The sequence below is a fragment of the Mastigoproctus giganteus genome, chromosome 14 (genome assembly GCF_048544385.1).
Source record: "Mastigoproctus giganteus isolate SK-2022 chromosome 14, ASM4854438v1, whole genome shotgun sequence".
Classification (NCBI taxonomy): domain Eukaryota; kingdom Metazoa; phylum Arthropoda; class Arachnida; order Uropygi; family Thelyphonidae; genus Mastigoproctus; species Mastigoproctus giganteus.
In genome coordinates, this window is record NC_143588.1 from 107,991,675 (window position 1) to 108,063,763 (window position 72,089).

The 72,089-nt window shown below is 36.3% G+C and overlaps 2 protein-coding genes across 2 annotated transcripts; both read right to left on the reverse strand.

Moving 5' to 3' along the window:
- Positions 1-22,083: 22,083 nt before the first annotated feature.
- On the reverse strand, positions 22,084-42,586 carry LOC150075516 (uncharacterized). Its single transcript, XM_090388525.1, has 3 exons — positions 41,361-42,586; positions 35,155-35,217; positions 22,084-22,610 (listed from the first exon to the last, which is right to left on the reverse strand). Exons 1-3 carry the CDS (start codon positions 42,584-42,586, stop codon positions 22,160-22,162), a joined length of 1,740 nt encoding a protein of 579 aa, XP_090244651.1. The 3' UTR covers positions 22,084-22,159.
- A 22,405-nt stretch (positions 42,587-64,991) lies between these two features.
- On the reverse strand, positions 64,992-66,194 carry LOC150075517 (uncharacterized). The gene has a single exon (XM_090388526.1). It carries the CDS (start codon positions 66,192-66,194, stop codon positions 65,004-65,006), a length of 1,191 nt encoding a protein of 396 aa, XP_090244652.1. The 3' UTR covers positions 64,992-65,003.
- Between the last annotated feature and the right edge of the window lie 5,895 nt (positions 66,195-72,089).

Consider the following 72,089-nt stretch of genomic DNA (forward strand, 5'->3'; position numbering starts at 1 on the left):
GAAAAACCTTTCTCGTGTAAAGTATGTGGCAAAGCATTTTCACAGTCAGGTCACGTAAAAACACATCAGTTAGTTCACACTCAGGAGAAGCCATTCTCTTGTGAAATATGTGGCAAGGCATTTTCAGAATCAGGTAGTCTGAAAAAGCACTCTTTAGTTCATACTCACGAAAAACCTTTTGCTTGTGAAATATGTGGGAAAGCATTTTCACGATCAGGTAATTTGAAAAACCATTCATTAGTTCACACTCAGGAGAAGCCCTACCCTTGTACAATATGTGGTAAGAAATTTTCACGATCTAATAATCTAAAATCACATTTATTAATTCACGCTCACAAGAAACCTTTTTCTTGTGAAATATGTGGCAAGGCATTTTCACAATCAGGTAATCTAAAAACACATCGGTTAGTTCATACCCAAGAGAAATCCTTTTCTTGTGAAATATGTGGCAAGAAATTTTCACGCTCTCATAATCTAAAATCACATTTAATAATTCACACTCACGAAAAACCATTTTGTTGTGAAGTATGTGGAAAAGTATTTTCAGAATCAAGCAGGCTAAAGAAACATTTATTAGTTCATTCCCAAGAGAGAGCACTTTCTGAAGAGTTACATCCAACATGAGGACAACAAGGACATTAACCTTGAGGCATTTTGGTTAACCACAAAAGTTCCTTAGTCAATTCCAGTCTAGTGCAGTCATTAAAGATTTGATTGTTTGATGTTTTATTATTTTGGGTGTGTGTTGTATCTACCAAAATAATAAACAACTGAAGTGATTTATAAGGGTTCCACTTTTAATAAAAAGTTGCAGTGCTAACAGATGGTTCACCCCTTAACTGATGTGAATATTTTGTAATAACTGCTAACCTGGAGTCACATTGATCCCAGTTTTGTTTTTACAACTGTAAGGCATTTACTGGTAAGCTCTCTTTCATTAACTAAAACTGGTGCAAAGGAGCACTTTTTTCAGAATTATGTCTGTGCATGTCGTTAAATATAAAGTGTGTAATATCAACAAAAGTATTAATTTCATTCCTGTTACACACCAACATACAAATTATTCTCACTCAAATTACACTACATAATTAAAAATTGAAATGCGAAGTTTTTTTACTTGTAGCAGTTGAATCACTTAAACCATGCAGAATGAAAATTGGGAATAAAATACCAGCCTTTTTCAATAAGCAATAATTTTCTTAATATTATTAGGTGCAATAACATCCTCTTGGAGAAAAAACCGGATTTGCTACTTTCTTCTCTAATAGTTCACGTGGAACAGTCATGGAATTTATGCCATGCACCAAGCTCGTATTTCTTAGAATAATTGTAAATTATGATACTTTTACTATTCTGGTTCTTGGACAAATAGGCTGCAGTAATGGCCCATTATATGTGCATCCAAGATATAACTGTCTAGTTGGCTTTTGTATTTGATACACCAAAAAAATAAATGCATGAATTCAAATAACTATGCTGAATTGGTTTTGCAGTAGCTACACCTTGGGTGACTATCATTTGCCCATAATACAGCCCTTGCATGTCTTGGCATGGACTCCATAAGGTGTTGCAGAGCGTCCCATGGTAGTTCTATCCATGCATATCACAATGTGTCCAGTAATGCCCGTATATTGTAAGGTGGATGGTTCCAGCATAAAATTTCCATTTCCCAGTAGGTTATAAATATGATCAATTGGGTTGATATTGGGTGAGCTAGGTGGCTACGGGAGGATGAAGAATTCATTGTCATGTTAAAGAAACCATTTAACAAACTGCTGGGCCTTGAAGAATGGTATCATCTTTAGCATTAGTAGAGGCATATGATGCAAGAGTACCTAAACCATTTACGATTTTCAGATGACATTGTGGTCATAAGCCACGATCCCAAAGAATTAAAGGAAAATCTTAATTGTTATGCAGAGTTAGTAAGGATTTTTGACTAAAGATGAATATGGCTAAAAGAAAAGTAATAATGAAATATATGCCACAGAAAGAGACAATGATTGAAGGAGCAGTAATTGAAAACGTGGAGTCATATACTTATCTGGGACAAGTTATTAGCTGTAATAATGATAAATGGCTGGAAGTCAGGAGGAATAAATTTTAATGGATAGTATTTAGGAAACATAGTCACATACTGAGGAGCAATATCCCAGTTTGTCTCAAAGTAAAATAATGAATTAATGTATACTTGGCACCATGACTTATGGAAGTGAAACTTGGGCATTCACCAAAAGAATGGAAGAGAAGCTGAGAACTACACAGCGAAGAATGGAACAAATTATATTGGGAATAAGACTTAGATAAGAAGAGAAACACATGGATTAGGCAGCAATATCAATTAAAGGACATTCTTATCAAAACTAAAGAACTAAAATGGTCTTGGGCAGGACACATAGCTCGAAGACATGATGACAGATGGACTAAGAGAGTAACAGAATGGTACCCAAAAGGAGCTAGAAGAAAACCTGGAAGACAACGACAGAGATGGACAGATAAATTCATGAGTTTGTGGGTAGTAAATGGATGGCCATTGCACAAAACAGAAAGAACTGGAAAGTTCCTGGAGAGGTCTTCATCCTGCAGTGGATTGAAAATGGCTGATGATGCAGCAAGAAAACAAGCTTATATAGCATCAGCCAAACCAAAAAAAAAAAAAAAAAAAACCCTTCCCATTTCACCCATCCATTCAGTCCAAATGTTTGTCTAGTTCTGCCTTGTATTTATTTAAGCTGTCAACTTCTACAATGACAGATGACAGTTTGTTCCAGCAATCAACCACCCACTGGGTAAAGGCAAATTTCCATACATCTAAACTGTCTTTCCTCAATTTGAACCTATGTCCCCTCAGGCAATTAATCTGGGAAAGAGGAAGAACCTGTTCAGCATTGAGCTAACTCAAACCAATCAAAGCCCCAATCACATCACCTCACAGGTGTCTCCAGACACCAATTTTCAAAATTTAAGCCTTTCTTTTAAGAGCAACCCTTTCTTCCATTCACTAATCTTGTTGCCCTTCTCTGTACTCGTTCCAGCAGCTCTACATCCTTCCTAAAATGAGGCCCCAGATCTGTATACAGCAGTCAAGGTGTGGCCTGACCATTGCCTTATACAAGGGGATAATCACCTTATCCCTGCTAGAAAAATTCCTGTATTTCATTGACAAGACACCATGACTCTTGCTGACCCTCTGCACTGCTCAGAAAGCTTCATATCTGACTACACAATTACCCCCCCGGGTACTTTTCATTCTCTACCACCCTGAGTGTAGTACCACACTGTTGATATGCTACTCTGGGGTTACTGCTACCCATATGCAGTACTTTACATTTGTCAATGTTAAACTGCATTGGCCACTGCTCAGCCCATCTGCTCAACTTTTCTAGATCCTATTGCAATAGAGTACTGTCATTATTGTCATTTTAACAACCGTGCCAACCTTCGTATCATCTGGAAACTTAGACATTAAGCCTGGTATACCTTCATCAATAAATACAGAAAACAACAATGGACCCAACACTGAACCCTGGGGGGCCTCACTAATAATAGTCCATGAAGAGCAGTGTCCATTGATTACCACTCTCTGTCTCCTCCCACTCAACCATCTCTTTATCCATAGCAGCAACTCACCCTTAATGCTGCACTGCCCCAATTTTTATAGCAGTCTTCCATGTATCAAAAGCCTTCATAAGATCCAAATATATGATATCGAAATTATTCTTTGCATCCGGTTCCTTTTTGTGCCCACATCGTAGTATCCAATCAGATTGGTCAGACAAGACTTCCCATTAACAAATTCTGACTGAAATCTTGTCTGGATTTTAAGTAAATAAGTTAAAATGCATTAAAATATAAATTTAAAAGCGATAAAAACGCTATTGAAACTTCAATAGCGTTTTTATTGCTTTTTAATATTTGCAAAGAGCCTTCAATTTGTAATTGTACCAAAGGCTCCTCCAGTTATTGCCACAGCCATGGGAGTTGTACTGGGTGTGCAACATAACCTTCAATCCTCTGCCAGAGGGAGATGATGGTTGGCCAATTTGGATTTAATTTAAATCCAATCGCTAGAAAGCAAATTTATTACAGCATATATAGGTCTATAAGCTAGTATTTTGGAATTCATTAAAGCAGCGGATATGTTAATACAATAATTCAGACTGATGCAAGTTCAAATAACGTGCGAAAATATTCGAACCAATTGCTTGTAGTAATCGGATCCCTAGAATACTGTCAGGGAACACGATGCGTTCTCTTTGCCAAAAATACCCGAAATATTTTCTATAATTATTTACATTAATAATACAGATCAAATAGCAGTAGATATCTAATAGGAAAAAAAATTAATTCTTAATGCATTTTTAATATTTTCTGTGGAAATCTTGCCTAAACTATTACATTGTCCGTGGCACCCCTTTTAAATTATGGTGCCTCCCCAGGGCGTCGTGATGCAGTTTGAGAACCGCTGTATTAAAGGAATAAGAAAAGAAAGCTAATTGCCTTTTAAAAGGGTGGAGCTCAAGAATATAAATTGTATTTACAATTTACAATAATTCTTGGACTGCTATATCCTCATATGGTTTACTCAAAATCCACAAACCAGGTGTGGCATGAATACCTGTTGTTTTATTTATTGGCTTTGCAACTTAGGCTTAACATTTTCCCAAACCCCGTGTTCTTGTTGTAGTAAGGATTTAGGAGCAGCAGTGACTAAGACCATATTGCTCTGTGTACACTGTAAATTGCATGTTCTGTAGTCGATTTTCTGTTTAATGGATGAAAAGCCTGGAGTTTCCTTGGTTTTTGATTTTAAATTTGATGATTGGCTGACCAATTTAAATGCCCTATTATTCGCCAATGTTTGTGCCCGTTTAAAGTAGTAGTAGTATAGTAGGAAAATTGTAGGGACACAGCAGTATATCAAAATGATTAGTGACCCTCAGATGTTCAGCAAATGGCACAACCTGATATCCACAATATTTGTATGGCCAGCTTGATTAATCCTGGTTGGTATTTCAAGTAGGGGACGCAATTCATAATAAAACAGGGCATCCAAAGCATCAATAACCCACTCCAATTTGGAAGACACCTTGCACACAGTCTGGGTGAAATGCTTTTCCTGTGAACTCAGTGCCTGGCAGCATACACGTGTTCAATCTTTTATATGCACTAAATATGAAAAGTTACTAATTTTTTGTATCTGTATATATAATCCTGAGAATTAAGTCACGCTATATTACTGTTTACATCCATTCTATAGAACTGACCATCGACTGTTCCAAAAAGTACTTTACAGAGATTCTTTTCGATTATCAACAGGCCCGCACATATATCAGCAATTGATAATTAAGTTAAAAAACTAAATTACCAATTGCTGATATATGCAAGCCTTCTACTCTGCTACTACTGCAATATTTGAAGAACGTATGTTTTGCTTAATTAAGGATATCGCCACCTGGTCCTCGAAGTCCATCCTTAATTCGGGTCGGCTTCGAGGACCAGGCATTAGTATATATCAATGGATTTGAAGCCAATATCCAATTCATGTAGGAATGGAAGTTAAATTCTTTATTCCCCTTCCCTTCTTCCAAGAAGTTTCTGGCGGGGGCATTGGCCTCTGCATTGAAACTTCTGAGTATAGGAAATGTGTGCATGCATATGCATACAAAGCCTCCACTAGATATATTTTAATTGGTTGGAGATATTAAACAGTTTTTTGTTGTCATTCGTTGCCAACCAGATCTCTGTAGTTGTTGTAGGGTTTTAGGAGCATCAACGACTAAGTCCATATTGCCTCGTGTGTATTGTTTGTCAACTGCATGTGTTCTCTGGTCGATTTTCTGTTTGCTGGACGAAATATCTGAGTTTCAGGGAGAAAAAAATCATGCCGCCCTGCCTTAGACAGACTAATTCAGCCATGTGAAAAGGGCCCATAAAAATTCTTCACGTGATCGACTGGACTTGAACGCTGGTGTAGGGAAGACGGCGTTTCTACCCACTCTGTTACCCAATAGGGCCGAGTCTCGTTCCAAAGGAAATACTTCAGCAGGATAAGGAAACAAAGTAACATAGAGATATTACTTCGGCGGATTTGAACCAACTTTTGGGAACCACCTTACATTAGATACTACTATAGGCATTACTTCATACAAAATATAAAGTAATCAATATTCATCATATGACACTGTGAAAAATTGCGCATACATTTATGAAATGCAACAGCATTTTCATGTTCTTTGCTTTGTCCGTGTTTTTTAAAAAAGGTCTCCAGACTATCGAGTGGTTGAAACCACCCTCAGTAACCAAACTACACATTGTCATCCAGTTAAATTGAAAAATGCGATGATATGATATACAAATTTTGCTAGCAAGTGGTGTGGACGTGTTGTATCTTATGTAGCGGTTTCTTCTTCTTATTATTATTATTATTATTATTATTATTATTAGCTATATGGTGCAAGGAAGCCAGCATGAGGCTTATGCTGCACCAGCCAAAAAAAAAAAAAAAAATCCCCGAGTTGTCCTGAGAGAGAGAGAGAGAGAGAACAAAAACAAGAAGGGAATCACCAAGAAAGAAAAGAATGATGATATCCAGCTCAGGACAGTGGGTGTGCCAAGTTCATACTCTCCAGATGTGAGCCCCCAGGATTAAATTATCATTTAATTCTGCCTGGTCCAAGGCTTAATGTCCAAGTTTGCAGATGATACAAAGGTTGGCAGTGTTGTTAATGACATTAAAGACAGTATGCTTCTGCAACAGGATCTAGAAAAGTTAGGCAGATGGGCTGAGAAGTGGCAACTGAAGTTTAACATTGACAAATGCAAAGTACTGCATATGGGTAGCAGTAACCCAAGAGAAATGTACCAAGTTAGATATGAAGTTCTTTGAACAGTGCAGACAGGCTGTTAGAGCACGTCATGGAGTTTTGTCAATGATATACAGGAATTTTGCTAGCAGATACAAGGTGATTATCCCTTTGTATAAGGCAATGGTTAGGCCACACCTTGAGTACTGTATACAGGTCTGGAAGCCTCATTTTTGGAAGGATGTAGAGTTTTTAGAACGAGTACAGAGAAGGGCAACAAGATTGGTGAAAGGAACAAAGGGGTGCGCCAATGATGAAAGGATTAAGCTCTGCAAGTTGCAGAATCTGGAGACTAGGCACCTGCGAGGTGATCTGATTGAGGCGTATAAGGCCTTGGATGTTTTGAGTAAGCTCAATATTCATGGGTTTTTCCTCTTGCTCATATTGCACGCCTGAGGGGGCATAAATTGAAGTTGAGGAAAGACAGTTGAAGAATATATTTGCAGAAATTTGCCTTTGGCCAGCTGAAGAATAGATTTGCAGACAGTTGAAGAATAGATTTGCAGAAATTTGCCTTTGGCCAGCGGGTGGTAGATTGCTGGAACAAACTTTCATTTGTCGTTGTGGACGTTGATAGTTTAAATAAATTCAACGAAAAACGGGACAAACTTTTAAAGCGAATGTATGTGTGTAATGGGATTGTTTTTTTCCTGCCGCTGTATAAACCTGCTTTCTTGCATCATGTTCCTCTATTAATGCAAATGCTGATGCTAATGCTAGAGTTGTTTCTGTCCACTGCTACCAAAAAGACGATCATCTGGAAACCTGTCCATGCCACGACCAGACGAACCGCAACTATGCACGTGAAAAAAAAACAAAAAAAAAACACTAAATAAAAAATACACAGGGTGTCTCAAAAATACACGACAGAACTTTAGGTTAATAAGTGGAGACAGATGTCTTTCCTTGTAATGTCAACTTCTGGTCTTGCTAAGCAGTAAAAGAGAAGGAAATTTATTTATTATTATTTTTATTTATTATTTACTTATTTATTTATATATTTTTATTTATTCATTTAATTTTATTATTTTTATTTATTTTTTTTTATTTTATTTATTTATTTTATTTTAATTTTTTTCCTGGCTCTCGGGTGTGAAAGACCTGGGAGCTGGATTTTGCGGGCATCCGCCGGTTTTGCACGGCCACTGGTGGATGCGGGATTCTCTGGTGCTATGTTAGCACTGACATAGGAGTAGACCCAGGTTTGGCTCTTTATGCTAGGGCGAACATCGAGTGGTATTTGCCCATGTTGGTGGCTGCCACCTGATGTCAGAGAGGCCTGGTATATACACATTTACACTTCAGGCCTATGTGATTAAGATTTTTTTTTTTTTTTTTTCTCTCTACATGACAATTGGTGGAGATGGACGAATAGTCCTGGTGCCACTGTGAGACAGAGGTATACATATACATATGTGGCATAACTTCAGGAATGAGTTCCTCATATGTAGATAATAAAAATATTTTATATCAACATAGTTCCGGAAATGCTTGGTTCCCGAGTTATTAACCGGAATGTCTTATCTCCTGCAGGTGATTTCCTTCATCACAAGATACTGACAGAATCTGGTGGTTTTCCATTCCGACCATGTACTCAAATCAAGAGCAAGCGGGTATGCACTTTATGTTCGGTTTGGCGGACGGCAATGCTTTGGAGGCTCGTCGTTTGTACCACGAAAGGTTCCCAGAACGAAGATGTCCAGACAGGAAAACGATTGAAGGTATCCATCGCCGCCTTTGTGAACATGGGACCTTTACACCTCGTCCTGCCGACAGAGGACGACCAAGATCTACGACTTCTGAGGTACAGGAGGAGATTTTGGATGTTGTGCACGCCACTCATGGAATCAGCACATGCAGAATAGCAATGCAACTGGCTGTTCAACGTTCGACAATTTGGAGAGGATTGCGAGAAACATCAACTGTATCCTTACCATCTGCAATGGGTACAGGCCTTATCACCAGCAGATTACCCTGTGCGAGTAATGTTCTGTCAGTGGTTCTTGCAGCAGTGTGGTACAACTCCTCACTTAGGAAGCCTTAGTGATATTCATAGATGAAGCACAGTTCACACGAGACGGAATCCAAAACTTTCATAATCAGTATGTATTGGGCTGAGGAAAACCCATATGCAATTCTTCCATCACATCACAAACAGCGGTTCAGCCTCAACATCTTGGCGGGTGTTTTTGGTGATAAGTTATTTGGGCCCCATGTATTTCCAACCAAACTCACAGGGCAGGCGTACAGAAACTTTCAGGAAAACAACATAACTGATTTCTTGGACGACACGCCACTGATCATTCGTCAACAAGCAAACTTCGTGCACCATGGTGCTCCCGCACATTTCACACAACTAGCTTGCAATTACCTGAATCGAAGGTTTCATGGTCATTGGACAGGTAGAGGTGTACCAGCTGCCCGGCCTACATGCTCATTGATTTAAACCCACAAGATGTCTTCTTGTGGGGCCATTTGTGGCAGGTTGTGAGACAACACGAAACATGCCAGGAATTTGGTATCATCTTCCCCAGTCCATGAGACGTCGATGTGAGGCCTGTATTCAGGCAGAAGGTGGACATTTTGAACAATTACTATAAGGTGATGTGAACAGTTAAGTGTCATAGACAGACCTTCAAAATTCTGAAACTAAGCATTTCCGGAACTATGTTGATATAAAATATTTTTATTGTCTACATATGAGGAACTCATTCCTGAAGTTATGCCGTGTATTTTTGAGACACTCTGTATATTAACTTACAGGGCGTTTATAAATTATTCACCTGATTATGAAGTACGGTTAAAATTTTGTTGAATAGGCATTGTAAAATGGATTGCTGCACCTAATGATGTAACTCAAAGAATTTTTTTTATCACACAACTGCACTCACTTCAGTAAAACGTCACATGGGCACCTTTGGGGTAACATAGAATGCCGAGACGGTACCCATTTCATTTCAAGTGTTTTGAAGCATCTCTTGAGAAATGGATGTTATTGCCTGTTCAAGATGTATGCAAAAGTTAATGTCGGAGCGTTAAAAGACCTTTAACGCTCTGACAATAATTTTTTGCATACATCTTGTCCTTGATACATCTTGTCCCCATACAATGAAATCCACAGGTATAGCATCCGGAAAACGAGCAGGCCATAGAATGGGACCTTCGTGGCCTATGCATAGGTTAGGAAATTGAGGAAATCGCACACATGCAAGCTCTAATATAGTGTCGCCCATATTTCTGATAGAACATCCGTGGCTGCATATCTTCTAGTTGAGGTGCAACATACAGTTCTAGCAAATGTAGTTTATTTGCGGAGTATACAGTGTATTTGTGGAATTAAAATGGACGAACCTGGCTTGGACAGTGCACACGTTTACTTTGGGACTGATGCTTGTGTTTACAAACTGAGTTTTCAGATCCCCATAGGTGTCTGTTACCTTTACCAGACAGGTGAAATGTCATTTTTCAGAAAAATTTCACCTTCGTCTACACTGTTGTGGGAATGATCAGCGAAATCCTCTTGTTGTAGTTCCCAGTGCAATGTTGTTCATGATATTTGCAGCTGCACGTTTGCACCGCAAATAGATTTTGTAGAACTTCGAGTAAACTCTTCTTGAATTTCAGAAACTGTTATCTGCAGATACTCTAGGCATATGTGCTTCTTGCTCATACAGCACACTGCTGGTTTCTTGAAACTGTTTCAAGCATCACCTCATTGATTGTTTCCTAAGTGGATATTTGTGGAAATCCCATTGAAAACGTCTCTTTACAGTCACTACAGCCTTGATATTCCACAGCCACAGCACATATTACTTTCTCCTGCACTGTCACCATTTTACTACTATATTGTAGCAATGCTTGCTGGGATCAGGCTGCCAACCGACGAGAAAACAATCATTCAGTTGATTTGCTAACCATTTTAAGATTACTACAATAAAATTGTAATCGAGCTTTATATTCGGGTGAGTAATTTATAGACAGCATGTATATATAGTGTATAGTGTGTTTAGGGTCTAACGGTACCATGTATATATAATAGGATTATATATACAGGTATATGTAATCGGACTGCGGTGCCCCAGAATACTGGGTATAGAATATATTCCCAGTCTTCTAGTGTGCCGCAAGAACAGAATGATGATTGAACAAGGTTTCAAGCTTGGCATTAAGAAAGCAATGACCGTAAGTAGTGAATAGACCAGGGTGGAACCATTTCTGAGCGGACTCTAATGTAGCAAAGCTGGCGTTAAGGGTACACTTTAAAGTAACAAGTCCCTTAGAGGTAGTCGATCCACTGTTTTGCCAAAGCTGCATCAAAAGATTCTAACAGCATGTTTTCTCCTCGGGATTAAATAACATTGATGGTAATACCCAAAGTCACGGGGACAGTATTCTTAATGTATCGATTTGCATGCTTTGCTATCTACGCTTGAGAACGACCAACTCAGCTATTGAATGAAAAAAGCCCATAAGTTCCTCGCGCCATCGACAGGATTCGAACCCTGTCCTTTTCTACCCAGTGTGGGTAGGATGGTGATGATATCACTGTGTTACCGCGCAGGCACAAGTGTCTATACAAAATGAACAAATCAAGAGACACGTAGGCGTTAGGGACCAGCATCGCAGGAGTAGCACAGTCCTGCAGGCCTTGCACATCGTCAAAAGCATTTGAAGCTGAATGCAATAAACTTTGGACTGTAACCCTCTTAACAAATCAGAACCAGGCGGCCGCGTCATGGGAAGAAATTGGCAAAAATAGCTTTATAATTCAACCGCAGGTAGCCAAAGTTAAGACCCAAGACTGTTTGGAGTGTCGCAGAAGTGAGAAAGTATATTTTTTTACTTTCTGTGAAAGATGTTCCAAGAGTTTAGTGAATGTACGTATCTATCTCAGTGATCAGGCCAGAAAATTTAGAGAAGGAACCATTGTCAGTAATTTGTATTAAAGTTTTTTAACAGGTGGTTGTGAAATATTAAACAAACTTTTAACCAGAATCATTTAGTTTTTGTAGATGGGACCATTCAGTGAGAGATCTGACATGACTAAATTTGGTAGTAGTTTCAGGAAAGGCAAGGCAAAGGAAACCCTGGATCAGAAGAGTGGATCATCCGCATAAGCCAATTTGGAAGTAGAAAGAAAGTTTTAAGGAGCCACTCATCAAGAACAGAGCGCTGAGGACAAAACCTAGTGAGAGATGAGGTTAGACCCAGAAATAATAGAAAGCGTATGATTTTTAAAATAACTTCCTAGATTATAAAGAGAAAGAGATCTATAAGAAAAGCTGTCTTCCAAAGAACAGCAAAAGTACTTCCATTGAGACATTTGTTGAATAGCGTCTAAAGAACCATTGGACGTAGCTTGTGAATTGCTTAATAAAGATGCCTTCCTGAAGGTTGAGGCCAAATCTACCAGAGTTTAATTTTTAGGACAGCAATAACCACCTCCATTTGGTATTAAAGGTGGTTATCGCCTATGATTGAGTAGTAGTGTAGGAGTGGTTTAGCAGTCTTATTTGTTGATGGACAAGTAAGTCATCCTTTGAGAGTTCAGAAGGAAGCAGTGTCCAAAATGGTGTTAATGGCATCTTTCCAGGTGAGTCTCAGTACTGTTTAGAGGTAAGGAACAATAAACAGCAAGAGAATGGAATTTGTTTCAAGTATGGCCATAAACAAGCCCCAAAGGTCCCGACTGCCAGTGGAAGTAATCAAGTTCTGCTATGATTTAATTTCACAAGAGCGATATGATGTATTGTATTTTGAATATCTAATATTTGACGTCAGGTGGGCATCTTCTGCAATGTCGTTGGTAATGATGCTTATCACGATGCACTTGCTGATGAAACAAAATAAGTTACCCGTTTTACCAAGGAGTGGGATGGGAGAACAAAACTTTCTTTTTTGCTGCTTTATTACCGACATTAATTTAGAATCATTAATATATGAGGCTAATTCAGATGCTGTGAATTGATGGATGAAACTTATGGTTTCAAATGGGAATCAGTGTAGGTAGATTGAAACTGGTTTTACATGGTTTTATATGTTTGTACAAAGAAGACAATCGCACGACAGTCACTTGAGCAAATGTTGGTATTAACCATTAAGTCATTAATATAAAAAGGCGCCTGGGGTGGATGGAATCTACAATTAAAAGTTTGAAAAACTTAATGATTTAAATTTAAGTCTTCAAGAACAGGAAACTGATATTAATACTCAGTGATAAAATAGAAGCTTTCAAAAAGAAACTTAATCTTTGGAAAACTGAATTGGAGCGTAATAATACTGAGACATTCCCTTGTTTTTCTGAATTTGTTAACAGCAATAATATTGACAGTCTACAATTTAGGGATATCATTGCCACCCATCTGACAATGCTAATTAAGAATTTTTCCAAATGATTTAATGTATCTCCAGAAAATAAAGTTGTATTGGATTCGTGATTCCTTTGTTTTTGAAATTTCTTCATGCCCCGAAATTAATTGAGCAAAAGGAAGATCTTATCGACCTGAAGTCTGACGAATCATTACTTGCGCATTTCGGGACCTCCAACTTGTGAAAATTTTTGGCTTTCTCTTCAAGAAGAGTATCCAGAATTATCGAAAATGGCGATACAAACTTGCTACCTTTTGGGTCTACAAATTTAGGTGAAGTTGGCTTCTCAAAATTAACAGCTATAAAAGCAAAACAATGTTCCAGACTTGATCCAGAAGATGACATGCGATTAGCAATTTCAAATATTGCACCAAATATTATCGATTTTATCCAGGCTCATCCTTCTTATTGTTTTGTAATTGTTCACTTTTTTATTGTTTTGTAATTTTAATTGAAGAATTTGATTTATTGTGTTTTGCTATACTGTATTCAATTAAAATATTAAACAATTATTTTAATATGTAAATTAAAAAGGAGACAATTTTTTTATTCCTTCCCCAGTACTCAAATATAATTTTCTACTACATAATTTATAAAATGCCATTTTTGTTCTCTAAAAATCTGGTCATCTTACCTCGGGGTTTACATTAAGGGGTCGCGTCAATTTTATATTTAATAAAGGGGGTCACGAGTGAAATAAGTTTGCGCGCCACTGGTTTAGACCATAGAAATATGCAAACATCAAGAGCAGAGGCGGATTTAACGGCGGGCGCACGCCCTGGCCCCGACTTCTGAAGGGCCCACGCAAAACCCCAACAAATTAGTTGAACATATTAGTTCAACTATAATAATATGTTCAATTATTAGTTCAAAACTTTGTGATTATTAATTAGATTATACATATATTATATTCAAATTTCATTGGAAATAAAACATTAATAGTGCATAATATTTTTTATTTATTAAAAAAAATTATTAACATGTATTTTTATTTTCCCTGTCTCTCTTTTTTTTTAAGGGGCCCAATATTTTCTTCTGTGCCCGGGGCCTCAACCGACCTTAATACGCTCCTAATCAAGAGCTAAAGAACTACATAAAACTGCAGTTGCTCTGGGCACTTGCAGAGTAGTTGAGCTTGAACTATTTCAGCAGATTCTTCTCCTCAATTTCAAATTGTGGCCTTGTCTGCTGAAAACAGATCTTGCCTGATTTATAGGGGACCAGAAACTGAAAAGCAGCTTTGCATGCTCTACCACAACAAACATTATGATCTTATTAAGTCCATAAAAGCTGTTTAGCAGTAGGTATTACTGACCGTTACGCATACGGGTTTCTCTACCCGTGAAAAACTTCCCTCACACTCGTGTCCATATTTTTGTAACAGTTATAGAGCACATGGTTCTCATAAGAACCAAGTTCTTGTATTGTGTAGCCTGTTCAATAGATATTTTAGCAGTAATGAGTGTTTGGAAGCCCATATTACAAATAGAAACTGCCCAGTTTACCATCACTGCCCAATTTTCCCAGTAACATTTCCAACAGCCAATGCACATGAGTGTAAACCTGCTGACTTCTGTTTGCATCATAAATGCGAACATCCACTTCATTGATGTTTTGTACAGAAATCAGCAGATTTACACTTATGCGCATTGGCTCATGGGGTACAATTTTTTTTCAGCGTGGTCTGTCTTTGCTAACAGGAGAGACTGCTTCTACAGGGATGGGATATACCTAAATAGAAAGGGTACAAGAATATTTGCTAATGCTATCGAGGAAGTGTTAGGTAGGTCGGAAAACTGCTAGTTTGGAGGGATTCACAGACTAAAAGATTAACGGTAGCCGCAGGTAGAAGCGAAAGTGATTCTTGCACTGCTTCTATTGTAATAAGCAGCAGCCTAGAGAGCAAGTTGCTGGGATTTCAACAGCTGCTGGGAGTCAACAAGTAAATACATGGGCTGTGTTAGGGTAACTAAGAGTAAGAACAAGTGCATGTATACTTGCATGTACACTAATGCTAGAAGTATAGTAAATAAAATTGATGAATTTGAAGTGCTGATCAAGACATCAAATATCGTTGGGATATCAGAGACATAGTGTCACAGATATAAGGCAGTGCAGAATTGGAATTTGGGGAATACAATGTGTACAGAAAGGGTAGACAGGGTAGGAAGGGTTATGCTGCTCGTTAAGAAACACATAAAATTTAAGGAAGTGCATCCAGTTGACACAGGGGACAGTGAAACATTGAGTATTTTTGGTGTGACAAAAACACTGGAAAAGGTCAAATGAGAGTAGGAGTATGTTATACGCCTAAAGATGCTGATGAGTGCAATGAACAGTCGTGCAGAGAAATAGAATGGGCCAGTAAATCAGAATGTCTTGTAATGGGGGATTTTAACTTTCCAGATATTCACTGGAACTTGTGGATTGGTCACTCGCACGCTAGCAAGACTTCTGTGGATTTATTCGAGGATTGTTTTCTACAGCAACATGTTCAAGGGGCAACCAGAGGGAGTAATACCCTTGATCTGATTATCAGCAGTGATTATTCATGCATTAAGAATTTGCAGATAAAGCAACCACTAGGTGACAGTGATCACAGCGTACTGATGCAGGATTTACTTAAAGATGTAACTGCTATCAAGGGTAAAGGGAAGGATTTTTGTTTTCGCAAAGGTGACTACAGAGGTCTCAGACAGTTTTTAAATTATAAATTATATAGAGTGAGATCAACTAATGATGTTACGAACGCCGAATTCTAAATGGGAAGCCTTTGGGGATTTAATCTTGGAGGTTACAAGGCTTTTCATACCAAGAAATATTGTTCAAGGTTCAGGCCTAAACGGATGTCGGATGAATTAATGAGGTTCGTGGCAGAGGAGAGAAATGCATGAGATGCATATAAATTATCAGGCGACACAAAAGCCTATGACAGATATAAGATAATCTTTAATCATGTCACAAAGGAGGTTAGGCAGGCGAAGGCAGATTATGAGAAATTTTTGGCAAAAGACGCAGAGTTCTTTATTTATATAAACTCTAGAAGGACGGGGATGAATCAGATTGGTCCGCTTAACATAGATGGTTTGACAATTGACAATCCTGCTCAAGTAGCTGATAAACTGAATGAGTATTTGCATCTACATTCACACATGAGGAGTTATTAAAGCAGGGGAATGCCAGAAGTTTATCAATCTCTAACAAGGAGATAAGTGATTTTGAGATAACTGAGAGCAAAGTGGAGGAGAAATTGTTGAAGTTAAACATAAAAAGGCACCCGGGGCAGATGGAATCTATCCAGTTATAATGATGAGGCAGCAAGAGAAGTAAGCAAACCCTCAGCCATACATCCTTAGAGTCAGGGGAGGTCCCCATGGATTGGAGATGTGCAAATGTATACCCAATTCACAAAGGGTGACACAAATAATTATAGTCCTGTTATTTTAACTTCTGTTCCGGGGAAAACAATGCAATCTCTGGTTAAAAAGGTGATACAAGATCACCTAGACAAGACAGCAGCAACAGTTCAGACACAGCATGGGTTTGTTAAGTGGAACTCTTGTCTGACCAATTTGATTGGATACTATGATGTGGTCACAAAGGAACTGGATGCAAAAAATAATTCTATCCTATACTTGGATTTCAGGAAAGCTTTTGATACTGTTGCACATGCAAAACTGCTGTACAAATTGGAGCGGTATGGCATTAAGGGCAAGTTACTGCAATGGATAAAGGAATGGTTGGGTGGGAGACGGCAGAGAGTAGTAATAAATGGACACTGCTCTACATGGACTAATGTTATTAGCAGGTCCCGCAGGGTTCGGTGCTGGGCCACTGTTGTTTTGTGTATTTATCAATGATATCGATGAAGGTATGTCAGGCTTAATGTACAAGTTTGCAGATGAATCAAAGGTTGGCAGGGTTGTTAATGACACTAAAGACAGTATGCTACTGCAACAAGATCTAGAAAAGTTAGGCAGATGAGCTGAGAATTGACAACTGAAGTTTAACATTGACAAATGTAAAGTACTGCCTATGGGTAGCAGTAACCCAAGAGAAATGTACCAACTCTGTGATACTACACTCAGGCAGATGAAGAATGAAAAAGACCTGGGGGTAGTTTGTGCAGTTAGATACGAAGTTCCCTGAACAGTGCAGACAGACAGGCTATCAGAGCAGGTCGTGGAGTTTTGTCAATGATATACAGGAATTTTGCTAGCAGATACAAGGATGTGATTATCCCTTTGTATAAGGCAATGGTCAGGCCACACCTTAAGTACTGTATACAGATCTGGAAGCCTCATTTTTGGAAGGATGTAGAGTTTCTAGAACGAGTACAGAGAAGGGCAACAAAGGAACAAAGGGGTGCGCTTATGACGAAAGGGTTAAATTCTGTAAGTTGCAGCATCTGGAGACTAGGCACCTGCGAGGTGATCTGATTGAGGTGCATAAGGCCTTGAATGGTTTGAGCAGGCTCAATGCTGACAGCATACTTCTGCTTGCTCAGACTAAGAACCTGGGGGGGCATAGATTCAAATTGAGGAAAGGCAGTTGTAGAACAGGTGTGTGGAAGTTTGCCTTTAGCCAACGGGTAGTTGACTGCAGGAAGACTTCCATTTGTTGTTGTGGAAGTTGATAGCTGAAATAAATTTATGTCTGAACTAGACAAACATTTGGAATGAATGGATCAGTGAAATGGGAAGGGTTTTTTTTTTTTTTTGGCTGATGCTGTATAAGCTTGCTTTCTTGCATCATATGCCTCAACTAATGCTAATTTGTCAGTTCTACTGAAAAAACTTCCATCAATGTTTGAACTATCAGAACTCCACAAAGAAATTTTCAACATTCATTCCATAGCTTTCAAACTGCTGATTATTGGGGCCACATCCCAGATAAAAAACATTTTTCGGGCTGAATATATGACAGCTGAATCCCTTATAGAATTTGAATGATGGTATGGGAAAAAAGTCACTAAGTGTACGATTTGAAATCTGAGCTCCAAGAATGTGTAGTCAATTATATGAGCGTAGCGGGGCAGTTGTGAAGAGTTTAGAGCTCTTTTTATTGCTGCCTTAGCTATGGACCCTTTCATACAGGAGTTAACCGCAGCTGATGCATGCAAAGAAAATTTTACCAGAAGCTTTCTACCTGAAAAATCTCTGGTTATTCTTTCTCAGACCTCATCCGGAAAGAAAAAGACATCGAGCTTCTTGAAAGGGTCCAGAGACAGACAACTTGAATGGTGAGATCAGCAGAAGGACGACCATATTGAGGAAAGACTCCGATTATGTGGGCTACAGAGCTTGGAAGCCAGGAACCTCAGAGGTAACCTGATTGAGTTTTTAAGGCTCTGAGAGGGATTAGTTAATTGAATGAAGGTGGAATTCTCACTGTTCTAAACAATTTCAGAACTAGGACTTAGGTTTAGATTAGGTTGCAGGAAGTTTTCTTTTAGGCAGAAAGTTGTCCTTGTGCCCTTGCAAGTAGAGGCTGCCAGTTTGAATAAATTCAAAGGTCTACTGGATACTTACCTGTGTGAGAAAGGAAGCATATAATTTGTTTTCTTATCTACTTTTTTTTTTTTTTTTTTTTGCCAGTGTAGCATAAGCTTGTGGCTTCCTTTCACTATATGGTAGGCGCCTCCGTAGCCAGGTGGGCAGGGGCAGCAGTGCATAGCACATGCTTCTTGATTAGACCGGGGTTCGAGTCCGTGACCACCAAATACGGAGGATGCAGAAAGGTCAGAGAATGACCTTTCCGCATCCTGGGAATAACCATCGCATATCCTGGGTGCAATATGGCCTTAGTTGCTAATGCTCCTAAAAACCAAATAACAACAACAAACATCACTATATGGCGAATACTATTACTATTAATATTATACAGTATTGAAAATTAAATGCTATGCTCGAGCCTGTAAAAGGATGTTGGCCGGTTGTGACGTGTGTTCAGACTGTTTTGGAAGAGAGAACAGAGATTTGAGAAGTCAATTCAGAAAAACACCACTGCATGCCTTCTCTGCAGTTACATGGAAGTAACTACAGAGAAGGCATGCAGCAGAAACAGAATGTCTATGAGACAGAGAGTGGAGAGACTCTGTAAGAGATGGGTCATTATTTAACCTAACTGCCGTCTTTTGAATGGAGTTTAAAAGTTCAAGAGGGGTACCGGGGGCACCGCCCTAGACCTGGGAACAATATTCCATGGACTGCGGAATATTGCTGAATAATCCATGCATCCATGGACAGATTTATGATTGTATGGAGTAAATAGTTATTTGGAAGAAAGGTAACACCAAGGAAAAAGAGAAAACCAAGTTTTTTAGATGTAGAGGAAGCAAAATTTGTGATGTCCTTAAGTCAAGAGAGATTAGAAGTCAGAGTAATCCTTAACAGAGATATGTGATCTTGTCTAGGAATCTGAGTGTCATCAAAAATAAGCATAGAAGCTGAACAATCCTTTTTGCAAGATATAAGAGAGGACTGAGTTTTGGAAGGCTTGAGATTAACTAAGTTATCTTTACCCCATTGGAGAATTACTTGGAGATTGACATTTAAGAAAATGGTATAATATTTGAGAGGTTGAAGCTGTTTGTACAGAGCAAGGATCCTCAAACTGGAAGGTGGAATGCCACATGCTATCATCAGCAAAGCTAAGGATAATATTTCCCGTTAATGGAAGGTCATTTACATACAAGAGGAAAAGAGTGGGAGAAAGAAAATAACATTGGAGAAAACACCAGATTTAGTGGAGAAGTTAGAAGACAGAGAGGCATCTGCCATTACCTGCAGTGAGCGGTCAAAGAGAAAGTTGGATACCCAATTGCAAAAAAACAGTTGGCAAATAATAGGATGGCAGCTTATTTAGAAGACCTTTATGCCAAATACAATCAAAAGCCTTTGAAATATCAAGAGCAACTGCTTGAGTCTCACCAAACTTTTCCATTGAATTTGTCCATAGATGGGCAACATAAGCCAGAATACTATCAGTGGATCGACACTGACTGAATTCATAGTGGAGATCATTAATGAGATGTATGTTTTCTAGATAGTTTAAGAGTTGCCGTTTAATTTATTTCTCCATTACTTTAGAAAGAGTAAAAGTAATTGCAATGGGATGATAATTGTATGAGAGGGATTTGTCATCCTTTTTAGGAACTGGCTGGATATGAGCAAATTTCCAAGCAGAACGGAAAACATCTTTGGAATAAGAAAGTGAAAAAAGGTGACAGGGGGACAGAAGTAAATTCAGAAGAATAGGTTTTGAGAACAAGTGGAGAAATATCATCACGACCTGATGCTTTCTTGGAATAAAGGCTGTTAAAAATTCTGAACATCTTTTTGAGAGAAGATCAGAGGAGGCATTGAATGGAGTCTACTGGGAATGGTAGGAGGTGTTTTACCAAGATCATCAATACAGGAGTTAGAAGAAAAGTAGGCGGCCAGCGGGTCAGCTTTATCTTTTGCTGAAGTGGCAATAGATCCATCCTGTTTTTACAGATGTGGGAATAGAGATGGGCAAAAGTTGTATCCAATAGCTTGAACAAGAGACGAGAATGTTCGACTACCATTTGAACAAGAAGCAAGTTTTCTACTCTTAGTCTGTTCGAAATCTAGTTTGGACTGATTAATAACTGATTTACAATTGTTGTGAGATTTGGTGTAGGCAGAAAATGAACCTGGAGATTTGGAAACATGCAACATTCTTATCTTCAACAGTCTTAGCACATTTATTGGAAAACAAAGGATGAAATTTTAAGGAGTGTAGAATAAAGATTTCATCCCTACAAGAATAATTTCACTGACATGATCTGAGCAAACATTGACATCAGGAGATTTGAAACAGTAATCCAACCAAGGAAACGAAATCTCACAGATCATCCCATTTTGCATTCTTGTAATGCCAAATAACACAAGGTTGAGAATGACCACAAGAAAAAGGCCCCACTGGAGAAGACACCATCACCAATTTGTTATCTGAGGTGCCTACAGGCCAGCTCACTAAATAATTATGTACTTAGAAACCATGTACTTAGAAGGGCTGCTTGTGAAGAAAAGATCAAGTGTGCTGACTGTGTTTAGGATTGTTGGGGATGGTAGTATATGTAAATGAACAATCTCTGCAAGGTCATTAGTAATTGCAAAAGCCTCAGCATCTCGATCAGCTTGGTCCATGTGACTAGAGAACTGAAGCCAGCTGAAGTTGTAAACATTAAAATCACCAACGCAAATTAAACATTCCTCAGCATTTGCTCACTTGCACCCTCAATTATAACAAAACCCGCAATTTTGTTTTAATTTTTTTGCTTTTTTTATTTAATAGAAAAGGGTGATCTATTAAATGATTTGTTAAACCCAATTAAAAAATATTAAACAAAAATAAATGAGAGAAACCAATGATAATAAAAATAGTTCTTATTGTATTTTTTTTTTAGAATTATCAAGCCCCCTTCCACTTCAGATCACGACTCAAATGAAACAAAAATAGAGATGTTCACATTGCAATGTGAAGAGATGCTCTTACTCATGTGGCATCTGTTAAATGCAAAACAAAACTTTAGTCTCATAATGTATAGTAATATCGAAGGGAAAACAGAAAATATGGTATAACCAGTTACAGAATATTGGTGGGGAAAAGTATGCAGGAGGATTTCTGATTTTATTTCCAGATTAAAAAAAAAGCAGGAAAAAAAAAGTGGAGTCTTTAACCTAGCGAATAAGATCATGAGATGAGTAGCTAATTAAGTGAAATTTCCACAGGTAAAACACTAATGCACAGATGAGCTGTTTTACTGCAAATGAATTAGTAAATCAGTTTATAAATTTATACAAAAAATGCTGTTCCCTATATTTCTTAAGCGAACGAACTAGTAACTATCTTTTCTTAGATTGTCCGATGTTGAAAGTCCCTCATGATATAGTCCACTAGAAAAGAGTCCTCTTAGTGTGAACTGATAAGTGCCCTTTCAGGTGAACCGATTGTGAAAATGCTTTGCCACAAAATTCACAAGAGAATGGTTTCTCTTGAGTATGAACTAATAAATGTCTGTTCAGATTGCCTGATGCTGAAAATGCCTTGCCACATAATTCACAAGGGAAGGGTTTCTGTTGAGAATGAACAAATGAATGTCTGTTCAGATTACCTGATGCTGAAAATGCCTTGCCACATACTTCACAAATGAATCGTTTCACTTGGCTATGAACCAACAAATGTCTCTTCAGCTTACATAATTCCATAAATGACCTTCCACATAATTCACATATGAAACGTTTCTCTTGACTGTGCACCAACGAATGTGTTTTTAGATAGACTGCCCTGGCAAATGCCTTGCCACATATTTCACAAGTGAAGTGTTTCTCTGACTGCGTACCAATTTATGTGCTTTTAGATAGACTGCCTTGGCAAATACTTTGCCACATATTTCACAAGTGAAATGCTTCTCCTGACTGTGAACCAATGAATGTTTTTTCAAATTACCTGATAACAAAAATGCCTTTCCACACATTTCACATCTGAATGGTTTCTGCTGAGGGGTGGGAACTAACGACTGTTTTTTGAGATTATCTGATACCGTAAATCCGTGCCACATATTTCACATTTGAATGGCTTCTCCTGAGTGTGTATCAGCAAATGTGATTTTAGATGGTCTGATTCTCTAAATGCATTACCAAATATTTTAAAAGAAGGAGGTTTTTCTGTAGTATGAACTAAGAGGCATTATTTCAGCCGATTTGAATGTATAAATATCTTCCCACACGTTCCATATTTTAAATGTTTCTCCTTATAAAGAAATTGCCTTTCAGCTTTAATATGATTATCTAAATAGAATGCATTTTTAAATTGATCAATAATTCCCTTTTGAATAATGTAATTCTGCTTGCTTGTATCCTGTGACATTGAATTTTCCAGTAATTCTGTTATTTTATGAAGAGGACAGTTTCTTCGTTCAAAAGATCTCTCATGCTGGTCTCACTAGCTGATATTTTCATAGTTTATTTGTGATGAAAGCAATGACTATACTCTTCAAAATGACTTCTTATCAAACAGATTTTTCTTGGTATTTTTTGTTACTTGTATCTGTTTTCCCTTGAATACTAGATGGAATAACTATTTATGCTCCTTGTTGAATCTGGGGGGAAAAAATAGAGAATACATGAAGCTGATTTCACATAGAAACTTTTTATGTTAGAAATAATGACAATTACATAATCAATAAGTTCTGTTCTAAAATAGTTTTAATAATACATTCAGGTATAACATCATATGCAATATTACTTTGAAATTATGAAAAGAAATATTGCATACAAACTGCATTCAAAAGACTCCTCACCTTCTGTTGTTTTTGTGGCTATTCAATAAAGCGACCTATTTATCTATTAGATAGTTTCATGTTACAAAAGGGCAAAATCATATTCGGGTTTCATAGGACACTTACTTTAAATGTTCATATGACATAACACACAGTGGGAAACATCTACCAACTTGTAGAGTTTGAGCAAGATAAATGGTGCGTGAAATGGCAGACAGATTCTAAGACAACTGCAAAGGTTGAAATCTGCTGTTCAGTCTAATTGTAAAGTGTTAAATAATTTGGTCTCAGAAATCTATCAATAAAGAAATTCATTCTATTTTCTTCAGTACAGCTTCTACATCTGACGTTGTTCAAAGTATTTCTATAACACTTTTATGTTACAGAGATACCTGATATTAATAGGTCTTTGTCATCCACAGTTCAATTAATGTAAATGCTACTTTCATTCTGGTATTCTGATATTTTTTTTTATGAAAATAGAAAGGAATTAAACCTGTCTTCAGTCAGAATGCGATAAGGAAGTTCCCTTTCTACAGTTTTTGTCCTGTACATTTTTCATAAATTCAGTGGATGTGGTTTTGAATTTCTATTTGTGGACCTCATTGAAATCTTCTGTGTATTAATGTTGAAAATCATAATCGGTTTTATTGACTGTCTTGCAATATTTATTTTGCAGAGGCATAGTAAACACATTGAAAACCAGTGCACCATACCAGGAGGATTCCCAAAAGTGAGCCCTTTTATGGCATCAGCAGTCATATCAAACTTATAAAATTAACAATAAGGGCCCAAAAGTTGAATTTTGCACTAGGCCCACAATTTTTCTATACCACTGTTGTTTTGAAAGTGAATCCCATGAAAACACAATATAATTTATTCTGTTTGCTTATTATTCCGAATTTAATATTTCAGTTCAATAGCTGGTCTATTCAGCGTTCTCATTCTTTGGAAAAATAAAAAAATAAAAATAATTAATTCAATGATCACTCTGCTGTTGGGCAGTCAATAATGAGAGTACATTAGAATTTAAAGAATTAAGCAAATTTTATTTTTGGAGATTTTTTTTTTATCATTTATTATGCATAAATGGTGCTCAAATTTGGACCCCCCCCCCAGAAGTGAGTACAGTTATTATACTCATTATGATATAGCAATGCATTATTAATTATAAAACAGATAAACTTCAAAATTACATAGTTACATCCATTCCCAATCTGAATCCTGTTGGTGAGTTACCTAAAATCTTGTTATTGTGAAGTATTTCTGGAATCAGATTTCCAGGGTTGATGACAGTGTAACCTTTTCAATGGAGTAGGCCTAAGATAAGCTTGCAATCCCACTCACCATCAGTTTCTAATGTGAATTGAATTAAGATGCTGGGGGGGGGGGTTACTGCAATGTGGCATTTGAAGATTATTCAAGATATGGACACTGATACACACCTTTGGCACCAGACCCTGTAGTATCATAGGGGAATCTACTAATGCACTGTGATTTTCGAGTGGTAATGCTTTTTCGCTTTTTTAATGTTTGCAAAGTTTAATGTTTATTTGGGGTAACCTGCCCTTATTTAATGAATTTTGATTTGATAAACCTTATTCAGTCTACTAAACCCTTTATTCCATCAGATTATCTGTAATGGGTTAAAACAGGGATGTCCAACCCAATGCACATATTTCATTAATTTATATCTTATTTAATACATGTCGAATATAAAATATAATTCCACGTTGACTTTTTAAAATATATACTTTTAGCAATATTTGATTTTTCTGTATTGCTTTCTTATGATGTTTTATGTATCTTCCTTAGTATTAACATTATACTAACCATATAGGAATGCCATTAGTGTTATTGTAGTACTATTGAACTTTTTACATTTTTTATTAATTTTTTATTATTAAATGTAAAATAATTAAACTGTAAATATAAAAGTTGATAACAAATACTAAATTTGAAAAATGTGTAAATAGTGATAAGAACTGTTCTTGCAGCTTTAACCATCAATATTTTATGTTTTAGTCCCCAGCCATAAAAGGTTGGCTACCCCTGGGGTAAAAAAAACAAAAAAACAAAAGCCCATGTAGAGTTTATTTGGGGTAGTTGTCACGACACTTGATAACAATTGTCAACCATGATTAGCAGAAACAAAAATCTGAGACAAACTTCATGCAGTGATATTGTCAATCTATGACCTATACAGACGAGTTGCCAATGAGTCAACTGTAAAAAATGAGGTGTCGCTCTCGAAAATTTGTTCATTGATAAGGTTGTCGACCCTTGGTCTGAGCATATTTTAAATTTAATTTCTGGACAATCCAAACTTGTGAAACCTACATGAGGCCAAAATAACGCACTTCAGATGTAACTTGCCGGTACCTAGGGTAATTTTTTGACCCCAGGGGCTCACATCTCGTGAGTGTGGGCTTGGCATACCCAGGGTCCTGGGTGACTCAGAATTTTTTTTTTTTTTTTTTGTCTAGTGCAGCATAAGCCTCAGGTTTCCTTGCACCATACGGCTCCTAATAATAATAATAATAACGAGTCTATATAAAACGAACGATCTTATTAAAATGATGATTATTGGAAAACCACTTACTTATGCTCCATGACTGCCATCGTTTTGCGTTCATTAATGGCCACATAAACATCTGCCCTAGTCAGAGACGTAACTTAGTGTTATTATTATTATTATTAGCCATGTTGTCAAGAAATTTACTTTTCTTAACAAGTTCATTTATTGTAAACGAATTCTCTTGATAAATAAAATTGTATTGTATTGTATAAAAATAATAATAGCACTAAGTTACGCCTCTGACTAGGGCAGATGTTTTCGTGTCTATGACCAAATATTTTATTAAAGTATTACTTAATAATTAAATAATTTTTATCAATTAATGATTTAATAAAAATAAGATAATAATAAAAATATTATAATTATAATTTAAATAAGTTTCATTTAACTGATTAATTAAATGAATACTTTAATATTAATTAAATAATTAGTACTAATATCAGCCACACAGTGCAAAACAGTCAAGTTTTTGCTGAATGAGTAAAAATATATAACAATAAATAAATCACTGAAACAAAACTTCCCTCACTCTCATACAGACCATACCTCTCTTTCTTCTAAGTTTGAATCTATACCGCTTGGTTAAAGCGATAATTATTTAATACTGTACATTGAAAATTTCGTCTTCATTTATTTTACTGTTTCGTCTAAGGTGGATGAATACCAACCGCTATAGCAGACATCTCCTAAGTCTCTCACCACATGGACACCATTTTGTCAAACTCATTAGGTTCATTGCCACTCTTTGGTTGCTGTTGTGGTAGGATTTTAGGAGCATTGACAACTGAGGCCGTATTGCTCCGTATATATTCTCTGAGCAGTGCAGACGAGCTGCCAGAACAGGTCGTGGAGTTTTGTCAATGATATATATAGGAATTTTGCTAGCAGTGACTAGGAGGTGATTATCCCTTTGTATAAGGCAATAGTCGGGCTACACCTTGAGTACTGCATACAGGTCTGGAGGCCTCATTTTAGGAATGATGTAGAGTTGCTAGAAGGAGTACAGAGAAAGGCAACAAGATTGGTGAGAGGAACAAAGGAGTGCGCTTACGAAGAAAGGCTTTAGTTCTGCAAGTTGCAGCATCTGGAGACTAGGCACCAGCGAGGTGATCTGATCGAGGTGTATAAGGCCTTGAATGGTTTGAGCAGGCTCAATACTGATGGGATACTTCCACTTGCTCAGATTAAGAACCTGAGGGGACATAGATTCAAATTGAGGAAAGACAGTTGTAGAATAGATATGCGGAAGTTTGCCTTTAGCCAGCGGGTTTGTTCCAGATGATTGCTGGAACAGACTTCCATCTGTTGTTATGGAAGTTGATAGCTTAAATAAATTTAAGGCTGAACTAGACAAACATTTGGAGTGAACGGATGGGTGAAATGGGAAGGGTTTTTTTATTTATTTATTATTTATTTTTTTGGCTGATGCTGTATAAGCTTGCTTTCTTGCATCATATGCCTCAACTAATGCTGATGCTAATATTGTCTGTAAATTGCGTGTTCTGAGGACGATTTTCTGTTTGCTGGACGAAAAAAAAGGAGTTTCCAGGAAATAAAACTATGCTGCCCTCTCCTGGGACCGACTAAGTCAGCCATGTTTGAAAAACGCCCGTAAAAATTCCTCACGTCTTCGACGGAACTTGAACTCGGGTCTTTTCCACGCGGTGTAGGGAGGACGGTGATCGTACCAGCTGTGCCACCCACGAGGGCGCCAATCTTTGCACTCTTTCAAGACGCTGGTATTTATTTTGCTGTGACTTGGTTCCTGTCTCTTCCCCTTCCCCATCTTCTCCTGGTGGGGGCCTGTCCCCACTGATATTCACGGGGTCACCTTCTCTATCATCCTCTTATCTCTATCTGTTCTCCCCACCCTTCAATCTCTCCTCCCCACTCAAACTTAACTTACCGAATATGCCCATAAAGTAACTTAATCGAACTAACGAAAAATTTAAACCCTCTCAATTAGATCTATACCCCAATTCGGCTGTAAATTCACCACAATGCGCCCTTTTTCTTTCTTTCTTTTTTTTATATATATATAGGCTCTTGCCGCTGAAATCTTCTGAAACTAGGTAGCAGAGCTTGCCAGAGTAATTAAAAATCTACTGGGTGCCTGATCTGCCTCCTCGTGGTAAAGTGCGGCAATAGTGGGTCTCACTTAGGGTTCAACGTCTAAATGGTGAGAAGAAAAACAGAACATAACACTACACGTCATTTCACTCCCCACACACTTTTAGATCACTGGACTCCACAGATACTGTGCGGGGCCATTTTAGTACCTGAGGCAAGAATGAAAAATTGCGCCCTACTGTTAATGATGGCAACGTTGGAAATTATTCAATCTTTCTTTTGGCACCCCTTCCAGCTTTTAACCTGAGGCAAGAGCCTCGTTTGTCTTACCCTCGGCAAGGTTCTAGTGCTGTGATACACTGAGTACAGATTAAGGAGATTGGAAAAACCTCTGGTGCCGTCTGGCAGCTAACGCACTTTACACTTAAATTTTTTACTTTACCTGGAGGCCGCACTTAACTGCATAAAATAAAATGTTCCGGGGAATTAAAAATTTTTTTTGTACATTGTGTCAATGTGATTATTTTTCTGGACGACAAAACCCTAGTTTCCGGGAAGCCTTGCTGCTCACGCCAGAAAAATAACTCAGTCCGGAGTCAAGAAAGCGAATACAGTACAAGTTCCAAGCATCTTTAACAGGATTCGAACCTGGCCTTATCCACCCGATGTAGGAATGGATTATTGTAACTACTGTTACCAGGGTGGACGTTTTTGTAATAGGGTTTTAGGAGAATCAGACTATGGCCACATTGCTCCGTATAAATTGTCTGTAAATTTCGTGTGTCCTGCGGTCGATTTTATGGGAAATATATTGCGCAAAAAGGGTACGTGGAATAGGACCAAGGTATGTATGCCAGGGACAAAAAAAAGTGATGACGTTGTAGAGCAGATATCATCTTTTAAGGGCACAAAGGGTGATATTGTTGTACACGTTGGCACTAATGGCATTAAGAGTAGATCTGCTGATTTACTTAACCAGTACAGGTCAATGTTGAAAAAAAGCCGTGAGTTAGGGTTGAATTTGAAAGTGTTTGCAATATTACCCAGACATGATAGGAGGGAGTATACGATGAGAATATGATGAGTGCCTTGTCGATCAATTCGGCCCTGGCGTGATTGTGCAAGGCTCAAAGGGTAGAATTTTCCTCAGCCTGGTCTGTGCATGTTAACAGGAGAGACTTCTACAGGGATGGGATACACTTAAATAGAAAGGGTGCAAGAATATTTACTGATGCTATCAAGGAAGAGTTGGGTGGGTCGGAAAACTGCTAGCTTGGGGGGGGATACACGGACTAATAGATTAACAGTATCTGCTGGCAGAGGTAAAAGTGATTCTTGCACTACTTCTATTGAAATGCAATTGAGCAGCAGCCTGGAAAGCAAGGCAATGGGAATTTCCAAGACTGCTAGGAGTTATGGTGGAACAAGTAAATACATGGGCTGTGTCAGGGTAACTAAGAGTAGAAACAGGTGCATACATATTTGGCAGTCCGCCAATGCTAGGGCCGGATTTAAACTTGTTACCCTAAGCTATGACATGTATGAGGCCCTTCTCTCTTAGCTCACCTGTGACAATATTAAAAAAGGATTTTTTAAGATGGGGCGAGGCCCCTTGTAATGTGAGGCCCTAAGCTGTAGCTTGTTTAGTTTAATAGGTTAATCCGGCGGTCCTTGGGTGTAGGAGAGGTCATCGGAGAACTCCGGTGATAGGCAAATGTATCCCTAATGCAAAACCGGGAATCAAATGGTGATATGGAGAATTACAGACCTGTTAGTTCTGTTCCAGGGAAAATAATGGAGTCACTGGTAAAAGAAGTAATGCAGAATCATCTAGACAAGCCTGCAGTTATAGTTCAGACAGCTTTAAGGGGAAATCTTGTCTGAACAATTTGATTGGATACTAAGATGTGGTCACAAATTAACTGGATGTAAAAAATAATTTTGATATCAAATATTTGGATTTCAAGAAAGCTTTTAATACTATTGCACATGAAGGACAGCTGTAAAAACTGGACCATATGACATTAAGGGCAAGTTACTGCTATGGATAAAGGGATGGTTGAGTGGAAAAAAGGCAGAGTGGTAGACAATGGACATTGCTCTTCATGAACTGTTATTTGTGGAGGATACCAGGGTTCGGTGTTGGGCCAATTGTTCTTTATATTTATCAATGTTATTGATGAAGGCATAACCAGCTTAATGTCCAAGTTTGAAGTGATACAAAGATTGGCAGGATGGTTAATGACAGTATTCTACTGCAACAGGATCTAAAAAAGTTAGGTAGATGGGCTCAGAAATGGCAACTGAAGTTTAACATTAATAAATGCAAAGTGCTGTATATGGGTAGCAGTAACCCTAGAGTAACTTACCAAAAGTATGGTGCTATACTGAGGGTAGTGGGAAATGAAAATTGTGTGTGTGGTCCCATAGGTTGAAAAATCTGATGCACAGCTTTCGTGCATTCACGAATAACTTTCAATTCACTCCCTTTTGATGATGGCCCGATGCTCTAACTTAGTGACATGTTTTCCTTTCGGTTGATTACATTAAACTTCTTCTGTTCTTTGCCATATTGAGCCTGACCCGCACGAATAAGTTAGACATTTATGAAAAATATGATAAAACTGTTTATATATACAGGGTGATTCAGGAGGAACAGTAAATATTTTGGGAGGTTATAGTATCGATTATTCTGAGTAAAAACGTTCGTATAAACATGTGTCCGATTCCCAGTGGATATGGAGATGCAGTTGTTTGAAACTGGCACACGCACAGCAATTACGAGAGGTATTAAAGAACATTAAATGATTTGTTTGTATTTATTTACTTTTTGAACGATACAAAACAAATAATTGACAAATCTTTTAAAGTTCACAATGATCGAAAATCCCACTGCCAACCTCAATGCACTGTGCAACTTTGGCGTGTTGTTCTTCGGAGGTCTTGGCATTCCTTTGAGGGCAGCAGCAGTATCCAAAATGGAGCATTTCGTCTCTTGTATTCACTTTCTTTGTATACTGCACTTTTCGTACTTCCCACAAGCAAAAATCTAATTGTTTGTTTGTTATTTGGTTTTTAGAAGCATTAGCAACTAAGGGCATATTGCTTCGGGATATGCGGTGCTCATTCCCTGACCTTTCCGCATCCTCCGTATTTGGTGGTGATGGGCTCAAACCCCGGTCTAATCAAGAAGCGTGTGCTACGCACTGCTGCTTCTTCCCACCTGGCTATGGAGACAACCAAAAATCTAATGGAGTGAGGCCGGAAGACCGTGGTGGCAAATAAACGAGACCACCGTGGCTTATCCATCATTCAGGGAAAGTTTTAGATATTGTATCACTAGACATATAATTTTCAGGAGCTAGCATTAGTGGAGGCATATGTTGCAAGAAAGCAAGCTTATGCAGCATCAGGCAAAAAGAAAAAAAAAAAAAAAAAAAACGGTTCCATTTCACCTCTCCTTTCATTCCAAATACCTGTCCAGCTCAGCCTTAAATTTATTTAGGCTATCAACTTCAACAACAAAAGATGGAAGTCTTTTCCACCAATCAACTACCCACTGGCTAAAGGCAAACTTCCGCCCATCTATCCTACCACCCGCCTTTCCTCAATTTGAATTTATGCCCTCTCAGGTGATTATTCTGAGCAAAGAGGAAAAATCCCATCGACATTGAGCATGCTCAAATCAAATAAGGCTTTATACACCTCAATCAGATCACCTCGCAGGTGCCTAGTCTGCAGACACTTGTCTTTTTTTCTTCATAAGAGCAACCCTTCATTCTATTCACTAATCTTGTTGCCCTTCTCTGTACTCGTTCCAACAGCTCTACATCCTTCTTAAAATGAGGCCTCCAGACCTGTATACAGGTGTGTCCCGACCATTGCATTATACAAGAGGATAATCACCCATTTAATCCTTCTAGAAAAATTTCTGTATATCATTGACAAGACACTATGAGCTACTCTTGCAGACCGTCTGCACTGCTCAGAAAACTCCATATCTGCCTGCACAATTATCCCCAGGTCCTTTTCACTTTCTACCACTGTCAGTGTAGTACCACAGAGTTGATACATTACTCTGGGGTTACTGCTTCCCAAATGTACTTTACATTTGTCAATGTTAATCTTCATTTGCCACCTCTCAGCCCATCTGCTCAACTTTTCTAGATCCTGTTGCAGCAGGGTACTGTGATTAGTATCCTTAACGCAGGGGCTCACATCTGGTATGGGCTTGGTATACCCAGGGTCCTCAGCTGGATATCATCATTCTTCTTTCTTGGTGATTCCCTTCTACTTTTGTCTCTCTCTCTTAGGATAACTCGGGAATTTTTTTTTGGCTGGTGCAGCATAAGCCTTAGGCTTCCTTGCACCATATAGCTAATAATAATAATTAACAACCCTGCCAACCTTCATATCATCTGCAAAGTTGGACATTGAGCCTGATATACTATCATCAATATTATTTATAAATACAGAAAACAACAATGGACCCTGCTCCGCCATGCTGAAAGTACATATCAGTCCTTGTAGGCAACGGAACATCCTCCAATAGTAGTGGAAGTTCGTTTTGCAGAAATTCTATGTAAATCGGCGCTATAAGACAATTTTATAGCACAACAGGCACAATCAACCGACTGTTAACATCTCACCACACACATTTAGAGAGAAGCAATTTTGAAAATATTTCTAGTGGCATGTGGATTTTTTTCTGACCACCTATGCGAGTTATGGGTGTTGTTAATACCATCACGGGTGAAAGTAGCTTCATCGCTGAACAGCATTAGCAGAATTAATCGGCAATTAGCATTTACCCACCAGTGGACAAAATTCCAATTGCTGGGCATCATTAGTATTAGTAATGGCCGCATGGTGCATTAAAGCCTATGGCTAATGCTGCACCAAAAAAAAAAAAAAAAAAATTAATAAAATAAAAGTTAAACCTATCATCCTATGCATTTCCCTCACCCAAAGGTACTATCCAGATGACCTTTGAATTTCCCCAAACTATCAACTTCTACCACCCATGTAGGCAACTTATTCCAGTAATTTATAACTCTCTGGCTAAAATAAAACTTCCTGTAGTCCAATCTAAACATCTCCCCCCCATAATTTGAATTTGTCCCCTAGTTCTAGCATCATTTATAATCTTGAAAATTTTATGCCTCTCAGAGCCTTAAACACCTCAATCAAATCTCCTCTAAGGTGTCTAGTTTCCAAACTCTGCAACCCACATGTTCCAAGTCTTTCTTCATAAGGATGCCCTTTTGCCAATTTCACCAGGCAAGTTATCCGTCTTTGCACCCTTTCAAGAAGCTCGATGTCTTTCTTTAGGTGCAGTCTCCATACTTGAACACAGTATTCCAAGTGTGGTCTAACAAAAGCCTTATATATATTGGAATTATCACATCCCTATCTCTACTTGCAAAAGTTCGATACGACACCATGGGACTTCCTTGCAACCTGTTTACATTGCTCAGAGAATTTCAAGGCTGACCATATCATAACACACAAGTCCCTTTCCTCCAGTACTGCGTTTAGTTGAACTCCACCAAGTGAATAAGTTGGGATAATTTTGGGATGTTTTCCAGGTGTAATATCTTGCACTTTGTTGGATTATAGCATAGCTTGAAAGGTTGAAGGTGTTGCAGTCAGAGTATATGAAATGGATACAAGTGCTCACATAATGTTCATCATACTTGTTTGCGGAACAGTGATAAGCATTGAAATTCTTTGCGTGCTAATAGGACTACTTTCTACTGAATGAAGAATGTGTTCTATTTCACCCACATTTTGTTCATTTGTATGTTTAGAAGAAATGAGTGCTGGTAACTGTACCAGTCTCACACGCTTTGGTGTAAACACTCTTGAAAACTCCCACCACAAAAACTGTAGACAAACACCATATCGGCATACTCAGCATGTGTAAAGATGTGTGGCATCCTAACACACACTTCTAATATAAAGCAGCATCAGGTTATAACCACTTCTTGGTTACATCTCATTCATGGAGCTGTGCACGTCAGTTTCAAACAGCTGTATCTCCTTATCCATTGAGAATCAGACACGTTTATATGAACTTTTTTTTACTCAGAATAATCGATACTATAACCTCCCAAAATATTTACTATTCCTCCTGAATCACCTGTACATATATATATATATGTCAAAGAACATCAACAGATTTCAGTACATTTGCAACAAAACAGCATCCAGTAAAATGAGCATAATTTATTTCTCACATCTTGTAGAATTTATGTAAGCAACCAGTGTGACTTCTATGCTCTGCGACATCTCCCGCACCCCTTAACATAACACATGTTCATTGAAATAAGAGGTAAGTTTTATTCCTGTTCCTCTGATATATTCAGATTGAGCCTAAATCTCCTTGTTTATTCAGAATGGGTATAAATTACTGTATGAGTGATGTACCTATCATAAATAAAATATCCAAGGTTTCCTTTCTAGCCTACTTCTGATAATGTAGTGATGACTGCATTTGTTCTTTGCATTACTTTTATTTTATCATTTAGTACTTTTTTTTTGTTATCCTCTAATCCTCTTCTTAAATGTTTTGTGGCACAATCAAGTATTATTTTAAAGTTAAACATTTTGTACAAGATCAAAATTATAGGTCGGCATGACCAACAAGTAATTAAAGGTTATATTTTGTATTCTACATGGCATGTTGTATCAAGCACTGTCACAACAAAGACTTCATAACTAGTAGTTGACACCCACTTCAGTTATGTCACATCAGGAATACACATAAACAAGTATACATTGATGATAAAGAATGTCTGACTGCATTAATTATCAGCAGTGAAGTACCTTCACTGACAGTTTTAATATATGAAAGAATACCTCAAGAACACTGGGGTATTGGTAGGTCCGAAATTGGATTCATGGGTTTTTTTGAATTGCTAAGCAGTATCATCCACATTTAAGGCAAGAAAAAAATTTACCTGTCATCATCCACAATATTTATTGCAGTACTCACCTCTAAATCTGTAAATTGTGAAAATGAACTGAAGTTGAAAAAGAATTAAAACTAAACTATTTAAAACATGTGCTAAGGAAGAAAACAAGTCTTTGTTTCTTGACACTCCCCTCCCATACAGACACTTCTTTTCTTCCTTAGGTCACGTTTTAAATAGTTTAATTCTTTTCACTTTCTATGAATTCAACTTCATAATTTACAGATTTAGCGGTGAGTACTGCAATAATAAGCTAATGCTAAATAATTTCAGTGTCATTCTTGTTATTTAAGTTTACATCCCTTCTGTATACTACACTTCTGTAGCTCAATTTTAAAATAAATAAACCAATTAATTAGTACCAACGTCAAGGTAAGTGGAGGTGAGTAGTGCAATAATAAGCTAATGCTAAATAATTTCAGTGTCATTCTTGTTATTTAAGTTTACATCCCTTCTGTATACTACACTTCTGTAGCTCAATTTTAAAATAAATAAACCAATTAATTAGTACCAACGTCAAGGTAGTGGAGTATGAAAGATCTAGAGACAATTGTACAGCCCAACACAAAATTCTCTGGGGAGGGAGCACAAACAAGCTGCAATAACAGTCCATTCCTCTATATCATTGAACACCCCATGGCAGTTTATTTATATACAAGAATTCTATACAAGGCTTTAAATGGACAAAGTAAATTAAAAAGCTGACAACTTCCATACTCTGAAATAACATACATAATGGGAGAAATTTAAATTGAAAAAGGATGGTTGCAGGATAGATGGGCAAAACAATTTACTTTCAACCAGAGAATGGCTGTTCAAACAAACTTCCATCTGGTGTTGAAGAAGTGGGTGGTTCCAATAAATTTAAAGGATTATGAAAATTATTAGAGGAAATGGACAAATGTGTTATGGTTTATTCTTTGACTGACACTATATAAGCTTGTTTCCTTGCATCATTTGCCACTCTACAAATAAACATTTTCATTTTCCATCCCATTACCTATCTCTCTCAAACATGTTTACTTCACACCTATTTTTTTTTTTGTACAAGAGAAATAGGCCACAAAACATATAATGCTGGATGAAAAACCATGCAACCTTCAGCCAAGACCAACTTATTCACCAGTGAAAAAAAATCCCATAAAATTTCTCCCATCTTGATAGAATTTTAAAAAAAAAGCCAGGCCTTTCCCAGATAACATGAAAGGACAGCAATCAACTATTGTACTACTTGCAAAAGTCTCTTCCATGCAACCTTCAGCCAAGACCAACTTATTCACCAGTGAAAAAAAAATCCCATAAAATTTCTCCCATCTTGATAGGATTTTAAAAAAGCCAGGCGTTTTTTAAATGAAAGGCCTGGTTAATATGAAAGGACAGCAATCAACTATTTTACTACTTGCAAAAGTCTCTTCCAAGTGCATAATGACCATTTCTTCCACATACACAAGTTGAACTCAATAGTTTAGCTAATTCTTGGACAATTCATGATACTGAAAAGGATTAGTGTTAGGAAAAGGGTATTTTCTATCAGTTTGATTTGTAAGGTGAATAATTCAGCTAATGGCACAAGAACAGTGCCATTGGCCAAATTAGAACATTGAGGCATTAGGGACAATTTACTATTACGGATAAAGAGACAATTAAGTGACAGAAAGTAGAGTGGTTATAAATGGTCATTGCTCTTTATGGGTTATTGTGATGAGTGGTCAGTGTTAGGATCCTTGCTGTTTTTAATACATATTGATGATACACCTGTAGGTATTTCAGGTTTGATGTTTAACTTTGCCGATGATACTAAGATGGGCAGGGCAATATTTAATGACAATAATCATGGAAATCTTCAAGATGTAGATAAACTTCAATTGTCATTTTTCAGCTTAACACAAATGCAAGGTATATCTGCATTTTGGTAGAAGTACTCCTAGAATATTATTATTATTAACTACATGAGGCAAAGAAGCCTGAGGCTTATGCTGCACCAGCCAAAAAAAAAAAAAAATCCCGAGTTACCCTGAGAGAGTGTCAAAAGTAGAAAGGAATCACCAAGAAAGAGAAGAATGATGATATCCAGCTCAAAGGCCCTGGGTGTGCCAAGCCCATACTCACCAGATGTGAGCCCCTGGGGTTAAAATGTAAGAATAACCAACATGAAGTTTTGAGTGATGAAAATGGACTTTTAGAGCAGCTTATGGGGTTTTATTAATGATATACAGGAACTTTGCCAGCAGTGACTAGGAGGTGATTATTCCATTATATAGGCATGGATTAGACTACATCTTGATTACTTCATACAGGTTTGGAAACCTCATTTATGAAGGACATAGATACACTGAAAATGGTGTAAAGAAGAGTAATAAATTAGTTGGGGCACAAATGATATTCTGTAAACTGCAGTTATCTGGAAACCAGTCATGTGTGGTAACCCAAATGAAGACTGAAAAAGTTAAAAAATCTAAATGCTAATGGCATCTTTACTCTTATGAGGGATGTTCAATAAATTATCTATCTAAGGTACTTCCTATAGTTATATTTCAACAATTCATGATTTATTGTATTAGTGGATATCTCAACTTGAATCATATTAATTTTGATCCCACTATGTTTTTATGTTGTGCTGCTCTAACAGAAAGAAGGAAGACACCTGTATCAAATTATAGATTTGTTGAAAATGGAGCATCGTTCAGTCATCAAGTTTCTCACAAAAGGAGGAAATGGGCCAAAGGCAATTCATGAAAGGATGTTGGTTGTGTGTGGCAACAGTGCACCTTCAGAGTAACAGGTGAAATTCTGGTAGGAACAATTCAAGCGGGGTAGATAGTCCATGTCCAGGAAGGCCTGTGACAGCAATCACTCCAGAAACGTGCCAAGTTGTGGCAACCCTTGTGCTGAATGACAGACATTTAAAGGTGTCCCAAATCAGAGAATGTGACATATCTAAGGGAACAATTATAACCTTCCTCCATGAACATTTGGGGACGAGTAAAGTCAGTGCTCCTGATCACTAGGTTACAGAGGCCATCTTTTACTTTTAAGGTCAGTGAAAGGTAGGTCCCCAGATTTCTAACCCCTCTGCAGAAGCAAATCAGAATATGGTGTTGCGAGGAGAATTTTCATCTACAGAATTGTTATGGGTGATTGAACATGGTTCACCACTAGGATCCTGAGACCAAGCAAGAATGAATGCAATGGAAGCACAAAGGTTCTCCGACCACCCAAAAAATTTCGGACACAACCTGGCACGATTATGGCCACCATTTTTTGGGATGAGTGAATTTTGTACATTCAACACACAAGCAGACAGTCACTGAGGAGCCATACGCATCCCTACAGGATGTCATAAATGAAAAATGTCATGTAAAACTTTCCAGAGGTGAGTTGCTTCTTCAGGACAATGCACCAGCACAGAGGTCACATGCTGTTGCTGCTGCTTAAAGAGACTGACTTTACAGAACTTACCCATCCACTTTCAGGCTGAATCTGGCCCCCAGTAACTATTTCTTCTTTCAGCATCTCAAGAAAAACTTATGTGGAAGTTGCTTTGCTGATGATAATGAATTGAAGTCTGCTGTTTTCTCATTGCCAACAAAATGGAACAAGTGTATTGAAGTTCAGGGGAGTTGCATTGAAAAATAAAACCCGATTTTTGCCTCTATCTTTACTTCATAGGTAGGTAGATGAATGCACCTTGTATCTAATATGAAAAAGAAAGGGTTGAAGAACAGGTGTCTGGTAATCTGCATTCAGCAAGAGTAATTGATTTCCTGAAAGAGACATCCACCTACAACTGTGGAAATGAACGGTGTGATTATGTTTAAAATTTTCGACATACTACTTGGAATTGTAAAATTAACTAAATGAAAACAATACTGCATAACTCAGAAATCAGCCAAAAGATGCAATGCATTTGCATCTTTTGTCTAATCTTATTTTATAGCATTAGCTAGTCCATTTAAGTAAGTCTAGACCACTGTGATATATCCCAACCATGCCGCCTTGAAATTATATGATTTAGATATATTGCAATCAATAGTCCGTTTCTGTAACAATCTTTCTCCTCTAATTTTATTACTTATTACTGTACCTTTTACAACAGATTCATATATCCCTTTCTACAATGAGGATTCTAACCCTGATTACAATATTCAAGAATATTGTAATGCAAATATGGTTATAACCGCAGCGTTCAGAGAAATCACATCTTTATTGGCACCTCCCTTAGCCACGTGGGAAGGAGTAGCAGTGCATAGCACACGCTTCTTGATTAGACCGGGGTTCAAGCCCGTCACCACCAAATACGGAGGATGCAGAAAGGTTAGGGAATGACCACTGCATATCCCGGAGCAATATGGCCTTAGTTGCTAATGCTCCTAAAAACCAAATAACAAACAAACATCTTTATTAGAAAGGAAAGATCCTGTATATTGAGAATACAAATCCATCCTCATCAGCATGCCTAGACAGATTAAAGACAAAAAAGGTTTATTAATAATAAATCCTTTTCATCTTTAACCTTCTATCAAGGGCAGCAATTCAAATCCAACATTGGTAACTAATCATTTTGGGTGGGGAAGCGGTCAGAAATAGTTTAAAATGGAAAACTCTAAATTTCATTCTGATTTACATCTTATAATAAGATCAAAAAAAGCATCACTAAAAACAAAAGCACTGTTCTCAAAAAAAAAAAAAAAAAGTTGGACCACATTATGGCCCAATGTCAGGATAACAATTGGACAAAAAATGAAAAAAAAAAAAAGGGGGGGGGGGGTAGAACAGGGGACCAACACTATGGAAAATTTTATTGGCAAACATGTCAAACAGTGGCTTTTTTGCTTTTCTTTTTTTTTGTATTTTAGGTATATTTTCTGACTAAATTTCAAATAGCAAATGCTTAATGTACGGTACTCACCTTATACAATCTGCAATAGTTATTAGGGTGAATTGATGGCTAAATTTTGGGTTGAATAATAAAATAAATTATAAAGGTTGAATAAAAAATAAATAAAAAATTTATTTATTTTTTATCCCGCCTTTTAATTTACTTATTTTACTAATTTAAATTATTCAACCCAAAATTTAGACATCAATTCACCCTAATAACTATTGCAGATTGTGTAAGGTGAGTACGTTAAGCATTTGCTATTTGAAATTTAGTCTAACAACACGGTATTTTAAGAACTCTCATAGAATTTCTCATATTGTATATTTTTCTGATTAAAAATAATTAATAATGCAGATCAGAAGTGAATATCATAGTGAAACATTTAAATTTCCGTTTTCTGTGTACAAAATACACTAGATGATGGCTATTAGGTGTTAAATTTCTTACATTTGTTGCTTCCAAAGTAGTAAGTTATGCTTCTGCTACAAAAAAAACAAAAGAAAACAGGAACTTGCTTTTACCTAGGTTTTTCATTAACTGAAATATTCTATTTGAATAATTTATGAGACTTCAAATAACATACCCTGGTATTGTATCAGTTCTACATTAGAGCAGTTTCAGAGCTCTAGGAGAACTGGTATAGCATCTTAACCAATTCAAGTAAAAAAAAACCTTTGCATGGAATATGCATTCCATTGTGTGAAAGTGCTAGGTCTCTTCTGGCTGAACCTACTGCATGCATATTATATGCAACTAGTGCAAATCTGTTGCTCTTCCATGTTTTCAGAAAACTGGGATATCATTGAATCTTTAAATTATCTCGATAGTTTTCTTTATTCAGTTATTGCCATTTTGATATCTATGTGCGTATAAATTTAAACATATAAAGTTAACTTACTTGGTTCTAAGTTGATTTTTATATTTAACTAAATTCAGCCTAGTCATCTAATACTGTAATAAAATTTATCATCATTAATACATTTTAATTTATTTAATCATCAAAAGAGAACAATATATGCTTCAAACACATGGGAGTTAATGCCTGGGAACAAATAAAAGTCTGACAAAAATACACATGCTAATATAACAGAATTAAACATTCATTAAGAGCAGAATAACAGATAAGTGGCTAATTAAGTGAAATGATTTTAATAAGTTAACACTAAATACACTTACTTCACTATAAATTAATTGGCTACCGAGTTCTCAGAGTATAAAAATCCTTTTTTCTACATATTTCTCATATGAATGAACCAATAAATAGCTTTTCTTAAATTGCCTTATGTTAAAAGTCCATCACAATATATTCCACTAGAAGACTTTTCTTTTAGTGTGAATTGATAAATGCTCTTTCAGATGACCTGATTGTGAAAATGCTTTGCCACATAATTTACAAGGGAATGGTTTCTCCTGAGTATGAACTAATAAGTGTTGTTTCAGATGACATGATTGTGAAAATGCCTTGCCACATAATTCACAAGGAAAGGGTCTTTGCTGAGTATGAACTAATAAATGTTTGTTCAGATTACCCGAAGCTGAAAATGCTTTACCACATACTTCACAAATGAAGGGTTTCTCTTGACTATGAACCAATAAATGTCTTTTCAGCCCACCTAATTCCAAAAATGACTTTCCACACACTTCACAAGTGAAACGTTTCTCCTGACTGTGTACCAATGAATGTGCTTTCAGATAAACTGCCCTGGCAAATGCCGTACCACATATTTCACAAGTGAAGCTCTTCTTCTGAGTGTGAACCAATGAATGGTTCTTCAGATAACGTGATAATAGAAATCTTTTGCCACATGTTTCACAAGAGAAGGGTTTCTCCAGATTGTGAATTACTATATGTTTCTTTAATTCTCCTGATCTTGAAAATGCCTTTTGACATATTTCACAAGTGAAGGGTCTCTCCTGAGTGTGAACTAACAAATGAATTTTCAAATGACCTGACTGTGTAAATGCTTTGCCACACATTTCACATTTGAATGGCTTTTCTTTAGTGTGAATCAATGTATGTTTTTTCAGATTACCTGATTCTGAAAATGACTTACTACATATTTCACAAGAAAAGGGTTTCTCCCGAGTATGAACAAACAAGTGCCTTTTTAGTTTACCTGATTGTTTAAATGCCTTGCCACAAGTTTCACATGGGAATCGCTTCTCCTCAGTGTGCACTAATAGATGTGATTTTAGATTACTTGATTCTGAAAATGCATTATTACTTATTTTAAATGAGAAAGGTTTTTCTCTAGTATGAACTGAGAGGTGACTTTTGAATTCATTTTGATGTTGAAACATCTTCCCACATGTTTCACATTTCAAGTGTTCCTCCTTATGAAGAAATTGTCTTTCAACTGTAACACAATGTTCTAAGATTAATTTGTTTCTGCATTCATCAATAATTCCCGTTTGAACAATGTAATTCTGTTTACTCATAGCCAATGACATTGAATTTCCTTGGAATTCCATTATTTTATGAGGGAGAATAATTTCTTCTTTCAGAACATCTTCCTTGCTGTTTTCAGTAACTGACATTTTTATTCAGTGATGATACACTAATGCTTGCTATTGATTATTCTTTGTATTAATATTTTTTGTTTGCTGCATCTGTTTTCTGTTTTTCAATATTAGTTGGAGTACCTATTTATGATCCTTGTTGTATCTGGGGGAAAAAATAGAGAATAAATAAAGATGATTGTACACAGAAGCTTTCAAATTAGAAATAATGACAATTACAAAATCAATAGGCACTAGTTAAAATAATTTTAAGGATACATTGAGATATAATACTGTATGGAATATTACTTCAATGAAAGTAAGAAATTGACATGTTCAAGAACACTGGGATATTGGTAGTTCCGAAAGTGGATGCACAACAGGTTTTTTGAATTGCTAAACAATATTTCATCCACAGTTAATGCAAGAATAAAATAACTTTACTTGTCATTCTGGTTATTTAAGTTTATATCAAATTCCATCTTATTGATAGTTGGTGGTGAATGGCAAGTGATAAGATTTTGGTTAACAGTCTTTGAATACAATACTGAAGTTTTTAACCTCCAAGATATGTTATTTGATAACTGAATATACCCAAAATATAATGCACATATGAGACATTCATTATTTTTTTATAATAATCAGGCTGGGTTTATATGCAACATTATTTTACATGCTAGCTCGCTCAGAGTCAAGGTAATTGAAGGAAAGATTGTTGATTGTTTCATTTTGCTTCTGGGCTATCTTGTATATTTCCCTGTTTTGTTTAACTTAAGGTTTAGAATTTGATGCTCTGTGTTCACAATATTTATTTTCATCTTATGTCTCTCAGCATCTTTCATTTTACCTATTAACTGATTTCTGTAAACCTTCAGTTAAAAGAGTTGGGGGAGGACATGGGCTGAATAGTGGAAAGTCAGGCTAGCAAATTTTAAAATAAATAAAACAGTACAATTTTAAAATAAACCAATTAATTAGTACCAACCTTAAGGTAGTGGAGTATGAAAGATCTAGGGATAATTGTACAGTCAAACACAAAATTCTCTGGGTAGGGAGCACAAACAAGTTGGTAGAACAGCCCATTCCTGTATATCAGGGGTGGCCAACAAGCCGATTGCAGCTTTAATTTCGGTCAATCACATCAAATGAATTTTAAATATATATAAAAAATAGATTAGCCAAAATCTAAATGTTAAATATTATTCACCCCACTGCATATGCTTATTACAAATCCTTTGAACCAGGTAACTACTCTTGTTACCTTGTAGCAATGCTTGTCTAGTGAAAATTCACAGTTACGTTGTGGAGAGCAATGTATGTGTCGAATTCTTATTTAGCTTACTTAATATCAATAACTGGACAGTACTTACATGTTAATTTAATACCCCTTGATTTAAATTGAATACTACGAAAAAGAGTAAAACGTATCATTTTCATTAAGAGTGAGAACTAGAATACTTTTTTTTAATGATAAAAGAAAAATATGTTGTTTGATTTACAATGCTTCTGTGGCTTAAAAGTGCTCTTCAAAATCTGCAATTATTTCAACATACTCTGATGCAACCCATCAAAAAAATGAGTAAAAACATGTGCGAACAATTGCATGCTCATATTGCTAATTGTGTGTCCTTTTCTTTACAACTGGATGAATCCACAGACTTCCATGATACAACTGAATTGCTTGTGTTTATTCATATAGTTTTTGATGAGTCTGCCACTAGAGAACTGCTGGATATGGTTTCATTAAAAGAAATAACTAGAGGTCTTGATATATTAATGCATTCAAAAATTTAATTGAAAAAATTAAACTTACCACTATTTAAGCATGTATCAATAACAACAGATGTATCAATAACAACTAAAGCAATGACGGGGCATCTTAACGGATTCATCGCATTATGCCAAAAGGATGACAAATTCCCAGATTTTTTTTGAGTTACCACTGTATCATCCACCAAGTGTTAGCCAGCAAAAGATTAAATACTAAGTGTTATAGACATAACTTTCGAAATAGTGAATTCCATCAGAGGACAATCTCTTCAAAGGAGAAGTTTCAAAATGCAACTCGATGAAAATGAACCAGATCTGATATTGCACACAGATATGAGGTGGCTGAGCTCGAGTAAGTTTCTACAGTGATTTTGCAATTTGCTGAATGAAATTAACAAAATTGTTGATCAAAGGGGAGGTGATTATCAGCAGCTACAGGATATGGAGTGGTTGTGTGATCTGGCTTTTTTGTCAGATTTTACCAGCAAATTAAAGTGATCTGAATTTTGTAAAAATAAATATGTGGGTGACACGATAAGTAGTATTTCTGCATATAAATATAAATTTTTGGAAATGGCTAAGGATCTCAAAGAAAAAAAATTCTATCATTTTGCAAATATGCAAGATCATTTGCAAAAATATTATTTTTTATTATTATTAGCTGCATGGTGCAAGGAAGCCTGAGGCTTATGCTGCACCAGCCAAAAAAATTTTTCTGAGTTACCCTGAGAGAGAGAGAGAGTCAGAAGTTGAAGGAAATCACCACGAAAGAGAAGAATGATGATATCCAGTTAGGACCCTGGGTGTGCCAAGCTCATACTCACCAGATGCGAAATCCTGTTTTTTAATTTAATAGTGAGAAATGTGTGTCTGAAATTCAGGAAGTTGTGGATGATTTTGAAACCAGATTGGGTGATTTTAAAACAATTGAAGACATTGTTCAATTTATTTTTATTCATTTAATATTGACTTAGATACGAAACAAATTGTAGAAAAAATCGCAAAGATTTTTTGCACAAAGAAAATATTACTTGAAAATTAAATTATTACATTGTGAAACAATACCTTCCTAAGAGTCAGAACATCAGGAAAAAACTTTTGGAAATATGTTTGCAGAGAGAAGTACCGAAATGTAAAAAAATGCAGTGAACTTTTAAATTCCTGTTTTGGTTCCATGTATCTATGTGAATTGGCCTTTTTGTATTTGAAACAAAAAAAGAATCACTGTACTCTTACGGACTTGCATACAGAAGATTCTTTACTGTTGGCCTTATCACAGTTTGAAAGTATCCCCGATTTTGAAAGCTTGGCAGATGACACAAACACGAACTTCACATAAATGAAAAATTTAAGTATATGTTAATTTAAAATAAGAATTCTGAATTGTATAATTGTATTTAAATATTTATTAACAACAATTTTCAATATGTATTGATTAACTTTTTTAACCACGTGTAATGAAATTCTTGAGATGGTAGATCCCGACACATTTTGAAGAAAAAAGTAGATAGCATCACAAATTAACTTGGCCACCTCTGCCGTATATCATCATTGAACACCCCAAGAGAAGTTAAATTATACAGAGGAATTCCATTCATGGCTTTAAATGGATTCTTCTTCTTCTTTTGATGCAATCTCCTATTGGAGGTTTCCGATCATCATCTATACTTCTCTCTGTCTTGGGTAGTATGAAAAGATTCTCAGCTCATCTGTCAGTCTAGTTGCAGATGTTTTTCAGCCATGAAAGTTTCCTCCTCTACACACCTCTCTTTCCCCTCTATAATTAAATGGATTGAGTAAATTATAAGCTGACAACTTCCACATGCTCAAATGACACACAAAGGGAGAAAAATTCATCCAGAGAATGATTATTATTGTGGATTATTGTGTGACAGAGCGAAACGGAAGACTGAATAAATTATGACAGGTTTAATTCTAATTGTAAAACATATATTAAATACATACAGTATAAAAGCTTTCGGTTATTATGGTAACCTTCATCAGTCAAACTGACAGTAAGAGTGTGGAACATGAGGGCGTGTACTGCCAGTCATGTATAGGAAACTGCATGGTTAACTGTTTGATGTTAAAGCCCGTGGCTGTGACATATGCGAATGTTGCCAATGTTTGTCATTCATCAAAATGGTTGCTTCAATAATAGGGTGGACACGACATCCACTGCTTCTGTTGACTGAGGTATTAGAGCATGTGACATTCAATGACTCCAACCAGGCGCGTTGCCAGCAGTGGCGGGACCTATCTACAATCACGACATCGCGGTGCGGGTCAGTGTCGTGGCAGGTTGAGCAGAAGTGTTCGGCAATGGCCAAGTGTTCTATGTCCGCTAAGCAGATGGCTCTTTCGTGTTCTGAAAGATGTTTGCCAAGCCGTCTCCCAGTTTCCCCGATGTCAATTTAAAGGATTAGACAAATTATTAGAGGAAATTGACAAATGATGTGTTAGGGTTTATTCTTTGACTGACATAGCATAAGCTTGTTTTCTTGCATAATTTGCCATTCTACAAATAAACATTTCTATTTTTCATCCCATTACCTATCTCTCTCAAAGTTTGGTAATGTGATGAAATTTTTTTTTTTTTTTGTACAAGAGAAATAGGCCACAAAGCACAATTGTATTGTCCGTAAACTGGGTGTCTATTATATGGTCAATTTGTTGCTATTGTTGGATGGAAAACAAAAGATGAAAAACTACGCAACCTTTGGCCAAGACCAACTTATTCACCACAGTGTGTAAAAAAAAAAAAAAAGCCCATAAAAAATTTCTCTCATTTTGACAGGATAAAAACAAAGCCAGGCCTTTCTCAGATAATGTGAAAGGACAGCAATCAACTATTGTACTGCTTGCTGAAGTCCCTTCAAAGTGCATAATAGCCATTTCTTCCAAATACACAGGTTGAACTAAATAGCTTAGCTAATTCTTGAACAATCCATGATCATGAAAAGGATTAGTGTCAGGAAAGGGGCATTTTCTATGTCTGAATTGCAAGGTGAATAATTCGGCTAATGGCACTAGAACAGTGTGGTTATAAATGCTCATTGCTCCTTATGGGGACACCTCCGTAGCCAGGTGGGCAGGAGCAGCAGTGCGTAGCACACGCTTCTTGATTAGACCGGAGTTCGAGCCTGTGACCACCAATTATGGAGGATGCGGAAAGGTCAGGGAATGCCCACCGCATATCCCCGGAGGAATATGGCCTTAGTTGCTAATGCTCCTAAAAACCAAATAACAATAACAAGCTCCTTATGGGCAATTGTGATGAGCAGAGTACCACAGAGGTCGGTGTTAGGATCCTTGCTCTTTTTAGGGTCCGTAGTCTAATGAAAGACCCTTATGTCACTCGGTTGTCTGTCTGTCTGTCTGTCTGTCCGTCCATCTGTCACAGCATTGTATCTCTAACCACTCAAACTATTGACTTGAAATTTTACATGGGTTTGTACATCATTTGGGCCAACGTAATGCCATATTGATCATTGTTGACAAAAATTTGTCTAAGAAATGGGGGGGGGGGGTAAATGGGGGGGGAACTAAAATGTTTTCGGCAACCTATAGCTTATTATACACTGTTGGAAAGAGCTCAAAGAGTAGGTTTAAAATATAATTTTAAAATATTTTTAAAATTAACAATGGCGGCAAAAGGCAGGAAAATGTGAGTAATTTTCGTGTCCCCCTCCCTCTATTTCCGTCGCCATTGGAGTTAAAAATTTATAAATCACATTAGCTATGCGTTATTCGTTGCTTATCAAGGGAAAACTATTCTGATTGAAATCTATCATTTACATTTTGCGTTAAAATTAAAAAAAAACAATTTTTTATTGCACTTCGATAGCATGCTTCTTTTTACTAAGTAACTCTCCTTTTGGTGACAAAAAGGTTGCTAAATAGTTAATTAATAATTCTATAAAGATTATTTATAAATTTTGCAATGAGAAGTATTTTTTAACAATTTTCAAAGCTGGAGTTGTCCCAGCAAGAAGGTACTCAGAGAGCCAGTGTTGAGGCAGCGGAGGTGGTGGTGGGGAGGCACTTGTGTAGAGTCGTGCATGGTAGACGTTTTTGTTAGTTCCTCAATTTTAGGCCAAGCCTAAAACTATAGGGATAGCAGAAACTTTTTTTAGTTACCATAAAGCTCTGTATTTGAGATACTACACTAACGACCATTCATGACTACAGACCCTTCATCCCACGTATCTGGCACTCAGTAGTTGACCGATTTATTAATATTTATTGTTGACACAGCTGTAGGTATTTCAGGTTTGATGTCTCACTTTGCTGATGATACATCAAATGTGCAGGGCAGTGATGACAACAATCAGGGAAATTTTCAAGATGTAGATAGACTTCAATTGCCATTTTTCAGCTTGACACTGATAAATTATTCCAAGATTACTTCTCAAATGTACCTACATTTGGGGGAAAGTAATCCTGGAATAACGTACAAACAACCAACATAAAATATTGAACAGTGCAAATGGACTGTTAGAGCAGCTATGGGGTTTTATCAATGATATATAGGAACTATGACAGCAGGGACTAAGAGGTGATTATCCTTCTATATAAGGCAAGGATGAGGCTACATCTTGATTACTCAAGTAATCAAGGGACATAGATCCCTTGATTACTTGAGTAACCAATGGATCTATGTCCTTCCTCATTTTAGGAAGGTCATAGATTGGTTGAAAAGGGTGTAAAGATGGGTAACAAGATTAGTCTGGACATAAAAGGTTATTCTGTAAACTGTAGTATCTGGAAATAGGCATCTGTGTGGTAACCTAACTGAAGTCTAAAAGGTTAAATAAACTAAATGCTGATGGCATCTTTAATCTTATTATGACAACACCCAAAAGAAGACACATGTAATATGAAAGAAGAAGGCTGCAGAGCAGGTGTGTGAAAAATTTAGCCAGTTATTTGGTTTTTAGGAGCATTAGCAACTAGGGCCATACTGCTCCGGGGATATACAGTGGTCATTCCCTGACCTTTCCGCATTCTCTGTATTTGGTGGTCGGGGGGGGGCCCAATTCCAGGTCTAATCAAGAAGCATGTGCTACGCACTGCTGCTCCTGCCCACCTGGCTACGGAGGTGCCTATTTAGCCAGAGTAATTGATTTTCTGAAAGAGACTTCCACCTAGTACTGTGGAAATCAGCAGTGTGATTATGTTTAAAATTTTGGACAAACTACTTGAAGAAATGGGCAAATTACCTAAATGAAAATATGAAACAATACTGCATAACTCAGATGTCTGCCAAAAGATGCAAATGAATGCATTTGCATCTTTTATCTCACCTTATTTTATAGCATTCACTAGTCCACCAATTTTATTTTACGAGTCCATTCAAGAAATTCTAGGCCACTGTGATATATCCCAATCACGTGATATAAGCCATGAAAATACTTCGTTTCAATATATTGCAAATCAAAGGTCTCTTTCTGAAAGAATAATCTTGCTCTTATAACTAATTTTATTATTTTTTACTGTACCTTTACAACTTGTTATTGTTATTTGGTTTTTAGGAGCATTAGCAACTACGGCCATATTGCTCCGGGGATATGTGGTGGTCATTCCCTGACCTTTCTGCATCCTCCGTATTTGGTGGTCACAGGCTCGAACCCCGGTTTAATCAAGAAGCATGTGCTACGCACTGCTGCTCCTAACCATCTGGCTACGGAGGTGCCTACCTTTACAACAGTTTCATATCCCTTTCCACAATGTGGATTCTAATCCTACATTACAATATTCAAGAATAGTGTAATGCAGGTATGGTTATAACCTTACCATTTAAACAGTGGAATAATTATATATTTATTAGAAAGATCCTGTATATTATCAATATGAATCCATCATGCTTAGCATGTCTAGACAGGTTACAGACAAAAAAGTTTTATTTATCATCAATATATCCTCTATCAAGGGCACCAATTCAAATCCAACAGTGGGAACCAATCATTTTATGGGATCAAAAATTTCCTTAAAATAGAAAACTTTATAAAGTTTTTTCCAATTTAAAAAATAATTAACAATGCAAAATCAGAAGTGAACAATCACACCGGAGAAATACTGATACTTATTCAAATATGGGTGTTAAATTTCTTACATTTGTTGTTCCCAAAAAAGTACATTGTTGCTGCTACAAAAATCCAGGAACTTACTTTTACCAAGGTTTTTCATTAACTAAAATATTCCATACAATTTGAATTATTTATCAGACTTTAAGTAACATACACTGGCATTGTTAACTACTAGTTTTACACACTTCACATGGAATATGCATTTCTTTTGTGAATGTGCCAGGTCATTTGTGGCTGCACCAACCGCGCACATATAATATGAAGCTAGTACAAATTTGTGTTCTTCACGTATCAGAGAACTTGAGATAAAAGAATCAGCAAATGACTCTCTCATTGACTTTTTTTGACAATTTCCAATCAATGATGAACACCATCCACAAGTATGCTTCTTCTCTTGAACTTCAAAATGACTAGCTCTAATTTGTAGTTTAATATTACTGTTTGATATTTTTTTAATTATTGTTTTCCTATTCTCTAATTAATTTATTATTTGTTTTATTGGTAAAAACTTCATGCATACCTCTTTTGTACATATGATTTTAATGTCTGAATCTATATTAATGTTTATCTTACAGTTGGATCTCTTATTATTATTATCAATTGTGTTCATTGTTCTGCTCTCAGATACACTGTAAATGGTTACCTGTTGTGTATCTTATTAATAAAAATAAAATAAAATTCCACCATCAAATCTTTAAATCATCTCTATAGTTTTCTTTATTCAGTTCTTGTCATTGTGACATCTACGTGCTTATAAATTTTATATATAAAGTTAACTTACTTGGTTCTATGTAAATTTTATATTTACTAAAATATTCCATACAATGTGAATTATTTACCAGACTTGAAGTAACATACCCAGGCATCGTTAACTGCCAATTCCATACATTTGAAGCTGTTGCAAAGTGAGAAGTGGTGTAGAATCTTAACAAATTTCAAGTAAAAAAAAAACTTCACATGGAATATGCATTTCATTTGTGAATGTGCCAGGTATCTTCTGGCTGTACCAGCTGTGCACATATCATATGAAGCTAGTGCAAATCTGTGCTCTTCCACGCTATCAGAGAATTTCAGATACCATCATCGAATCTTTAAATTATCTCTATAGTTTTCTTTCTTCAGTTCTTGTCATTGTGACATCTACATGCTTATAAATTTTATATATAAAGTTAACTTACTTGGTTCTATGTAAATTTTATATTTACTTAAAATCAGCCTAGTCTTCTAAATACTGCAGTAAATTTATCATTAATATATATATTTTTTATTTAACCATCAAAAGAGAACAATATATGGTTTAAATACATGGAAGTTAATCAGGCTGTGGCAGTCAGATTAATTAAATACAATAGCCTCCTGGACTTACAAACATGTTCCTGAAAAATATTTTGAAAGTAAAAATTTGTAAACCAGGAGTGATTTTCTCATAGCTATATTGCCATAATGAGAATCTTGTTCCAAAATATTCACTTCCAAAAATGCACACCTGAGATAACTATAAGATATAAGTACTAACAACAAAATTGAAAGCTTTCTTTTACAATAAGATTTTAGAATACTATAGTAATTTTTGAGATGGACTGCAATTGAGGAATCATACCTATGAGTTAATAAAGTATAGAGTACACAAGAATGTTTTTGCTTAGGAAGGCGGGGGGGGGGATGTTATAGCATTGGACTTGAACACAATGCCTTTGAAGGTTTATGCAGGACACTATTATTATTCCATAATTTAAGTAGAAATAAACGATTGTAGAATTAACCTTTTCCTGGCTCATGCTTAGGCTAGCCATGCACACTGAAACAAGATAGTCAAGTCAGTTTCATAATTAACACAATTGCACAAGTTTCACGAAACAACACTTTTTTGTTTGGCAACAATCAAGGAAGTAGGTGGCTTTGCTGGCTGGACAAGGATGCACACACACACCAAGGCAAATTTTCTTTCAAGTGCAGAATGAAGTACTCGCTGACATCTTTGGTGGAAGGATCAAACCCTCAAGGCTGCCATATGGAAACATGGACAATGGAAGTAATGACCAAGGTGGGGAACACCTACTAGCGGAGAACAAGCAATAACATCTGTCCACAATTGAAGATTGAGGTGTGAAAATTTCTCCCACTGCTGAAAAAAACTCAAGACAAACTTTAACAAAAGTGTCCACACACACTACAACTTGCTTATGTATGGGTGTCCTTGATTTGTGCAATATTTCTTGAGTGTGCATAGCACAGAATTTCAGCTAATGGAAACTCTCTGCACTTCATAAGTTGCATTAAATTAACAAAACAGCCACTTAAACATGCTTCCTCAAGACTGCCATATGGAAATGTGGACAATGGAAATAATTACAAAGGTGAGGAACAAATAATAAAATCTGCCCAGAAGTCAAGATTGAGGTGTAAAAATTTCTCCCACTGCCGAAAACAACTCAAGCCAAATTTTAACAAATATGCCCGCATGCACATTTGTTAAAGTTTGAAATTAAATACATGTTTGAGAGCAAATAAAAGTCTAACAAAAATACACATGCTGATATAACAGAATTAAAAACATTCATTAAGAGCAGCATAACAGATAAGTGGCTAATTAAGTGAATTGACAACTTGCTTACGTAAGGGTGTCCTTGATTAGTTTGTTCAATATTTTGTGTGTGCATACCGCCTAGCCTAATAGAAACTCTTTGCACTTCATAAGGTCCAATTAAATTAACAAAAAAGCTGCTTAAACATAAAACGTATCAGGAAATATAAAATGACTTTGTGAAGGAGAGCAAAATGTGTTCCAGATAGCCAACATAACCAGAGGGAAACTCTTTGTACCTCTACATTTGCAAAAAAAAAAAAAAAAAAAAAAGAAAAGAAAAAAAAAAGCAGCTTAAACTTAAAATGAAACAGGCCACAATGCCTTTGGAAGGACAGAAAATATTTTCAGACAAACTAATTAAATTATTCTAAAGAGAAACTGCTTTTATCTGATGAAAGATACTGTCAGTAATTTGCACTTTCATCATATGTGTGTGATGTAGGATTTCATCAAAATAGTTCAAATAGTGTGATATAATTTACATGTACAATAATTTACATGTTAAATTTTTAAATATAGCACATACAAGTTGAAAATATTTCATTCTTACCCAATTCACTTTCAAAAAGGCAGTACTATGCTAGTTTTTAACATGAATATCTGGGATTAAAAATTTTGGCTTGAAAGAAGGAAATTTCATAAATCAGGAGCTCGCTGCCTCCCACTTTCTTTTACGATTATAATCTAATAGCAGTAGACCTTCACAGTATGATAAGATAGTAACACCTCTTATGTTATAATTAAAATATGAAATTAAAATAGGCAATTAAATACATGCTGATATAACAGAATTAAACATTCATTAAGAGTAGCATAAGTGATTAATTAAGTGAAATGATTTCCATTGGTTAACACTACATGCACTGCTTTACCATAAATTAATTGGCAACTGAGTTCTCAAGACTATAAAAATCCTTTTTTCTACATATTTTTCATATGAATGAACTAGTAAATAGCTTTTCTTAGACTGCCTTATGTTGAAAGTCTCTCACAATATATTCCACTAGAAGACTTTTCTTTTAGTGTGAACTGATAAATGCTCTTTCAGATGACTTGATTGTGAAAATGCTTTGCCACATAATTTACAAGGGAACGGTTTCTCCTGAGTATGAACTAATAAGTGTTGTTTCAGGTGACCCGATTGTGAAAATGCTTTTCCACATAATTTACAAGGGAACGGTTTCTCCTCAGTATGAACTAATAAGTGTTTTTTCAGATTACCTGATTGTGAAAATCCTTTGCCACATACTTCACAAATGAAGGGTTTCTCCTGACTATGAACCAATAAATGCCTTTTCAGCCCGCCTAATTCCAAAAACGACTTTCCACATACTTCACAAGTGAAATGTTTCTCCTGACTGTGAACCAACGAATGTGCTTTTAGATTAACTGCCCTGGCAAATGCCGTACCACATATTTCACAAGTGAAGCTCTTCTTCTGAGTGTGAACCAATGAATGGTCCTTCAGATAACGTGATAATAGAAATCTCTTGCCACATGTTTCACAAGAGAAGGGTTTCTCCCGATTGTGAATTAACATATGTTTTTTTAGTTCTCCTGATCTTGAAAATGCCTTTTGACATTTTTCACAAGTGAAGGGTCTCTCCTGGGTGTGAACTAATAAATGGTCTTTCAAATGACCTGACTGTGTAAATGCTTTGCCACACATTTCACACTTGAATGGCTTTTCTTGAGTGTGAATCAATGCATGTTTTTTCAGATTACCCGATTCTGAAAATGACTTGCTACATATACCACAAGAGAAAGGTTTTTCCCGAGTATGAACAAACAAGTGTCTTTTTAGTTTACTTGATTGTTTAAATGCCTTGCCACAAGTTTCACATGAGAATCGCTTCTCCTCATTGTGTACTAATAGATGTGATTTTAGATTACTTGATTCTGAAAATGCAATATTACCTATTTTAAATGAGAAAGGTTTTTCTTTAGTATGAACTAAGAGGTGACTTTTGAATTCATTTTGACATTGAAACATCTTCCCACATGTTTCACATTTCAAGTGTTCCTCCTTATGAAGAAATTGTCTTTCAACTGTAACACAATGATCTAAGATGAATTTGTTTCTGCATTCATCAATAATTCCAGTTTGAACAATGTAATTCTGTTCACTCATAGCCAATGACACTGAATTTCCTTGGAATTCCATTATTTTATGAGAGAGAATATTTTCTTCTTTTTCAAAACATCTTCCTTGCTGTTCTCGCTAGCTGACATTTTTATTCAGTGATGAAAGCAGTGATGCTTGCTAAACTGCTTATCCTTTCTATTATTACTTTTTTGTTTGCTGCATCTGTTTTCTGTTTTTCATTATTAGTTGGAGTACCTATTTATGATCCTTGTTGTATCTGGGGGGAAAAAATAGAGAACAAATGAAGATGATTGTACATAGAAGCTTTTATATTAGAAATAATGACAATTACAAAATCAATAGGCACTAGTTAAATTGCTAAGCAGTATTTCATTCATAGTTAATGCAAGAAAAAAAAAAAAAAAAACTTTATCATTCTTGTGATTTCAGTTTACATCCATACACAAATCCCATCTTATATGGCTACTTGGTGAACATCATGTGTTCAGATTTTGGTTAACAGTCTGAATACAATATAACCCCCGAGATGTTATTTGATAACGGAATATACTCAAAATACACCAATGAGCTAAAATATTATGACCAGCGAGTCTTTATGCAAATCGAAGCAACTGCAGGTGAACTACGGCATGTGCGCGGGTTGGGACATGGTATAAAAAACACCTGATACTGAGCTCCGTTAATCAGTGTTACTCTTGTTCTTCAGATGGACTTAAGGAAGTTTGACAAACACCAAATTGTAATGGAGAGACGACTGGGTCAGGGCATATCCGAAATGGCACGGCTGGTTGGATGCTCACGGTCAGCCGTGGTTAGCACCTACCGAAAGTGGTCCGAGGAGGGGAAACCCATGAACCGCCGGCGAGGTGTTGGACGACCACGGCTCATTGATGCTCAAGGTGAGTGAAGGCTCCCCTGGATGGTATGTGGCAACAGAAGGGCGACTGTGGCGCAACTTGCCAGTAATTGGAATACTGGTGTCACAACACACAGTACATCAGATCCTGCTGAAAATGGGGCTGCGTAGCCGCAGGCTGCTCCGAGTGCCCATGCTAACCACGGTTCATCCACGACAGTGCCTACAATGGGCAAGCGACCATCGAAACTGGACCTTGAATGATTGGAAGAAGGTCGTTTGGTCTGTGAATCATGTTTCCTGTTGTACCATGTGGATGGCTAGTTACGTGTGCGTCATTTACACGGGGAAGTGATGCCGCCCGGATGCACCATGGGATAAAAACATGCTGGTGGTGCCATGCTTTGGGCGATGTTCTGCTGGGATACCCTGGGTCCAGTCATCCATGTGGCAGGCACTCTGACGTCTACCACCTACCTAAACATCATTGCTGACCAGTGACACCCTTTAATGGCAATGGTCTTCCCCTCTGTCGGTGCCCTCTATCAGCAGGATAATGCACCATGCCACACCGCCTGGATTGTTCGAGACTGGTTCGCTGAACATGAGGAAGACTTCCAGGTATTGCCCTGGCCTCCAAATTCCCCAGACATCAATCCCGTCGAGCATCTGTGGTTTGTGTTGGAACAGTAACTCCGATCTGTGGCATCTCAACCACAGACCTTACAGGAGTTAAAGGATCTGCTGGTTACGTGTTGGTACCAGATACCACAAGACACATTTAGAAACCTTGTAGTGTCCCTGCCTCGCCGGGTACGAGCTATTTGGGCTGCACGTGGAGGACCAACATCATATTAGGTAGATGGTCATAATGTTTTGGCTCATCGGTGTATAATGCACATTTGGGACATTCATTTATCATTGGGCTAGGTTTATACGTAACATTATTTTATATGGCAGCAATGGCTTCAATTACCTTGGCTAGCCCAGAGCCAAGGTAATTGAAGGAAAGATTGTTGATTGTTTCATTTTGCTTCTGTTTTTTGGAGCTATCATGTATATTTCCTTATTTTGTTTAACTTAAGGTTTAGAATTTGATTCTCTGTGTTCACAATATTTATTTTCATCTCATGTCTCTCAGCATCTTTCATTTTTACCTATTAACTGATTTCTGTAAACCTTCTTCAGTTAGGAGAGTTGGGAGGGGAGGAACTGGACTGAGTAGTGGTAAGTCAGGCTAGCAAATTATAAAATAAATAAACCAATTAGTACCAACAGCAAGGTAGTGGAATATGAAAGATCTAGGAATAATTGTACAGTGGAAGGGAAGCACAAACAAGCTGCTAGAACAGCCCATTCCTATGTAACATTGAACACCCTAAGGCAATTCAATTATACACAGGAATTCCATACAAGGCTTTAAATGGATTCTTCATGTTTTGATGACGTTTCCTATTGGAGGTTGGTGATTACCATCTGTATTTAATTGTCTTGGGCAAGATGAAAAAAGTTCCTCAGCCGATCTGCCAGTCCAGTTGCAGATGTTTTTCAGCCTTGGTTTCCTCCTCCCCACTCCTCTCTTTTCCTTCTATAATTAAATGGATTGAGTAAATTATAAGCTAACAACTTCCACACTCTCAAATGACACACATAAAGGGAGGCAAATTTAGCCGGAGAATGACTGTTCGAACAAACTTCCGTCTGGTATTGTAGAAGTGGGAAGTTCAATAAATTTAAGGGATTAGACAAATTATTAGATGAAATGAGCAAATGATGTGTTAGCAAATGATTCTTTGTGACTGACACTGCATAAGCTTGTTTTTCTTGCATAATTTGCCATTCTACAAATAAACATTTCCAATTTTCATTCCATTACTTATCTCTCTCAAAGTAGGTATTGGGGTTAAATTTTTTTTTTTTTTTTTTTGCACAAGAGAAATAGGCCACAAAACACAACTGTATTCACTGTAAATTGAGTGTCTATTATATTGGTCAATTTGTACCTATTGTTGAATGGAAAACAAAAGATGAATGAAAAAAAAAAAAAAAAAAACACCTCTCATTTTGACAGGATTTTAAACAAAGCCACGCCTTTCTCAGATAATGTGAAATGACAGCAATCAACTATTGTATTACTTTGTGAAGTCCCTTTGAAGTGCATAATGACCATTTCTTCCAAATACATAGGTTGAACTAAATAGCTTAGCTAATTCTTGGACAATCCATGATCCTGAAAAAGATGTGTTGGGAAAGGGGTATTTTAGATGTCTGAATTGCAATGTGAATAATTCAGCTAATTGGCACTAGAACAGTGCGGCATTAGGGGGCTGGATAGAGAATTAAATGTGAGAAGACAGAGCGGTTATAAATGGTCATTGCTCCTTATGGGCAATTGTTGTGATGAGAGGCTACCACAGAGGTCAGTGTAAGGATTCTTGCTGTTTTTAATATTTATTGTTAATACAGTTGTAGGTATTTCAGGTTTGATGTCTCACTTTGCTGATGATATATTAAATGTGCAAGGCAGTGATGAAAATAATCAGGGAAATCTTCAAGGTGTAGATAAACTTCAATTGCCATTTTTCATCTTGACACTGATAAATGTTAAGCTGAAAAATGTTAAGCAGATAAATTATTCCAGGATTACTTCTCAAATGCAGATAGATCTGCAGAAAAGTAATCCTGGAATAATGTACAAATAATCAACATGAAGTTTTGAGCAGTTCAAATGGACTGTTAGGGCAGAGTATGACGTTTTATCAATGTTTTATAAGGAACTTTGCAAGCAGAGACTAAGAGGTGATTATCCCACCATATAAGGCAAGGATGAGGCTACATCTTGATTACTGCATATAGGTTTCCAAACTTGTATCAAGGGATCTATGTCCTTCTCATTTTACGAAGGGCATAGATTAGTTGAAAAGTGTGTAAAGAAGAGTAACAGTTGGGGCACAAAAGAATATTCTGTAAACTGCAGTATCCAGGAAGTAGGTATCTGTGTGATAACCTAACCGAAGTCTAAAAGGTTAAATAAACTAAATGCTGATGGCATCTTTACTCTTATTATGACAACACCCAAAAGAAGACACATTTAATACAAAAAAAGGTAGGTTGCAGAACAGGTGTGTGGAAAATTCAACCAGAGTAATTGATTTTCTTAAAGACTTCCACCAAGTAATGTGGAAATGAGCAGTGTGATTATATTTAAAATTTTGGACAAACTACGTGAAGGAATGGGCAAATTACCTAAATGAAAATGTGAAACAATACTGCATACCTCAGATGTCTGCCAAAAGATGCAAATGAATGTATTTGCATATTTTGTCTCACCTTATTTTATAGCATTTGCTAGTCCACCAATTTTATTTTTCCAGTTTATTTAAAAAAGTCTAGACCACTGTGATATATCCCAATCATGTGATATAAGCCATGAAAATACTTCGTTTCAATATATTGCAAATCAAAGGTCTCTTTCTGAAAGAAAGATCTTTCTCTTATAACTAATTTTATTATTTTTTACTGTACCTTTACAACAGTTTCATACCACAATGTGGTATGAATTCTTTCCACAATGTGGATTCTAATCCTACATTACAATATTCAAGAATAATGTAATGCAGGTATGTTTATAACCTTACCATTTATACAGTCGAATAATTGCATCGTTATTAGAGAGATCCTGTATATTATCAATATGAACCCATCCTCCTCAGCATATCTAGACAAGCTAAAAACAAAAAAAAGTTTATCATCAATATATCCTTATCTTCTTTAACTCTCAATCCAGGGCACCAGTTCAAATCCAACAGTGGGAACCAATCATTTTGGGGGACCAGAAATTTGCTTAAAACGGAAAACTTTAAACTTTATTCTAATATACATTGTATAAACAGTGCTTTTTATTTTTTTATTTTGGGTATATTTTCCAATTTAAAAATAATTAACAATGCAAATTAGAAGTGAACATCACACTGGAGGGACACTGAAATTTATTCAAATATTTAAATTCCACTGTTTTTGGTATACAAAATACACTAGGGTGACTACCAAGGGTGTTAAATTTCTTACATTTCTTGCTTCCAAAGTAGTAATAATGCTGCTGCTACAAAAATCCAGGTATTCACTTTTACCAAGGTTTTTCAATAACTAAAATATTCCATACAATTTGAATTATTTACCAGACTAAGTAACATACCCGGGCGTTGTTAACTGCCAATTCCACACATTTGAATCTGTTGCAAAGTGAGAAGTGGCATAGAATCTTAACAAATTTCAAGTAAAAAAAAAAAAAACTTCACATGGAATATGCATTTCATTTGTGAATGTGCCAGGTATCTTGTGGCTGTACCAGCTGTGCACATATCATATGAAGTTAGTAAAAATCTATGCTCTTCCACGCTATCAGAGAATTTCAGATACCATCACTGAATCTTTAAATTATCTCTATAGTTTTCTTTATTCAGTTCTTGTCATTGTGACATCTACGTGCTTATAAATTTTATATATAAAGTTAACTTACTTGGTTCTATGTAAATTTTATATTTACTTAAAATCAGCCTAGTCTTCTAATACTGTAGTAATATTTATCATCATTAATATTTTTTTTTTTTTTTTTTTAACCATCAAAAGAGAACAATATATGCTTCAAATACATGGGAGTTAATCAGGCTGTGGCAGTCAGAATAATTAAATACAGTAACCTCTTGACTTACAAACAAGTGTTCCTGAAAAATATTTTAAAAGTAAAAATTTGTAAACTTGGAGTACTTCTCTCATACCTATATTGCCATAATGAGAGAATCTTGTTTCAAAAATTAATATGTTAACTTGCAAAAATGCACAACACCTGGGATAACTACAAGATATAAGGCCTAAGAACAAGACTGAAAGCTTAATTTTACAATAAGATTTTAGAATAGAAATTTTAGAAATCATACCTATGAGTTAATAAAGTATGAGTACACAAGAATGTTTTTGCTTAGGAAGAGGGGGGGAGGAAATGTTATAGAACTGAACTTGAACACAATGTCTTTGAAGGTTTATGCAGGACACTTATTATTATTCCATAATTTAAGTAGAAATAAACAATTGTAGAATTAACCTTTTCCTGGCTCATGCTTAGGCTAGCCATGCACACTGAAACAAGATAGTCAAGTCAGTTTCATAATTAACACAATTGCACAAGTTTCACGAAACAACACTTTTTTGTTTGGCAACACTCAAGGAAGTAGGTGGCCTTTCTGGCTGGACAAGGATTGCATACATACATACCAAGGCAAATTTTCTTGCAAGTGCAGAATGAAGTACCCGCTGATATCATTGGTGGAAAGATCAAACCCTCAAGGCTGTCATAGGGAAACATGGACAATGGAAGTAATAACCAAGGTGGGAACACCTACTAGCAGAGAACAAGTAATAAAATCTGTCCACAATTGAAGATTGAGGTGTGAAAATTTCTCCCACTGCTGAAAAAAACTCAAGACAAACTTTAACAAAAGTGCCCACACACACTACAACTTGCTTATGTATGGGTGTCCTTGATTTGTGCAATATTTCTTGAGTGTGCATAGCACAGAATTTCAGCTAATGGAAACTCTTTGCACTTTATCAGTTGCATTAAATTAACAAAACAGCCGCTTAAACATGCTTTCTCAAGACTGCCATATGGAAATGTGGACAATGGAAATAATTACAAAGGTGAGGAGCAAATAATAAAATCTGCCCACAAGTGAAGGGTGAGGTGTGAAAATTGCTCCCACTGCTGAAAACAACAAGCCAAACTTTAACAAATGTGCCCACATGCACAATACAACTTGTTTACATATGGGTATCCTTGATTAGTTTGTGCAATATATCTTGAGTGTACATAGCATATCCAGCTAATTGAAACTCTTTGTACTTCATAAGGTCCAATTAAATTAATAAAAAAGCTGCTTAAACATAAAACAAATCAGGAAATATAAAATGACTTTAGGAAGGAGAGGAAACAGTTTTCCGGACAATAGAGGGCCAACTTAACGTGATGGAAACCTTTTGTACCTTTTACAGTTGCAAGAAGAAAAAAAGCTGCTTAAACTTAAAATGAAACAGGATACAATGCCTTTGGAAAGGGCAGAAAAGATTTTCAGAGAAACTAATTAAATTAATCTAAGGAGAAACTGCTTTTATCTAATGGAAAATAATGGAAAATACTGTCAGTAATTTGCACTTTAATTGTATGTGTTCGAAGTAGCAGCTTTCATCAAAATATTCAAATAGTGTGCTATATGTACAATACACTTGTTAAAATTTTAAATATAGTACAGTAAGTCCTCGACTTACAACTAGCCACTGCATCCATTAAGCGCCACTTTAAATATAATAGATTGCATTAGTGTCTGCTAATGTGAATTGATAGTGGCATCGGCACTGTTTTCACCTTAATCACTTAAGTGTAAGTTGCATCTTGTGAGCTTATACTTGTTGTTAACAAAATAAATGCCAACCGGGCTAGTCGGGTGGGTAAAATGCCTGCCTGGCAACCCAAAGGTCACAGGTTTGAATCCCGCCTCAGGCTTTGATCAGAGTAGTGCAAAAACCTTGAGAGGTGCATTACGGCCACAGAAGCCGATGCGCCAACAACTAACAAAAAATAAAAAAATAAAAAATAAATAAATATAAACCCTAAATATGCCTGCGGAAAGTAAAAATGGTGAGAATAGTACTGATAGTGAAAGAAGAGGCGCATTATAACTATGGAGAGTAAAGTCGAAATCACTAAACATGAAAACGGCAAGGAATTTATGGACATTGCATGTGTTGACGAAATGAATGAATTGACTGTTAGAACCATCATAAAAGATAAAATTCGGATTATGCAGCAAAAAGTTCTGTGCCAATGCAATCTACGATCATACCCAAAAGAAGAGGCTTATTAATAGAAGAAATGGAAAAATTGTTGATGATTTGGATAGAAGACAAGAAACAACAATGAATGCCAATACAAGAAAAAGCCAGTCTTTTTGAAGAACTAAAGTAAACGTGGTGAGAATGTTGCTAGGGAAACATTCATTGCAAGCCACAAATGGTTTCAAAGATTTAAGGGCTGTACTAAACTACACAACATCGAAGTTACAGGTGAGGCTGCTAGTGCAGACATAGTAGCAGCTATGGAGTTTCCCAAGACTTGGGCAGAAATCATCAAAAACGAGGATTACCTACAACAGGTCTTCAATGTAGATGAGACTGGTTTATAGTGGAAAAAAAATGCCAGATCGTTCATTCATATTGCAAGTAGAAAAAACTATGCTGGGATTTAAGATATCAAAGGACAGATTAACCCTCCTTTTTCGTGGAAATGCTGCTGGAGGTTGCAAAATAAAACCACTGTTAGTTTATCATAGCGAAAAACGAAGGGCCTTCAAAAATATTTCAAAGGCATTGTGACCTGTCATGTGGAAGTCCAATCGAAAAGCATGGGTGACAAGAAATTTTTCTCCATCATTTTGTGCAAAAATTTAAAACTTGGTAGGTTGTTTTCATCCTTTAAGATATTACTGCTGGTTGATAATGCACCTGGTCACCTAACAAACTATCACGAAAACATAAAAGATATATTTTTGCCCGGAAATACAACTTCCCTCATTCAATCCATGGATCAGAGTTTAATACAGGCATTCAAAAAGTATTATTTACGAACAACATTTAGACAGGCAGTAAGGGCCACTGAAGGACAAAATGCCAGATCATTGAAGCAGTTCTTGAAAGAATTAGACATTTACAAAGCTGTTAAAAACATCAATGCTGCCTGGAGTGAAATTACAGTATTAACCATGAATGCCGCCTGGAAGAAACTCATCCCCCCCCAGTTTGTTCAAGATGCTTTGGGAAGTTAAGAAAATGAAAATGTAAGTAATTAGAGAGCTTGTGGAAATGACCAGAACATGAATAAAATTTAGAGGAAAATGATTACTGAATTGTTGCAAAGTCATAGAAAGGAATTAAGCAATGAAAATTTAATGGAGCTCGATGACCATAAAAATGAAGACTAGGTTCCAGAGGACGTACAAGAAGTTGAACCATCAAAACAATTTGATGCTAAGGAAAGACAAAATGCTTTAATATAATTGATGAAGGACTAGCTGTCTTAAAAGATCAAGATCGAGACACCGAATGGCTTGAAAAAGTGACTGGAATGGTGCATGATGCAATTGCATGCTACAAACTGATTTATGGAGAGAAAAAACAGGGCTATAGTGCAGACATCATTGGACAAGAATTTCAAGACACCATCAAAAAATCTCCAGAGTCGGAGAACATATTAAATGATTAGTATAGAATGGGTATTTTCAGCTAAATTAGATACATTTTATATTTATGTACGAGTATATACTCAATAGGATGCTGAATAAGTTTTGTTTCCACAAAGTTTTCATAAATAGAAATTAATTTCATTGAATTTTCCTTTCAAATGAATATACAGTACAATTAAAAACAGATTGTATTTAAGACCTATTCGACTTACGCAGAAATTGCTGAAACAAATTAATCGTGTAAGTCGAGGACTTACTGTACATAAGAGTTGAAAACTTTCATTCTTACCCAATTCACTTTCAAAAGGCAGTACTATGCAAGTTTTTAACATGAATATCTGGGATTAAAAATTTTGGCTTGAAAGATGGAAATTTCATAAATCAGAAGCTCACTGCCTCCCACTTTCTTTTACGATTATAATCTAATAGCGGTAGGTGGACCTTCACAGTATGATAAGATTGTAACACTTCTTATGTCTTAATTGAAAATATGAAATTAAATACATGCCTGACAAAAATACACATGCTGATATAGGAAAATTAAACATTCATTAAGAGCAGCATAACAGATAAGTGGCTAATTAAGTGAAATTATTTCCACTGGTTAACACTAAATGCACTGCTATTATAAATTAATTGGCAACCGAGTACTCTGACTATAAAAATCCTTTTTTCTACATATTTTGCATATGAATGAACTAGTAAATAGCTTTTCTTAGATTGCTTTATGTTGAAAGCCCCTCACAATATATTCCACTAGAAGACTTTTCTTTTAGTGTGAACTGATAAATGCCCTTTCAGATGACCTGACTGTGAAAATGCTTTCCCACATAATTTACAAGGGAACGGTTTCTCTTGAGTATGAACTAATAAATGTTGTTTCAGATGACCTGATTGTGAAAATGCTTTTGCACATAATTTACAAGGGAATGGTTTCTCTTGAGTATGAACTAATAAGTGATTTTTCAGATGACCTGATTGTGAAAATGCTTTGCCACAGACTTCACAAACGAATGATTTCTCCTGACTATGAACCAATAAATGTCTTTTCAGCCCACCTAATTTCAAAAACGACTTACCACAGACTTCACAAGTGAAATGTTTCTCTTGACTGTGTACCAATGAATGTGCATTTAGATAAACTGCCCTGGCAAATGCCGTACCACATATTTCACAAGTGAAGCTTTTCTTCTGAGTGTGAATCAATGAATGGTTCTTCAGATAACGTGATAATGGAAATCTCTTGCCACATTTTTCACAAGAGAAGGGTTTCTCCCGATGGTGAATTAACATGTGTTTTTTTTGGTCTCCTGATCTTGAAAATGCCTTTTGACATTTTTCACAAGTGAAGGGTCTCTCCTGGGTGTGAACTAATAAATGGTCTTTCAGATGCCCTGACTGTGTAAATGCTTTGCCACACATTTCACATTTGAATGGTTTTGCTCGAGTGTGAATCAATGTATGTGTTTTCAAATTACCCGATTTTGAAAATGACTTGCTACATATTTCACAAGAGAATAGCTTCTCCCGAGTATGAACAAACAAGTGTCTTTTTAGTTTACTCAATTCTGTAAATGCCTTGCCACAAATTTCACACGTGAATCGCTTCTCCTGAGTGTGTACTAATAGGTGTGATTTTTGATTATCTGATTCTGAAAATGCATTATTACCTATTTTAAAAGAGAACGGTTTTTCTTTAGTATGAACTAAGAGGTGGCTTTTGAATTCATTTTGATGTTGAAACATCTTCCCGCATTCTCCACATTTCAAGTAGTTCTCCTCTAAGACGAATTTGTTTCTACATTCATCAGTACTTCCCTTTTGAACAATGTAATTCTGCTTACTCATAGTCAATGACATTGAATTTTCCTGCAATTCTATTATTTTATGAGGGAGAATATTTTCTTCTTTCAAAACATCTTCCTTGCTGTTCTCACTAGCTGACATTTTTATTCAGTGATGAAAGCACTAATGTTTGCTGAACTGATTATTCTTTCTATTATTATTTTTCTGTTTGCCGCATCTGTTTTCCGGTTTTTGATTATTAGTTGGAGTACCTATTTTGATCCTTGTTGTATCTGGGGGAAAAAAATAGAGAATACATGATGATTACACAAGCTTTTATATTAGAAACAATGACAATTACAAAATCAATAGGTGCTAGTTAAAATAATTTTAAGGATATATTGAGATATATTTTATGGCCATTACTTCAATGAAATGTAAGGAAGACATTGCAGAGTTCCAAACAATGGGGGATTGTTTGAAAGTGGATGTATGACAAGTCTTTTGAATTGATAAGCAGTATTTCATCCACGGTTAATGCAAAGAAAAAATAACTGCCTGTCGTTCCTGTTATTTAAGTTTACATCAATACACAAATCCTTATGGCTACCTAGAAGTGAATGTCAAGTGATCAGATTTTGGTTAACAGTCCTTGAGCACAATATAGAAGTTTTTAATCCCCAACATATGTTATTTGATAACTGAAATATATGCAGATTTGAGACACATTCATTATTAAGTGATCATTAGGGTGGTTTTATATGTAATATTATTTTACATGCTAGCTAACTGAAGGAAAGACTGTTGATTGTTTCATATCACTTCTGTTTTTCTGAGCTCCATGGTATATTTTCTTGTTTTGTTTAACTTAAGGTTTAGAATTTGATGCTCTGTGTTCACAATATTTATTTTCATCTTATGTCTCTCAACATCTTTCATTTTACCTATTAACTGATTTCTGTAAACCTTCTTCAGTTAAGAGAGTTCAGGGGAAGAACATAGGCTGAGTAATGGCAAGTGAGGTTTAATTATGCAATTAGTGTTACACCAATAAATATATTACACTTCTGTAGCTCAATTTTAAAATAAATAAACCAATTAATTAGTACCACCCTCAAGGTAGTGGAGTATGAAAGATCTAGACAATTGTACAATCCAACACAAAATTTGTTAGGGAGGGAGTACAAACAAGCTGCAAGAACAGCCCATTCCTGTATATTATTGAACACCCCGGGGCAGTTCAATTATATACAGGAATTCCATACAAGGCTTTAAATGGATTCTTCTTCTTTTGATGTCTCCCATTGGAAGTTGGCAATTACCATCTGTATTTGTATTGGGGAAAATGAAAAAGATCATCAGCTGATCTGCCATGCCAGCTGTAGATGTTTTTCAGCCATGAAAGTTTCCTCCTCCCCCAATCCTCTCTTTCTCCTCTATAATAGTAAATTAATTTATAATAAATTAATAGATTTAGTAAATTAAGAGCTGACAACTTCCATAACCTCAAATGACACACATAAAGGTAAATTTAAATTGAAAACAGATGGTTGCAGGATAGAAGTGGAAAGGTCCAATAAATTTAAAGGATTAGACAAATTATTAGATGAAATGGACAAATGATGTGTTAGGGTTTATTCTTTGACTGACACCGTATAAGCTTGTTTCCTTGCATAATTTGCCACTACAAATAAACATTTCCATTTTTCATCCCATTTCCATTATCTCTCTCAAAGTCCATGGGATGGATGAATTTTTTTTTTTTTTTTTTTGCACAAGAGAAATAGGCCAATTGTATTTACAGACAATACACAATTATATTGTCTGTAAATTGAGTCTTTATTATATGGTAAATTTTTCCTTATTGTTGGATGGAAAAGAAAAGATGAAAAACCAAGCAACCTTCAGCCAAGACCCAACTTATTCACCAGTGTTAAAAAAAAATTTCTCCCACCTTGACAGGATTTTAAACAAAGCCATGCCTTATTCAGATAATGTGAAAGGATAGCAATCAACTATTTTACTACTTGCTGAAGTTCCTTCCCAGTGCATAATGACCACTTCCACATACTTTTTTGAACTTAATAGCTTAGCTCAGGGGTTCCCAATCAGTGTGCCACAAGATTAGGAAAAAGTCCACTGAGTTCAATGACAATCACTATTTCGGTGTGCCGTTAATATTCATCTTTTAACTTAAAGTGTGACTTGAGTGATAAAAGATTGGGAACCACCGGTTTAACTAATTGGGAAAAGAGTATTTTCTATGTCTGAACTGCAAGGTGAATAATTCCTCCAGACCTCTGATAGATAGTATTACACAGAAAAAATAAAAATGCCTGTGCCAAAATAATTTATTTAAACAGGTTAGTTATGTATGTTATTGTTGTTTGTTGTTTGGTTTTTAGGAGTATTAGCAACTAAGGCCACATTGCTCTGGGGATATGCGGTGGTCATGACCTTTCCAGCATCCTCCGTATTTGGTGGGCACGGGCTCAAACCCCGGTCTAATCAAGAAGCGTGTGCTACGCACTGCTGCTCCTACCCACCTGGCTACGGAGGCACCTATTTAAACAGGTTCATGCCAACTGTTCAAAAAGTGAACAGGTCAATAAGGTTTCGCTTTCAATGACAAGTTCTGTTTCCTAACTGAATCCTTCTCTCAAACTAATTAGGAACTGTGTATCTACAAATTTTAATGAATGATTGAAATCAACCAAGGATATATACAGCAATACACCGCATAGCACTGATAATTGGTACCGAAACTGTTCCGTTTTATGTGAAACCGTGCTGATTGAGGTATAATTATAATGGGTCTTAAATGAATGTGTACCAGAGAAACAGTCTATAAACAAATTATAATAAATCTATAAACAATTTGTGCTTGATAGCCAATTAAAAGGATTTCAAATAAAAAAATATTGCAAAAATTTTATTAATGAAACATCATGAGAGATGAGAAAAAAACTTTTGTTTATTTAGGTATTTCAAAAATGAAGTTTGATGAAGTCATCTCTTATTTTTCTCAACATACAACTCTTTATAGCATTGAATCCCATCTTATAAAATTTGCCGTATCTCGATGCTACATCCAACATTTGAATCTCCATTCATAATTGCCTCACAGCCCATGTCAAGCCCAGAAAATCTTTCTTCAATTCTTCTGCTGAAAATTCTTTTCATGCCACTTCAGAATTGTTTTCCTCTTCTTGATATGCAATTTGCTCGTCAATTTCAAGCAGAGTTTTAGCATGAGCATTAGTAGAGGCATATGATGCAAGAAAGCAAGCTTATGCAGCATCAGCCAGAAAAAAAAAAAAAAAATTCCACTTCACCCCTCCGTTTGTTCGAAATACCTGTCCAGCTGAGCCTTAAATTTATTTAGGCTATCAACTTCCACAACAAGGGATGGAAGTCTGTTCCACCAACCAACTACCCGCTGGCTAAAGACAAATTTCCGGACATCTATTCTACATCTGTCTTTCCTCAATTTGAATTTATGCCCTCTCAGGTGATTATACTGAGCAAGAGGAAGAAGAATCCCATCCGCATTGAGCATGCTCAAACCATTCAATGCTTTATACACCTCTACCAGATCACCTCGCCGGTGCATAGTCTCCAGACACTGTAATTTGCAAAACTTAAGCCTTTCTTCGTAAGAGCAACCCTTTGTTCCATTCACTAACCTTGTTGCCCTTCTCTGTACTCGTCCCAGCAGCTCTAAATCCTTCTTGAAATGAGGCCTCCAGATCTGTATATACTCAAGGTGTGGCCTGACCATTGCCTTATACAAGAGAATAATCACCTCCTTATCCCTGCTAGAAAAATTCCTATATATCATCGGCAATACACCATGAGCTACTCTTGCAGCCCGTCTGCACTGCTCAGAAAACTTCATATCTGCCTGCACAACCACCCCCAGGTCCCTTTCATTCTCTACCACTGTCAGTGTAGTACCACAGAGTTGATACATTGCTCTGGGTTCCCATATGTAGTACTTGACATTTGTCAATGTTAAACTTCATTTGCCACCTCTCAGCCCATCTGCTCAACCTTTCCAGATCCTGTTGCAGCAGCATAGCGTCAGTAGTGTCCATAACTTTTGTATCGTCTGCAAACTTGGACTTGATATACCATCATCAATATTATTTATAAATACAAAAAACAATAATGGACCCAACACTGAACCCTGAGGGACTCCACTGATAACTTTAGTCCACGATGAGCAGTGTCAATTGATTCCATGATAGTCATACAGCAATATTTCGTTAACAAGTTACCGTGGAAATGTACGGGATTCTTCAACTAGAAACACAACTAGAAATACAGGTAAATAAAGAAAGGTGTGTTTCCTTCCTGTGTTCTAACTTGTGGCTTTCAAGTATAGAACTGGTTTGAGAGAAAAACTGATATGCATGTGAGTCAATGCCGTCATGTATATTGGCAGTGTCCAAAGTTTCGAATCCCAAGTCTTTTCCGGTCTTCACAATGTCTTCGGCAATTGTTTGAATTTGCAATTCAAAACCAATGAAATCATTGGTTTTGAATTGCAAGTTTGTTTTGCAGATATATTTTTGATTGTATTTAAAGGGGTAAAAAATAAATTGTGAAATGAAAAGTTTGAAAAGCTATCACGTCGTTTCGTCAGGATGGAATTAAGAATACTGGACACTGTTGCATGTTGCCACTAACTGTCTGAGGGGAGCTATTGGCATATGTGCAGCATATATGAGGCAATAGAGTCACAGCATATACAGTATCTACCCGTAACTAGGCTATGACAACGTAGCATATATGTAGAGTATGTGTCTAGGCTATTGAATGAGTTTTAATATGTACAGTAAATTTTTGATTTAAATTTAATTGAAAACCGTGCTGTTTGAAGCCATGATAAGCGAGGTATTGCTGTATTTTACACAGATTTATACATGAAGAGAAGAAAGGCAAGTCATTTCATAAACAATAAAACAGTAACTAACTATTGCAGTATATATACTGAACAAAAGAACAGATTTCCAATCTCTTTGTTTGCACAGTTAACATTTATATCATTTAAAAAAAGTAAGTACAGTATTTGGTTTTTTTTCCATTATATCTGGTACAGAGATTATTTCTTTAACTAGAGTATGAACTCAAAAGTTGGTTCTTAATATTTTCGTGTAATATTCCTTTTGGACTTGGATATGCTGAACATGCAATAAGTTTTTACAGTGTAGCAAGTGACATTTAACTAAAATTACCATGAGAGCTTGTGCGTTACACAGCACTTTTGGATAATGCTGTATAACACACACTCAGAAATAAACTATAACAGCTCATTAATTTTCAATTAACAGAGCACCGTTTTGGTGACTTAAACATTACACTTATTTAAAGCTATTATTAACATAACTTAATTTTTTTTAAAATCTCTATTCAATGTCTGAGTGTCACAAACTCAGGGCATTTATCGCCATCATGTACGTTGTTATTTGAATTAGAAAGTATCCATATAAACATGGAGAAAGTTCAGACAACCATTAACTGACAATAACGTGTTTTTCCTGGAAGATAAACAATTTCTCTTTTGCCCATATCTATATGGCATTATGCACTGAGATATAAGTTAAATTACTTCCTATTTCCTTATTATTTTACATACCTCTCTGCAATTTGGCATGAATGCCCGTAGTCTTTTGTTAAGCATTAAATAACTTCATGATTTTAAATAAAGTATAAACATATGAGAAAATATGGGTACTACAAATTCTAGTTCACTTCTAATGCTTATGGACCTACATAATGCATTTTTCATAATAAATTAATATAATTATTTTAAGCACAGTATTTTATTCAAAATAAAGGTAAACTGGGAAAAACACGAGGGAGTGGTATTGATAGCTTGTACAGTGGGAAAGGGTTACCGATCCCTGGTCTAGACATTCATCATCATCAACCATTTCAATCCACTGCAGGATGAAGGCCTCTCCAGCAACTTTCCAGTTCCTTCTGTTTTGAGCACTGGCCATCCATTTACTACTCAAAAACTCATGAATTTCATCTATCCATCTCCGCCTT

Excerpts from the sequence above, each read along its gene's own strand:
- LOC150075517 (XM_090388526.1), bottom strand. The coding sequence starts at position 66,194 with ATGTCAGCTAGTGAGAACAGCAAGGAAGATGTTTTGAAAGAAGAAAAT.
- LOC150075516 (XM_090388525.1), bottom strand. The coding sequence starts at position 42,586 with ATGTCAGTTACTGAAAACAGCAAGGAAGATGTTCTGAAAGAAGAAATT. Across the intron at positions 35,218-41,360 it reads ACTAAAAGAAAAGTCTTCTA|TTCATTTTCACAATTTACAG; the intron begins GTGGAATATATT and ends TTTCAACTTCAG. Across the intron at positions 22,611-35,154 it reads AATATTGTGGATGATGACAG|AATTGGTACGCAGTCAGAGA; the intron begins GTAAATTTTTTT and ends TAAAAGCACATA.